The following is a 69,016-nucleotide window of genomic DNA, read 5'->3' as shown; positions in this document are numbered from 1 at the left end:
AGTCATGTCAGTCGCTCATATTCCCAACTGTATATTTACTGATTCTTGTGATGAATAGAACATTTTGAGCCCCTTTGTGCACTCGTGCAGGAGGTTGGTGTGTCAGTTTTACATGTTGTAAATCATACAAATTGGTTGTGATTTAAAAAAAAAAAAATTGTCATAAATAAAAATGTGAAAAACCATACTTTGAAGATATTTGATTTTCAGTTTTAGATGGCAATGGTTGATTTGTTTTACTAAAAAAACTAAATGCCATATAAAAATGTACAAACACATACTTTGAAGACCAAAATTAAGGTAATTAAGAAACAATAAGACGTAATATGAAAAATTGTTGTTTATTACACATCTGCAGATAGAGACAGACTGATCATTCACTGTAGCAGCTAACGTTACAGCATTTGCGGCAGATCAGAAAACGACCACAGATTAGACACAGCTTCCACCGTTGGATGAATATATCACTGTCCTTCGTGTCAAATACACATTTCGAATTAATAATTGTTCCTAGATTAACAAAACCTGCGGCGCTCGTTGACTGAAATCCTATTGTAAACATAATCCTCTTCGGCGCGTGACATACGTCACTCACGACACCCCGTTAGCGATTGGCTATGGCAGATCGTGAGTGACTTTGGGCAGATCCAATAGATTTGAACTTTAATAGTGAACCCGCCTACAAGGAAGGAAACGTTTCTTAATGGAGCGGTTCCAGACTCTATGTGGAAATGAAATGAACTAGAGTCTGGTTGAACCAGGCTAGCGTTCCTCTGGCATTCCTCCTCATCCACGTGACGTGGATGCGCAACTGTTATGAAATGAAGGTACGTAAAACTTTAAATATTGAGTGCCCCTTCCTTTTTTAGACTGCAAGTATATGTGTTCTGTTTATATTTTAGGAGAAATAGACTGGTCAGTGACACCTGCGGGGCTACGCTGTTTGACGCTGCTGCTTTATACACTCGGCTTCCTGCTATTTTGTACGTCCGGATATATATATATATATATATATATATATATATATATAGTGTATTTATTTATGAGTGTTCTGGTTTTTTGATTTAAATGTTTATTATTTTTGTGTTCCCTTTCCCTTTTAGGAGCCAACTGCCTTCGAGAGAATTAAAAACGAGCCAATGAAATTGGCATGCAAAATGTGCATTCCGCGAGCCGCCTACTATATAAAAAGCGGAAGTAAACAATGCATGGCGTTTTTTACTTTGGAGCCTCACAGAGTGTTAACTGCTGTTCTGAAGAGTGAAGAGAGCCTTCTAGGAAGAAGAAACGTCTCGTAGGGTGCTGGTGTGATGGCACTTCAAGTGATCTCGTGTCTGAGTGCAGCACGTGGGTTGCAGTTTCCGGTGGTGTCTGCTGCGGTGAACCCTTGGCGCTTCAGTACTTAAAGGAGCAGTTTCTTTTTTCTTTTTCTTTTCTTTTAACAAAAGAGCATCACGGTGTGTTCGCGTCCTTTTCAGGATGTCGTCTCAACCGTGCGTTTCTGGATGTGGTCGACTTCTCCCTCAGCATGATGGCCACAAACACTGCCTCTCGTGTCTGGGCTTAGCACACGCTGAGGCAGTGTTTGTGGATGAGTCATGTTCTCATTGCAGGAATATGACTCTGGTGAAGCTACGTTTGCGACTGAGAACCCTGAAACATGGGGAGCCCCTTCAGATAGTCCTCGATCTAGTTCGTCTGCCGGTTCAGTTCGGCAGGTGGCTACTTGGGTGATTCCTGTTGGTGAGCGGATGAGGATCACCTCTAGCAGCACGTTGCCATCGGCGCTTCCGGTGGAGCGGCCGAAGCCCCCTCGGGTGGTTCTGGTTGTCTCCTTCGGGGCGCCACCTGAGGATCAGATGTCGATCGTGGCATCCGAGGATGAAACTCCATGTCTGGTCCCTGGATGGGACGCAGAGGTTCTAAGTGATCTACCACAGGCAGTGGTAAACACCATCACTTCTGCTAGAGCCCCCTCTATGAGGTGCCTCTATGTCTTGAAGTGGAACGGCAGGAGGACCCCCGAACTTGCCTGATCAGAGTCGTGCTTTCCTTCCTACAAGATTTTCCTACGATCAGAGTCGTGCTTTCCTTCCTACAAGACTTCCTACACTTTGAGGGTGTCTCCCTCCACCCTCAAAGTTATGTTGCTGCAATAGCCGCACATCACAATGTAGTGGAAGGTAAGTCTGTAGGGAAGCACGACCTGATCATCAGATTCCTTAATGCCTTGTTCACACTGCATGATTTTAAAACGTCGGGCTGAACTGTCCGGTTCACACTACATGACTTGCTCTCAGTGAAATCTGGAGTGCTCAAGTTGTTAACTGTTCACACCACACAACACAACGTGATTGATCCACAGCAGGAGGTAACTCACTACACGAGTTGACAACGCACTGCATAGAGATACAACCACGATCGGATGATAAGAGCAAATCATTTGTGACTCAATAAGAGCTGTTTCAGTACTATGTTACGGTCTAAATCCTGAAAATAATCAAATAAATAACAAGTTGACAACAACTCTGTCACCCAACGATTCTATCTTGTCAACAAACCACGTGTTGTCACGAAAAAAACACGCAATAAATAAATATTGAGCCAATACCCAGCGAAGAAGAGAACACAACACGTGAATATGGACGTCAGACAGAAACTAGTGCTGCACACTGTTTGCTCGACGATCTGCTCTGAGGGAAAAAATGCAAAAAAAGAGAGAAAAACTAAGATTTACCTGGTGTTCTCAACCCATGCGTTGCTATGATTGGCTGTACTCATGACATCACTGAGTTTGAGTCGCGCGACTGCTCTGGATATCTAGCAGGCTAGATATTTTTTTGGGCTCGGTGACGCGTCTGCGAGGCGTCTGCGAGCGTTTTCGCTGCGTTGTTGGCTCTTTCGTACTAACAGATTGGCAAGCGTTCATCGTCCACTAATCTCCCGCGATTTGCACGCGATAACACCCTGACCTGTCGGCGACTCAGCGATTTGCAAATCGGGCATAAATCGGGCTTAAAATCATGTAGTGTGAACTTGGCTTAAGGGTGCTAGGAGGTTAAATCCACCTTGTGTTTTGCACTCTGTACCCTCCTGGGACCTAGGAGAGCTCTTTAAAGCCCTTTGAGCCTTTGCTGACAGTGGAGCTAAATATCCTGTCCATTAAGAAAGCGCTCCTGTTGGCTTTGGCCCCTTTTAAGAGGGTCGGGGATCTGCAGGCTTTTTCGGTCGATGAATCGTGCCTAGAGTTGGGGCCGGGCCTTTCTCAGGTGATGTTGAGACCCTGGCTTGGATATGTGCCCAATGTTCCTACCACTCCCTTTGTGGATCAGGTAGTGAAGCTGCAAGCGGTGCCCCTGGAGGAGGCAGACCCAGCCCTGGCTTTTTTCCCCCTCCACAGTAGAATCAATGCTATAATTCGCCTAAATAGGCAATATCAAATATGTGTATATATATATATATATATTTTAAAATATGCAACACGCACGTTTAAACAAAAATAGCCTAATAAAATCTTTTTGCTTATATTTATAAAATAAAATGACCATGCATTTCTATTTTACACTAAGGAACAAATCTATTCCAACAGATTGACTGAATTCACATCTTCAAAAGCAGTTATGTAAAAAATATAGAAAATAAAACTTAATGGGGTTCCATGTGGAATTAAAAAACATCTCCCCTCCACAGTAATCAATGCTATAAGTAAGCAATAAGGTACGAGAGGCTGTGCTGTATCGTGAATAAGTAACGGCTGAAGGGCGTTGTTACAACCCCTTCAGCCGTTACTTATTCACGATACAGCACTTGCCTCGAGTACCTTATTGCTTTTATAAAATGGTTGCCACACGATATTACAATAAAAAACAATGTATTAGTGCAACTTTCATGTAGTTTAATCAATAAAAACATTCCTTCCACTAGAAAAATATAGTCCCTGACTGTGAACAACAACATTCCAATGTGTAATATGCAGGAAAGCTCAAATAAAAACAACAAACCATTCTCAAACTTTGGCTCATTCTTTTTAGTTTCCCGTTCAGGAAACTTCGAGCTGCGTGTAATCGCAATGGGAACGCCCCTGCGTGAGTGCGTATTAAGCACGTATGAAATCAGTCCAATGGCGAGAAGGAACGTCATAGGCGGGGTGACGTATCGACCAGGAAACTATAAAGCACACCACAAACACAAGCGCGACAGCTTCTGAAGTCTTCAGCAAGCGCTCTCTGTGTGATCTCTATATCAGTCTGTCCATTTGGTGTTTTTGTCTGTCCTTAGTGATTGCTAGGCAGGAGTTTTTCACAATATATATATAAAAAAATAAAAAAAAATAAAAAGGCATATTATGGCGAGCGAGCAGCAGTTTAGGAAGTGTGTTCCTCCCTGCCCACGATACATCACGGGTGGGGATACACACGACCTGTGTGTTGCTTGTCTGGGAGTGCATCATGCCCAGTCAGCTCTCGAGGGGGCTGGCTGTGAGCATTGCGAGCGTCTGCCCATGAGGACGCTCCGCTCCCGCCGGGCTCTCTTTGAGGAGAGTGGCTCGGTTCGCGCTCCCCGCGGTTCGGGTCCCGCTGCTGCCGAGGCACAGCGAAGGCTCGCATCGTGGGGTTCGCAGATGGATCTGTCAGCGGGGATGGAGACGAGTTCCGAAGGGACTCTATCTCTGCCCTTACCTGACAGATCCGGCGCCTCGGATCGAGCGGGGGTCCGCGTTGCGGTTTCTCCCGCTCGGGACGAGGCGCCGTCGCTGCAGCTATCCAGTTCCGAGGAGCTGGATGTTGTGAGTGTGGACACTATGGAGACAGGGGACTCGCCATCCCAGTCTCCAGCAAATGAGGAGCTTATGGATGTTCCCAGCCCGCGGGTGGGGGCGTGGTCGGTCCCGGCGAGTGTTTTCCCGAGGGACGCTCGCCGACACAGAGGAGCAGTTTACAACATCCAGAGGCCAGTCTCGAGAGACTGGTACCCTTAGTAGAATTTTTGGCGGAATGGAAAAGTCTTCCAAATGTGTCTCAATGGGTCCTGCAGAATATCGAGCTAGGGTACGCGATCCAGTTCAGGTCGCGCCCGCCTCGCTTTCGGGGGGTTCTACCCACAGTGGTGGTCCCCGAGCAGGCTCTGGTTATGGAACAGGAGGTGAAAACGTTATTACTGAAGGGGGCGATAGAACGAGTTCTTCCTCCCGACAGAGAGTCAGGTTATTACAGCCGATATTTCATCGTTCCAAAGAAGGATGGGGGGTTACGTCCGATTTTAGATCTGCGCCTGTTGAATCGCTCTGTGGGGAAGCTCAAGTTCAAAATGCTTACTCTCAAACAAATCGTGTCACAAATCAGATCCGAGGACTGGTTTGTCACGATAGATCTAAAAGACGCTTACTTCCATATTTCCATCCTTCCGCAACACCGGAAGTTCCTGAGGTTCGCTTTTGGGGGCGAAGCGTACCAATATCGGGTTCTTCCGTTCGGCCTAGCTCTGTCTCCTCGAACCTTCACGAAATGCATGGACTCTGGCTCCGCTGCGGCTCCAGGGCATTCGCATTTTGAATTATATCAACGATTGGTTGATTCTAGCTCAATCGGAGCATCAGGCGATTCGGCATCGAGATGTCGTCCTCGCCCATATAAGAAGGTTGGGGTTGAGACTCAACGCCAAGAAAAGTGTGCTTTCTCCGGTTCAGAGGACCACTTTTTTGGGCGTCGTTTGGGATTCAACGACAATGCAGGCTCATCTGTCTTCTGCCCGTATAGCAGCGATTCTCGCAGCCGTCAGGCAAGCGAAGCTAGGCCAGTCACTTACGGTCAAGGATTATCAGAGAATCCTGGGTCTATTAGCGGCAGCGTCCAACGTTATTCCCCGTGGCCTGCTGCATATGAGACCGCTACAGTGGTGGCTCAGAACCAAAGGGTTTTCCCCGAGGGGAAACCCGTTTCGCACGATCAGGGTCACGAGATGTTGCCTCCGTGCCCTGGCTGTGTGGAAAGAGTCTTGGTTCCTATCCCTGGGACCGGTGCTGGGAGCTCCGTGTCGTCGTGTGACTTTAACAACGGATGCCTCCCTCACAGGCTGGGGGGCGATCATGAGTGGTCGCTCAGCCCGGGGTCTGTGGCAGGACCATCTTCGTCATCTGCACATAAATTGCTTGGAGATGTTGGCGGTGTTTCAGGCTCTGAAACACTTCCTGTCAGACCTAAGGGGCCACCATGTGCTCGTCCGGTCAGACAACACATCGGTGGTCTCTTATATAAATCATCAGGGGGGCCTGCGCTCTCGCCCTCTTACAAACTGGCTCGCCAGATCCTTTTGTGGTCCCAGGGGAAACTTCTCTCTTTAAGAGCTATGTATATTCCAGGTTATCTGAATCAGGGAGCAGACTTCCTGTCGAGGCAGGGGCCGAGGCCCGGGGAGTGGAGACTCCACCCCGAGGTGGTGGAGCTCCTTTGGAATCATTTCGGTCGTGCCGAGGTAGACCTCTTTGCTTCCAGCGAGAATTCACAGTGTCCGCTGTGGTTCGCTCTAAGTCCACCAGCCCCGTTGGGGGTGGATGCGATGGTGCAGGAGTGGCCGAGGTCACCCCTGTACGCTTTTCCCCCGATTGCTCTGCTCCCAGGAGTTCTGGAGAGGGTTCGCCGGGACAGGGTCAGTCTACTGTTAATAGCCCCGTACTGGCCGGCCCGAGTGTGGTTTTCGGACCTTGTCTCTCTCCTGGACGGGTCTCCGCTGGAGATTCCGGTCAGGGGGGACCTTCTCTCCCAGGCGTGCGGGTCGATACTGCACCCCCGCCCAGATCTCTGGAGACTATGGGCCTGGCCTCTGAGGGGGCCCAGCTCATAGGGTCAGGCCTCTCGGCTGAGGTCGTAGAGACCATTCTCCAGTCCAGAGCTCCGTCCACGAGGAAATTATATGCCTTGAGGTGGAAAATGTTCACCTCTTGGTGTAGAGAGCGCCAGTTGGATCCAGTTAACGGCCCGGTGTCGGCGGTGCTGGAATTCCTTCAGGAGCGTTTCTCCACAGGGTTATCCCACTCCACACTGAAGGTGTATGTGGCGGCGTTGTCAGCTTACCAGTTTCTCTCGGGAGACACCCACTGGTAAGCCGTTTCCTGCGTGGTATTTTGAGGCTGAGACCCCTTCACGGTTGACGTCACAGAAAAATTTGCGGTGCGCAGTGCGCATGTCGGGGTCAGAAAAGTTGATTCCATCGTGCTGTAACCAGAGAATTTCTCGTCAGCATGCCTACTTGTTGCGTTGTAGGTTGTGCAAATCGCAGTAGTTGCGGAGTCAAATTTTTCAGGATTCCTGCAGGATCTCATCCTTTTCAAAAAAATAGACGACATCTGTGGCTGCAAGCCATTAAACGGGCAGACTGGGACAATGCTATGATCAAAGAGGCTCGTGTTTGTAGCGCTCACTTCATATCAGGTAAGTTAAAATCATCCTTCATCATCCCTTTCTATTAAATTTAGATTAAACTCGAAACAAAAGACTGCATGAATTTTCTGTACCCTAGACTATAACGTTAAACATGCAGGTTAATAGTTTGTTAATGGCATGCTCCGCTAGCCAGCTGTTGGAATCGTTAATTAGCCGAAGGCTAGCGCCAACATTGTGACAACAACATTTTACTTACCACGTCTTAACTCTAGCCATGGTAAGTAAACGAATATTTTCTGTAAACTTTAGACTGGTTTAATAACTGTAGGTGAAATTTGATATCTGGCATTAATTGTGACCTGTCACAATTAACCCCTACAGACCTAGCAGACTAGCTTTATATTAGATTTAATATTTATATTACTTTCAACAGTAGATAACGCATTAATCAATGTGTGCAATTCTTTTTTTGTAGGAGAGGCTTCACTTGACTCCAGTAGTCCTGACTTTGTGCCCTCCTTGTTTGTGTACACAAAACAAAGCCAGACACCTAAGCCAAAAATGGACAGGTACGACTAAAAAAGTATCTATCTATAATATCTGATTAAAAATATTACAATTACAGCATTTTAATTCCTTTTTCATGTGAATTAATTAATTTCATGTTGATTCTTTTTTTTTTTTTTTCTTGAACATTTCAATATCACAGCAATATTGTGCAGGCCTAATTTAACTAGGTTTCACACAGCACTAATTGTTCCTTTTGTTTTCCTTTAGGTATCAAAGGAAAAGGAAGAGAGATGAACGTCTTGACATGCAACCGGCTTCTTCCATGGATGAAATGGAACAAGACTGTACCGTTGATCATTGCAGTGGTATGAAAAATCTCTTGAACGTAAAGCTTAAACTAATGCAGTCTAATACACCAGTCCTGTGGTACCACACTCTTAGAAGAAAAGGTTCTATATAGCAGCCTTTCTCAAAGTGGGTGCCGCGGCACACTGGGGTGCCCCCTAGCTGTGTCAGGGGTGCCGCCAAAAAATTACGTAGGCTAAAAAAAATGTGGGGAAAAAAAACCCCAGAAAAAAAAAACAGCTGACATTTCATATATAAATATATTTGAATTTACATTCTTCTTTTTAAACATATGAACATATTAATAAAATTGTAAATTCATTTTAGATAAACATATAAAATTAATCATAAAAAAATCCGTCTCACAAGACCGAAGCAAGACACACACAACTTGACGCAAGTGACGCAATCCATAGCAACGCGTTATAGCAACACCTCAGACTGACAGAAACGTAAAAATAAACGTAAATTTAGGCCACTTTAGTTACAGCATTATGGATCGTTTTTTGAAAAGAAAATCCCCACAAGAGCCGGGGATTTTTATTTTATCTGCATCCTGCACTTCATTTGAGTTCTCCTGGTCTGGATTTGTTATTGGGTTCTTGTATTGGGCGGTCCACCTCTTACGGTTTTATGGCATTTGTGTCTCTGATTAATTATTTTGTGAATTACTTTGCAAACCTGTGTTTTTAAAGGTGCTATAAAGTTTTTATTATTATTGTTATTTACAGTTCATATTATGCTCTGTTCATTACTGTTCTGTCTAACTAAACAAGACATTTGCATTTAAATTTGGGTTATGCAGTGTTTTTAAATTATATTTTACACTGGGGTGCCTTGAGATTTTATGCACTTTTGAAAGGTGCCCTGCCTGAAAAAAGTTTGAGAAAGGCTGCTATATAGAACCTTAAAAGGTTCTAAAGCGCTATGTATTTGGAACCCCTAAAATGCAATGCATGTGAATGATCACAAAATTCAAGATATGGTGGTTAAAATGTAGTTAATAAATATCACATGAAGAGTGCCATTTCAGTTTTTATCCTCCAAAAATCTGCATGATTAAAATGTGATATTAAGTTACTACAACGGTTTAATAAACAATAATTTAATAACAACTACAAAATGTTGCAGAATAATCTAATATATGAATGAATAATGGCCTTTAAAGAACCTTTGTGCCAAAAGTGTTCTTTCTTGTCATTATTGAACCTTTTTTTAGCATAAAATGTCCTTTGGAGTTGAGTAAAGAACCCTATGCTACATAGAACCCTTTTTTGTAAGAGTGCACAAGCTACACCCTCCAAAATGGTCAATTTTTTACTGAACTTCTGAATGTCTTTTTGTTTTCTGTTCAAGATGAGGAGGAAGCTGAAGGGGACCACCCAGTGTCGAGAAAGGAACATGATGATCTTCGCTTTAGACATCATCAACTGCAGGAAGACTACATCAACCTGCAGCAGGACTGTTTTAAATTACGCAGTGAGAATGAAGAACTAAGACATGAGTTACAGAATTCCAAATTTTCATACAGCAATGTTAAGAGTAGCATTGGGCAATTACTGTTTTTCACTGGACTGACCTCTGTAATCTTTGAATGGCTCCTTAAAAAGTTACATTGCAATATTGAGATAAGTCACCAAGCCCTTCCTCTAGAGCAGTGTTTCCCAAACTTTTTTTCTGGCGACCCACATTTTAAAGTCGATAAATCCTTCTGACCCAAAAAACATTAGGCCCATATAGTTCATATATCACGACGAGAATTTATGCATTAACAAAATATGTATGACCATTTTTTAAGGTCATTTTTTAAGCTTCCAGTTAACTATTTAAAAGAGATACAGATATTTGACAAAGCACTTTTTTTGTTTAACCTGTTGTTGACAATATGCAGAGGTGAAATGAGAAAGGAAAAGTTGACAGGGCATCTCATTGTTTTCATATTCTCATAGTTACAGTACATAATTTACTATAATAATTATTATAGGCTTAAATTAAAATATTCTGACACTGAGACTTTGTAACCATGCATGGCTCACTACCACTGCATAAAAATGCCTAAACAGGCACAAAAAAAAAAAAACTACACACACGATTAAATACATATTCCTCTACCCCCCTAATAAATCTAAGGCAATATAAATGACTATAACATAGCATTCAATATAAATATTCCACATTTATGCCCAAACCATGGTAAATTATTACATTCAGGCTATTAAATGTTTGTAAGGGGGGTGATTAGGGCATTTAGTCTTCTAACTTTATTCATGTTTCTTCTATTTTTCTCATCAGTAGTGTTGGGAATGTTAAGACTGTTTCATCCGATTTAAAACTAGTTAAAATCATTGAGTGATGTGTGGTTTGTAAGAGAGAGGAGTACGTGTCCGACGCTTCTTAAAGGATGTCGCGCAACGTTGTTTAATAATAGTGTCCGGGACCGGGAGTAAACGCAACTCCTTTAAGCTTTGCGTTCCGTTATCCACTGGGCCGTGCTGCCTAGTTCAAAGTAAACTAGTGAAACGACTGAAACCAGCGCTATTTTGTTCTCTATTTGTTGTTACTTACCGAGAAACCGCTTCAGGTGAACAAATCCGAATCGTTTCAGACCGTTATGCACGCGCGTTTGGCCAATGGCCAATTCATGGAAAGGAAATAATCAAACCAACGACTGATTATTATCGCTGGTTCAGTCGACAGAAATACGGGACACACATAAAAACTGCTGAAATATTCGGACTGTAAACTTTTCTCTCAGGTCAGTCGGAGTGCTCATGGTACACACACAGTGCGTGCGTATAGTCATCCAGCTGCACGCGCCACTGCGTCCACGCGCATATCTAACCAAATTTAGCCGCGCGGCACCACCAGAAAATAGGAGGAGAGGGAGGTTGGGGTGCCCTCGGCCGTATGGAGATGATTGGCGGGCCGCCAATTGAATAGCCCATATCTAGAGAGTAGCCTACAACACACTGAAAAATAGTGCTCGACTTGACGACCCAGACAAAATCTCCCGCGACCCACGTGTGGGTCGGGACCCCGACTTTGGGAATGACTGCTCTAGAGGACCAATTATTGATGGTTTTGATGAAATTAAGGATGGGCCTCAGTAACACTGACCTGGCATATAGATTTCATGTAACAACAAGCACTGTATCAAATATTTTTCGGAGCTGGATATCTGTTATGTCTGTGGTTCTTAAGCCGTTAATTAAATGGCCAAGTAAGGAAGCTATACTTAAAAATATGGCCAAACCGTTTAAACGACACTTTAAAAAATGCCGCTGCATAATAGATTGCACAGAAATTTTTATAGCTCGACCTAGCAATTTGACTGCGAGGGCCCAGACCTGGTCTAATTACAAACACAATAATACATTAAAATATTTGATTGCCATCACACCTGCTGGGGCAATTTCATTTTTGTCTCCAGGGTGGGGTGGGCGTGTTTCTGATAAACAGATCACCAAGGAGTCAGGTTTTCTGGAACTGTTGGAGCCTGGATGAGGTTTTAGCTGATAGAGGATTTTTAATACGGGATGAGCTTGCAGCTTGCGGTGCCACTCTTCGTATATATCCCTCATTTTACTAAAGGTAAAAAGCAACTGTCGGCACTAGAAGTAGACACATCCAGACAACTGTCTCGGGTTAGGATTCACGTTGAACGAGTCATTGGTCGGTGGAAAAACTTCAAAATTTTACAAACTGTTATCCCTGTGTCTCAGGTTGATATGCTAGATGATGTAGTGACTGTGTGCGGTGCTCTAACAAACCTCTGTAAAAGTGTAGTTCCCAAATAAGTAATTTGAAATATTTAATGATTAAAGGATAATTCCAGTATTTAGCAACAGAAATCATGCCATTTTACAAAATGCCAAATAAAATGTATTTCGCTAAGATACTTGTTTTGTAAATATGTAACATTGTTTCTGGACATGTTCCAATAAAGAAAATCATATACATATAATAATTTACTGTAACTTGTTTTATTTACGCTACTGGATAATTAAAAGGAATTGTAAATGTCTTAAATTGATGTGCATCTGCATACAAACAAACAAACAATAACAAGGGCATCTGTATACAGACAACAATATACATTCAGGAGACAACCCATCAGTAAAATTGTTGTTCACCAGTCAACACTTGGCTTCTGGGATTGACAAAGAAAACAGTCAGTTGTCTTGACATTCTTTACATAACCAAGTTGCTGACTTCCTCTTGATCTGTGCGCAGCTGTAATGGAAGTGGCAATTACATCTGGCACAGTTAATCATTTTCCCGAAATCTGGCCTTTCACAGATTTTGCAGACTGATTGTTCCAGCAAGGAAGGGTCATGTCTTCTTGTTAGGATCTCAGGCAACACAGTTGAAATGAAGGCATGTTGAGCCTTTGGCAAATTCTCCTGCAGAAACTCTGTGTTTTTGAGGATGCGTTGCACTATAACCTCGTTTCTCGTCCACACCACAAAATCACAGTAGCTTACGTCACTTACAAACATATGGAGTTGGGTTTGATAGTAGTATGGGTGTGAATTCTTCAAATTTAAAGATTCGTCCAGGCAAAACTGTCTGTCCTCTGTGCTTCCCTGAAGACCATTGCGGTATTTGTAAGGACATTTAATTTCTACCAAACCTTTGCCACAACAGGTACATCTTACCATGCCATCTGGTGATGATCCGAGGTGTGGCTCAGAAGGCCGCACCACTAAGCCACAGGAACTCACACTAAAGTCTTGATGGTTTTCGACCATAAGGGACGTGTAGGCTTGTCTTGCAGTTTCTTCCATGGACTTACCCCAGAGAACCGATGGGACATTTAGCTGTGTGTGGTTGTACTGCATTATCTCACTCAGGTAGGTGTTGGTGATATTGTCAGCTGTAGCCACACGGTAAAACCTGGTACTTGTAATTCGACCAGCCCTGTAGGTTTGCCAATCTTTTGAGGTGGACTGTTGTCTTGTGATAAATTCCAGCCTTTCACACTGATGAGGTTGTAGTTTATTCTTCAGTCTGTGAAATGTGTCCTCACATTTAACCTGCAATTCTTGTGGTGAGAGTTCCCTGAGTGTTCCATCAAATAAAGCAGTCAAGGGCTCGGGTAAGTTTGAGTGTTCCTCTGTGTCAGTATCGGATGCAGTGTCTGTATCACTATTTTCTATACTTGTCAGTACTGCAGCATCTGTCAACACTGTGGAAAGAACAACCAGACAATTATATCACTTATTACATGGCTTGGTGGGATTGTAATGTAGAATGTGGTCTGTTATTTGTTGATAACAGACCACTGCTAAGTATAACACACCGTAAAGTAAAATTTGAGTAAAATTTATTTATTTGGTAGGTAGCAATGTAATAAGCAGGATAATGTAGTGAGGCAGCTGTTAGTAAATACAAACCCTTAGGGCTGATTCAAGACCATTCTGCTTCGCGTCCGTCCTGATCAGGTTTGTATTCGCTAAAACAATCGCTCTACATTATCGCTTACATAGTCACATTTCAACAAATTTTTCTCTCCCTCAATTTGTATAATAATATATCATTTTAAATGGTTAGAGCACAATCTAGATCTACTGTAGGTATTCTTATTTCCAGAACTACCATAACACTATGCATGGCATTAATTTATCCATTACAGTGTGAAATGGCTGTCGAACAAACTTGATCCTTATGTGACATTACAATGTCAAAAAATTTGGGAGGAGTATTGAAAATAAACAAAATGATCTTTTGGCAAAAGGAATCTTATCTATGCTCTCATCTATTACATGCCTGTGGCTCTGGCTGTGGCACTAGACCTACTCCTGGCCGTTTCTGGAAGCTGCCTGTCTAGCCTTCCTGTCCTCTTTGGTTTGCAGAAGCTGATTTTCTTTAATGGGGCTGGTTCGACTTCTTTCCTGCTTAAGTCTTTCCACTTGCACTCTCCAGAAGTGACTGCTGGTTTCTCTGTCCATCCCATCCTAACACAGATTTCCATTTTGAATAAAATTGCAGCTGCATGACTGCAGCATGACCCAAGCCTGAAATTAAATAAAATTTAATTTACATGTCAAACCATTATCCTTCATGTTATGAGTGGGTCTTGAAATTAGCACTTGCTCTCAGCAAATGGGTCTGCAGGTGACATACTACTACATACTGCAGATAAGACATAGCTACAGAATAAATACTAACATGCCAACTATGATTTTTGTTTTATGTATTTTTTACATAGGCTATGTACACTGTGCATGCTTGTTCTAACCGTGTGTTGTGTCTTAATGAGGTGTTTTTATGTTTTTTTTTTTTGTTTTTTGTTTTTTACATCACGCACTGACGTGATTCTCCAGCACCTCAATGCAGAACATGAGATCCACGGGGAGGAGTCGGATCACGATCCAAGGGGTGGAGATGGGTAGGATTAGGGTTGGGTTTACGGATTAGGGGTGGGTTTAGGGATCAGGGGGCGGAGTTGGTTAGGTTTAGGTGTATGTAAGGTGGGAGAAGTTGGATCTGGATCCGACTCCTCCCCATGGATTTCATGTTCTGCAGTGAGGACCATCTCCGATTTCCACGCATCTCAGCGATAATTGGTGAAATGACAGACACACGTTTAGTTTAGCAAGAATGACACTGGAGGAAAGGTGACGGATGCTGGGTAAGTGATTAGTAGCCTAGTCGGGACAGTTTTCTAGGGAAATATAACCATCAAGTCAATCAGTCTACAGTGCATCCGTCTCCAATATGATAAATAATTAACGTTACCCTGCCTTGCAGGTGCAATTTGCAGTATGGATGTAGCCTTCCCGCTTGTTGATCACGACCCAGGCTTTGTACATAGAGGTCTTTTTCCCCTGGCGCTGGCTCGGTAAAACCTCCGCTATTAACGCACAAAAGTCATCGCTTATATCGCTATATAAAACCGTTTGAACATGCCCACAAACTACGTAATTATACGCGTCTAGCAATTTGTAGGCTTTGAGCTTTTCGCGTGTGTAAACACTCGGCTTGTCAACCAGATAGCTGTATATGGCGGGCCATTGAATATCTGGCCACTTACTGACGTTGTCTACCCATTCTGTTATGAGCTCGGGATCAGGGAGACAATCGCCATTAACTAAAACAAGTTTGTTATGGTAATGTTCCCGTTCCTGTGGTGGTAAAGACAGTGCATAACTTGACATAATATCATGCCGGTCTATTAGCCGCGCCATTTTTCTGACCCCATGCTGCGCGCGCACCCAACAGAGGATTCCAATGTGTACAAACATTGAAGGGGTCTATGGAGCGGTTCCAGACTCTATGTGGAAATGAAATGAACTAGAGTCTGGTTGAACCAGGCTACTGGACAACAGCACAGATTACAGTTTTTTGAGGTAGTTTTTTCTTGCATTAGTGAGTATTTCCATTGTATGCAACTTTACACTTTTACTACTATTATTAGTTACCAACTCCACTAGGCCTGAAATATATTTTGGACGTTTTAATCCCCTGGCCTGGATCATGCTACAAACATGATGATCATTGATGTGCTGTGTCCGTTATTCTATAACTAATTGCTACTTTTTCTGTTTTTTTTTTTTGTTTCTTTACATGGTCTTGCGTCATATAAGATAGGCTAGCACTGCAAAAAAAAAAAAAAACTGTTTACTGTAAAGCTATTCTATTGCTGTTATATATTTATTGTCAAACATTTACATTTTAGTACAACATTTATTTGCTGAATTTATTTCATTGATAACTTATTTATTTTTGTAAGTAACGTTATGTGTAGGCCTACCTCCCGGGAAACGGTCTATGTTATTATAACTTTATGAACTGATATCACTTTATTCTTACCTATCACACTTAATGTGGAGAGTAATATAATGAATTAAATCCTCAAACTTCCCTGTCTCAAGTTATGTGGGGGTATAAAAGCCCGGTTAAGTAGCAACTTCTTTTTTAACTGCTATAAAGTTAACTGTTGTGAGTTAAATAATCACCTTTTTTTTTTTTTTTTTTTTTTTTTTTTATTGCAGGTTAACAAAACAGTAACACATACCAGGTAAGATTCAGTGAGACACATCTACAATACAGAAGTAGGAAAGGGGAAACAAAAAACAAAAAACAAAAAAAAACAACAGAGAACAGAAAAACTCACAACAGCCCCACACAGTTATCGACAAAGTGGTATATGTAGGCACACGAGATCCTTACTGTGATGCAATTCGGTAGTATCTGAATAGTTGTAGAGGATATGATAGAGACTTTGACAAACACAAAGAAATATATATATATATATGTGTATCTGTATTAGTGGTGGCAGTATCAATGATAGTATTTATAATGATAATATTCATGACAATAATAGTAATATAGGCTATAGCAATCTACGACAGTAGTGACAATAGCACTATGACAATAAGAATACATTTAATTTCATTGCACATCTGCTCTAAACTCTGGGTCAGAGGGCTGACCCAGAACTGCCAGTGAGCGCAACCAACAGGCCCCCCAGACACAGATGTTTCCCCTTGATTCAATAACACGATTCCCCTCCACCACCTTCAGTGACACCCAACCCCCATCGTTATACTTCTGGGCTACATTGAGTTTTTCCACCGGGGGACCACAACAGGCACCTCCAAACCAAGCTCCCCTAGTCTGTTTGTGACCTGACACAGCCAAGTGTTATTGGTGGTTGGTCCCCCCACCCCCCCACACTTTTTTTTTTTTTTTTTTTTTTTTTGTCCCATGGTTTGGACCGAGGCGTACACTGGTTAGCTCCCTAGCCAGAGACACCACATCCAACCCTGGTATCACTTAAAAATAATTATTTTACTTGATGGGAGGGGTTTGGCTGGAGGTAGTGAAGGGGAAGGGCCATTTAGTCCAATCACTAACAGGGCGTGCTAGCCGCGCCCACCAACAGACGCCCGACCCAGTTAAAAATAAATAAATAAAATTACATAAAAATAAATAATAATAGTAAATAGAAAATAATGTTACTAATATTTATACGTAGTATTTTCTGACTGGTTACTTATAGAGAGAAAAGAAATGGGGGACTCATAATTCTATAATAATAATAATAATAATAATAATAATATATTTCATCTTCCATACTACCACCACCCTATAAAGATATATAGCAAATAGTGATAAAATGCAGATTATAAAAGTATACAGCTTATCAAATATTATACATATACACATATACAAACATTTATATACACGTACACATACATACAAATACATCCATGTATACACACACATTCATACCTATATATAAGGGGCATCTATTATAGTGCTGTACAGTAATACACAGATAATATTTTATTATTAGTTTGTAAACATGTGATTGGGGAAGTGCGTTGGTCCGGTCCCAGGCTACTGATGTATATGAAGATGAGTTAGGAATGGGTTCCAGATATCAAGAAATTTAGAAATAATGTTCTTGTTAGTATATGTTATTTTTTCAAATGTGATGTATTCTATTAGAAGGTTGGTCCAGTGATTGATGTGTATATGGTTTTTGGACTTCCAATTTTGCAAAATTACTTTCTTGGCGATAGTTAGAGAAATTAGGAGTGGGTTTTTGTAATTGATTGGGAGATTATCAACTTCAATGCAGTTGTTCAGTAAGCAGAGTGATGGAGAAAGAGGGATTTCACAACCCATGATAACGGATAGTTTTGTGGTCACTGATATCCAGAATGAGTGAACTGACTGACAGGTCCATAAGGCATGAAAATAATCATCTGTGCTCCCCAGTGTGCACTGTGAACAAACGTCTGTGTCCCTCAGGCCCATTAAAAACATCTTCTTTTCGGTGATATGAATCCTGTGAATAATCTTGAACTGTATAAGCTGGAGGTTAGCATTATTAGTCATTGAAAATGTGTTGTTACAGATTTCTTTCCAGAGGTCGGTGTTGGGGGAGAAGGTTAAATCTTTTTCCCATTTGTTTTTGGGTATTATAATTGTTGTATCATTGTTCAGTAAACATTTATGTAGTTTTGATATTAAGTCAAGTCAAGTCAAGTCACATTTATTTATATAGCGCTTTTCACAATACAGATTGTATCAAAGCAGCTTCACAGTGATAACATGTAAGTAGCACAACACAGATCAACAACATTGCTAAACACTAAATAAATAACCCCAACTGAGCAAGCTCAAAGCAAGCCAAAAGCAAGGCGACAGTGGCAAGGAACCAAACTCCATCAGATTGGATGGAGAAAAAACCTTGGGAGAACCCAGGCTCAGTCGGGGGCCAGTTCTCCTCTGGCTTACATTCATATTGTTTAAATATAAATATTAAATATAAATATTGTTTATGAATCAGACGGCGCCATAACATATCGCAGGCGTTGAGTCGTCTCATCACAGGCGTTGAGTCGTCTCATCACAGGCGTTGGGGCATCCGAAATCCCCGTGAGAGGCTGGACACAAAACTGGACCTGACGAACGCCATTTTTCTCGGGACAAGCGTCCCGAGATAACAGCAGAAAGGCAGATGGGAAATAATTAGCATAGCTGATGTTCATAATAATTTCCGTTATAACTCACAAACTCTCCGTAACCCGAACTCTCCGCAACCCAACCATACGCGCCGACCCGTTTGTCTAAGAGGCTGTCGAGCCCCACTGGTGCGTTAAGCAGTTTCAGTGGCAAACGGTTCCGTATGGCATAACAGAGGACTAGAAGGTAAGCATTATGTGAATGCTTGACTAAAGAGATGCGTCTTTAATCTAGTTTTGAACTGTGTCAGCGAGTCAGAGGCTCGGACCGTATCGGGAAGGCCATTCCAGAGTTTTGGAGCTAAATGCGAGAACGCCCTCCCTCTTTTACTGGACTTCGATATCCTAGGAATGACCAGAAGCCTTGAATTTAGTGATCTTAAGGAACGCGGTGGATTGTAGGGCGAAAGAAGGTCCGTTAAGTACATAGGTGCTAAACCATTTAGGGCTTTATAGGTCAGTAGTAGTATTTTGTAGTTGATGCGGAACTTAATAGGTAACCAGTGTAGAGATGATAAAATCAGTGTTATATGATCATATTTTCTTGACCTAGTAAGAACTCTAGCAGCTGCATTTTGTACTAACTGTAGCTTGTTTATTGAGGATGCAGGACAACCAGCTAATAAAGCATTACAGTAATCTAGTCTCGAGGTCATGAATGCGTGAACTAATTTTTCTGCATCAGAAATAGATAGCATGTTACGTAGCTTAGCAATGTTTCTAAGGTGGAAAAAGGCTGTTCTTGTAACATGAAATATGATTTTCGAACGACAAGTTGCGGTCTAGTATAACACCCAGGTCTTTTACTGTTGTGGATAAAGTAACAGGACATCCGTCTATATTAAAGTTGTATTGTGAGAGGTTTTGTGAGTAGTTTTTTGGACCAATAAGTAATACCTCCGTTTTATCTGAATTTAATAGCAGGAAATTACGCGTCATCCAGCATTTTATATCTTTGAGACACTGTCATTTTAGATGAGTTAGTGTTTTCATCTGGTCGTGATGAAATATATAATTGAGTGTCGTCAGCGTAACAGTGGAAATTAATTCCATGTTTTCTTATAATATTACCAAGTGGCAGCATATATATTGAGAATAGCAGAGGGCCTAAAACTGATCCTTGCGGTACTCCATAGTCTACTGACGTTATCTTTGATTTTTTCCCATTTAAACAGACAAAATGAGAACGGTCCGATAAGTACGATCTAAACCAGCTTAATGCCTGTCCTTGAACACCGAACACATTATTATATTAGTTTGCTGGTGTTAGTGATTTTCATTATATCTTCCATTAACTGAGGGGGATGGAGTGGGTTATTAATTATGTTAATCTTGGATTTTATTATGGATTTAATTTGTTGATATTGTAGAAACTGCTCTCCCCCAAGACCATACCTCTGGACTAATGTTTTAAACGATATGAATTGGTTGTTTTCAAATAAGTGATGGAGATGAGCGATTCCCTTTTGTCGCCAAGATGGAAAATGTATTGGTTTATTGCATAATTGAAAATCAGGGTTGAACCAGATGGGGGTGTGTCTACATGATGTTAGTGGGGATTTGTTAATTTTGTTTACTTGCCACCAGGCTGTCAGAGTTGATGCAATGGTAATGTTATTAAAATACGGCATTTTCTGAATTGATTTTGGTAGAAAGACAAGGTCTGAAATTGAGGTATCTTTACAATGGTTTTGTTCTAGTTCTATCCATGAATTATTATATTTAGTTTTATGAATCCACTTATATAGATATTGTAGCTGATTTGCTAAAAAGTAATACAGAAAATTAGGAGCTTCTAGGCCGCCTTGTGATTTTGTTTTTTGTAATTTTCCTAGTGATATTTTAGGTGTTTTATTTTTCCAGTAGAAATGAGAGGTTAGTGAATCAAGTGATTTAAACCATTTTTCGGAGGGTGTTGTTGGAAGCATTGAGAATAGATAATTGACTTGTGGTAAGATTTTCATTTTAATTGTAGCAATGCGACCGATAAGTGACAGTGGTAGGTTAGTCCAGCGTTTTAGCTCATCTCCAATTTTTTTTAAAAGTGGAATATAGTTAAGATTATTCAACTCTGACAGTCTGGAGGAAATGTTGATACCCAAGTATGTAATGTTGCCAGTGTGGAGTGGAAGAGATGAATCATGAGTTGTGGGATCCCAGGCACCCTCAGAAAGTGGTAATATTGTTGATTTATTCCAGTTTATTGTATAATCAGAAAATTTTGAGAAGGTATTAATAATTTTAAAGGTTTCTTTTAATGACTTACAAGGGTTTTGTAAACATAACAATAAATCATCTGCATAAAGACAGATCTTATGTTGAGTGTTTACGTTTTGTATTCCTTTGATATTATCATTTTGTCGTATTGCTGCTGCAAGTGGCTCTATAAATATAGCAAATAAAGAAGGAGAGAGTGGGCATCCTTGTCTGGTTCCTCTGTGAAGTGTGAAATTTTGTGATGTGATCCCATTTGTTGTTATTGTGGCTCTAGGTGAAGTATATAATATTTTAATCCAGTGGATGAATGACTCTCCGAAACCAAATCTGTGTAGAGTGTTAAAAAGAAATGTCCAGTTAACTTTGTCAAATGCTTTTTCGGCGTCAAGTGATACAATTATAGTTTTGATATGCTTTTGTTGTTGTTGGGCAAGGTTAATTAGGTTAAATAATCTGCGCATATTATCTGAAGCATTCCTGTGTTTAATAAAGCCTGTTTGGTCGTGGTGAATTAACATGGGGATAACTGTTTCTATTCTAGTAGCTAATGCTTTGGTAATGATTTTTAAATCTGTGTTTATTAATGAGAGAGGGCGGTAACTAGACGGGTGCATTGGGTCTTTGTTTAGCAATAGTGTCATAACTGCCGTATTCATGTGTGTTGGTATTGTCGAGGTAGTTTTAATCTCTTGAACAACTTTGAGGAATAAAGGAGATAGAATTGGCCAGAAGTGTCTATAGAATTCAGCAGGAAGTCCATCAGGTCCAGGTGATTTATTATTTGGCATTTGGTCTAATGCTTTATGGAGTTCAGCTTGAGTGAGAGGTGTGTCTAATGAACTTGCCTGTTCTTTTGACATTGATGGTAGCGGTAATTCTTTTAGAAATTTTTTTATTTCTGTTTCATCTGGATTGTGATTGGATGAGTATAATTTTTGGTAAAAAGTTCTGAATACATTATTAATTTCCTGTGGGTTTTGGGTTATTCTATCCGATTCATTGTATATGGATGGGATAATTGCTTTTTCTTGTTTACGCTTTAGTTGATTTGCTAGATATTTGCCCATTTTGTTACAATGTTGGTATTGTTTGTATTTGAGTTGCTGGATAATAAACTGTGTTTTTTGGTTTATGATGCTATCGAGTTCAGCTTTAAGCCGGTTTAGTTCGCATTGTATTTGTTCACTAGGGTTGGTAGAGTATGTATATGTAAGAAGTTTGATTCTCTAAAAATTACCAGCATTTCACAATAATTAACAGTATTATTTCACAGTAACTTGTTGTGATTACATTTCCCTGTAATATCCCAATGAATACCTGTAAAAACTACAATATCCTTGGATTTTACAGCATTTAACTCTTATTTTACAATAAAACATTGCAATTTAAAACCTGCTGTTATGTCACAGCAAGGTCTGTAATATCACAGCAACACAGTGAAAAAAAATAAGGATTTCACAGCATCAAACAGTATTATTACAGTGAAATACTGTAGCCTATGCCCTGGGAAGTCATGTGACATAACCGAACTGTTGCAGGCTCCGTCGTCTCCCGCCGGCCGCCGCCTCTTCTATTTCGGGCTTAACGGAGAAGGTGAGCATGCATGTTTGCAGCACTTACACCCATTTTATTTTAATATGATAATATTTACTTTCAAATAAACGTTTATCGCATGACACAGTTCACATTTTGTTAGCAGCTGCCCGGAATTGTTGAAAGTTCTCACAGCATACTAATAGTTAGTAATGACGATCGATCGAGTTTTGCTATTTTCATGTCTATCACCGTTTAGACAAATCTGGTTTTTGTAGAGTTTATAAAATCAGTGATGGGACAAACATTACTATTTATGTGTGCACATTTCTGTACTTAGTCAATGTTATCATAGATTAGCAGGGCTAACCGTTAGCTGTTTAAGTTAATACATTTCTACGTCCCAATTCACATACTAACCGTCCTAAATAGTATTCGAAAACAGAATTAGTAACTTACGTCCCAAATCGCACGTTGAAATAAGTGTTTCAAAGATTATCGGGTGGTCTAACGTTACTATTCCCGGTCAGAATCCGAAGTGTAGATCCGTGCACACCTTGTGCGTTGGACCAGGATTCGGTTAGAACAACAAACACGAGTGAAAAGTGTTAAGAACTGAAACTATCTTTGCTTATTAACAGGTGCTTCCTGGGCATCAATCCCGAAAGAGGATCGAAGACCAAGAAGAGGACCACAATGAACCCTCATATTAGCACCCTATTGAGGAAACTAATTGACTTTGAGTGGGCGTCATAGTGTTTTTTAGCAGTGGTACTTGTCAGGCTCCACAGTTAAAAGTTTGCACAATGTCTCTGCATTTTCTGCATTTTAAAATGGCTTTTATGAAAACAATCTTAAAGTTGAAATTCTAAAAAAATTTGCTGTACATTGAAACATATGTGTTAATAAATATGCCATTGGGCTAACATTGACTTAACCTCAGAGTTGTTTGTTGTTGGGGGGGGGGGGGGGGTTACATTGTGTGTGTGTGTGTTTATATGAAGAGTTCAGATGCAAAAGCCTCTAAGTGCCATTTGAAATTTTCTTCTAGAATGATGATTTTTATCAAGCTTGTATATTTAAGTTCAGTAATTTCACTTTAATGGCAATGATATTTATCTATTAATTGTTATTTAGGTGAAATTACTGAACTTAAATATAAAAGTTTGATAAAAATCATTATTAAAGAAGAAAATTTCAAATGGCATTTAGAGGCTTTTGCATCTGAACTCTTCATATATATATATATATATATTGTAATTCCCCAGTAATGTACTGTAATATCACAGATATAAAATTACAGTAAATTGCTGTGAGCATATTTCACATTATATTACTGTAATCCTTACTGTGAAAGTAATGCAAAATTTATCCAATTATTTACTGTAAATTCACAACGAAAATTTTAACAGTGCTTCTAAATTATTTTCCAGTTTTTGTTGTTGTTTTTTCCTGTAAGATGAATATGATATTATTTTCCCTGTAATTACAGCTTTGCCTGTTTCCCATAATAATGATGGTGAAATTTCAGGAGAGTCATTCGTTTCCAGGAAGAAAGCCCACTCTTTCTTAATAAAACTGTCGAAGTCGGAATCGCGAAGTAGTGAGGTATTAAAGCGCCATCTGTTGGGCCGTTTAATAGAGGACTGAATATTGAATGAGATAGAGATAGGAGCATGATCGCTGATTATGATTGGGTGAATTGAAGTTTCTATTACAAGTTGGGTTAGTGAATTACTGATGAGAGAGAAATCAATTCGGGAAAAGGACTGGTGAAAAGGAGAGAAATAGCTATATTTCCTAAGTGAAGGGTTATTCATTCTCCAACTATCGCCAAGTCCATAAGTAGTCATATATTGTTTTATTGTTTCAGTAGACTGCCAAATTCTTGTGGAATTGGATGAATGTGATCGGTCTATTTGCGGGTTTAGGACAGTGTTGAAGTCTCCAGCTAAAATGATATTATTTGTATCAGGCAATAGTGAAAAAAAATTATGAAAAAAAGATGGGTCATCATTGTTTGGTCCATAAATATTAGCTAGTGTATATGTTATATGATTAATAGATACATTGATGATGACAAATCTCCCTTCTGGGTCAATAACAGATGTGTTAAGAGTTAGTGGGATATTTTTATTAATTAATATTGAGACTCCACGTTGTTTACTATTGTATGTTGATGAGAATATGTTGTTAAATTGATTAAATGTTAGATTTTCAAGTTCTGGTTTGGATAAGTGTGTTTCCTGTATAAAAGATATATCAGCCCTTAATTTCATCAGATGACTAATTATTTTAGTCCTTTTTGCCTGGGTCCGGAAGCCACGTACATTCCACGAAACTATTTTAAGTGTTTGCATGATTGCTTATTAAATGTCTGGAGAGAGATGATGATAATGTCAAAAAAAAATAAAAAATGAGATTGTGGGCCATACATATAAACGTGTAGAGAATATAAACAAATACAGTGTGACATAGTGAGACAGAATAAACAAAAGCATAAAGATCGGTGAAATAAGATTCGTGTACGTTTAAGGAACAGAGAGAGGGTGAATCAATATATCATATAATATGACAGTCACAGTTTGTTCGATGTTAGGAATTAGTAAATTAAAATAGCCACGGAGTAATTTTGGAATCACGGTAGAGCTGTCCATCGATGTAAAGTTTGTCCACAATTATATTTGCACGTTTATTTTTTGTCTGTGTTGTTTCATGATGGGGTAGAGAATTTTGCGCCGATTGTTTATTTCGCGTGGAAATTGATCATTCAGTCCGTAGTTGGTTCCTTTCAGTTCTTTTCTTTGCCTTTGCTTTTGATGAGTTCTTTGTGTTTGTAATGTTCCAGTTTAGCGATGATCGGTCGAGGTGATTTATTTGAACGTGTTCCGAGACGGTGAACTCTGTGGAAGGTTATTTGATTTACAGTGTCCGGTTGGAGTTTGAGTTGAGTTTGCATGAAGTCTCTGATCATTGCTTCGGGATCGTCGGGAGAATTTTCAGTGATGCCAGAAAATATCAGGTTATCGCGCATGCTTCTTGTTTGAATGTCCAGGATGGTTTCTTTCATTAATTTGTTTTCTTTTATGATTGTATCCATCTGTTTGTTGAGTGATTCCACATTCATTTGGAGAGATGTATTCGACTGTTCTAGCTTCTCAATGTGTGTATATGCAAATTCCAGACTTGATCGGAGTTCTTTCATTTCGTTGTGTAATGTGACCAGTAAGTCCAGTTTGCTGTTAATGGATGCGAGTACACTGACCTCAATTTCTGTATTTTGTTGTAGATCACTGGTGTCAGTAGATGATGTCTTCTTCCGTTTGGGTGGTTTCTGAGTTTGTTGAGCTGTGGTGTCCATTTTGTAGTGGTTGTAGTAGTTATCGATGTATTTCTCTAAGTCCGTTAGTTTATCCAGTGTAGAAGTAATATGTTCCCGTGGTGACCGGTATGAGATTCAAATTATTGCAAGTAACTTAGGTTATTCGTAGTTGACAGTTCTCTCAATGAACGCGTGCCGCCATTGTGAATCTCGCCCTCTCTGCGTGAATTCTCGCGTTACTCAGCCATCTCCGCCTTACTCAGCCATCTCCGCCTTACTCAGCCATCTCCGCCTTACTCAGCCCCCCTATTAAATAATCACCTAGCCTAATTATTTCAACCTAAAAATGATCTCTGCACTGGACTAAATATATGTATATTATATGACTGCCGAGTCGCTTTCACCCCGAAATGGCGGAAGCGCAGGGTGTTGCAATGGAACGTTCTATTGGCTTTCACTTCTTGTCAATATACGTTCTTTGGTATCATCTATATCAGTCTTCTTCTCTCTATCTTTACTTCTCAGTCCACAAGTTCATATAGCGGCCCCTACAGGGAAACTACGGTACTGCATATATTTAACAATTATGTGTTAAACTCTGGGGGGTTACATCCTCCCCACCTGAACCTGCATGCGTCTCTGCATGTGGTGCACTTATGAAAGTTCAGATGTATCAGGCGCTAGTGCTCTAACTTGAGGGAAAGTATTAGCTTCAAGGGCTCGTGTGAAAGCTTGGTTCAGACCTTGAAATAGGGAATGCATAACTAAGACTAAAGGATTTCCTAATGACTTATAGGTTAGTCTATCAGGTTGTTCCCTATGTCGCGTAGAACGTCTGAGCTCTGGCATCTCTTGAACAGGTAGATCCTTGGCCAGTAAAAGCGTGTGCGAACCAGGTCTAATGTCCGTTCTCCTCCCATATGACCTACTGAGTCATGCAGGGCTTCTAATGCAATCTCTCTGAACTTCTGAGGAAGAACAAGCTGATAGGATGAATTCCCTTGGTTCATTCGTCTTCTGTATAGTACTCCAACTATGAATACGAATTGCTCCATCACCCTGAGCATCAGCTGAACTTCTCGAGATTCATGACGTCGGACACGATAAGAGAGCCGTTTACCGGTTTTCAAGAGTTGACTCACTCTACTTATTGTGGGGACCTCTGACTGTTCTGCAACCCACTCTTGCGATGACATTCTGGGGAAAGTGCTTGACCCAGGGAGTAGATCGGCCTGCAAGAACTCTGCTGGAATGGCATCAGCGTTCATGGCCAAAGATTCCAAGGCAGCAGGTAAAGAATGCTCCTCTTTTTCTGCTTCCTCCAGCTCATGCACCTGGTGCTTCTGGCATATGGCTTTCACTGCCTCGTTAGAGAATGAGGTTCCATTTCCTTCTTTCATGAACTGAGAAATGAATTTATAAATCCGGTCATCCTTAGTCTTAGAACTGAAATCCACGTCTGGTTGAGGGTGCGGTCGCCGGGACAGACCGTCGGCATCCTGATTTTTCCTACCGGCTCGGTACTGAAGACTGAAATTGAAATTTGATAAGGATGCAAGCCAATGGTGTCCAGCAGCATCAAGTTTGGCTGATGTCAATATATACATCAGCGGGTTATTGTCTGTCATGACGACGAACTCTGCTCCATATAGATAATCATAGAATTTATCTGTTATCGCCCACTTCAAGGCTAAAAAATCCAGCTTGTGTGTGGGGTAACATCTCTCTCAATTTGATAACCCTCTGCTGGCAAATGCAATTACCCTGAGATGGCCTTCTTGCTCTTGTTATAAGGCAGCACCCAGGCCATGCGTGTGAAGAATATATGACAACTTTGGGTTTGCAAACCCCAACACTGGGGCAGTGGTGAGCTTTTCAATCAATGTCTTAAAGGAAACATCACACTCAGATGTCCATCTACTGCCAAAGGGCTTCCTGAAGTCAGCATTGGAGAGAGGTTTGGACTCCTTTTTCCTCCGGGGTTGACAGTAACCAGTTGTCAGTGCATTTAAAGGCTTTGCGATCTTAGAGTAGTCCCTAACAAACCTTCGATAATATCCAGTGAACCCTAAGAAGGATTTTAGCTCACTAATATTACTGGGTTTCGGCCAGGTGGTAAGTGCTGAGATTTTATCGGGGTCAGTCTCCACACAGCTTTCGGAAACTATGTGTCCAAGGTATGTTACTGCCCACACATTTCTCCATAACACGCTGAAAGGTGCTAGGTGCATTCGTCACCCCCTGTGGCATCCTGTTGAACTCCCAGAATCCCATGGGTGTAACAAATGCTGTCTTATGTTTGTCCTCCTCTTCTACTTCAACTTGATAGTATCCTGATTTCAAGTCCATAACAGAAAACCATTTAGATCCTGTTAAGGCGGAAAATGTCTCTTCAATGTTTGGTAGTGCATAGGCGTCTTTTATTGTTTGATTGTTCAACTTTCTGTAATCTATGCAGAGCCGAATAGAACCATTTTTTTTCTTCACGACCACTATGGGAGAAGCGAATGGACTTTCGGACTCTCGGATGATATTGGCATCCTTAAGTTCCTGAAGGTGAAGTCAAACAGCCTCATAATCGGAAGGGTGGATGGGCCTTACCCTTTGTTTAAAAGGGGTTGGGTCAGAGAGGGGAATTCTGTGCTTAACTGCCATGGTATGTCCGTAGTCAAGATCATTCAAAGCAAAAACCTCAGGAATGGAATTGAGCTTTTCTGCAATTCGGTTTCTCCATTCTTCAGAGAGAGGTCTAATAAAACCGCTCATTAAGAAACCGCAATTAGATCCAAATAACTTGGCAAATTACAGACCCATTTCAAATCTTCCATTTATGTCCAAAATACTAGAAAAAGTAGTGTCCGCTCAATTGTGCTCTTTTTTGCAAGAAAATGATATCTATGAAAAATTCCAGTCAGGATTCAGGCCGCATCATAGTACGGAAACTGCGCTAGTTAAAATTACAAATGATTTACTTTTAGCTTCTGACCAAGGCTGTATCTCAATACTAGTTCTACTTGATCTTAGCGCTGCGTTCGACACTATCATAAAATAGATCTTCCATATAATAGATCATAAAATACTCTTGGATCGACTACAAAACTACACTGGTGTCCAGGGACAGGCATTAAGCTGGTTTAGATCGTACTTATCGGACCGTTATCATTTTGTCTGTTTAAATGGGAAAAAATCAAAGATAACGTCAGTAGACTATGGAGTACCGCAAGGATCGGTTTTAGGCCCTCTGCTATTCTCAATATATATGCTGCTACTTGGTAATATTATAAGAAAACATGGAATTAATTTCCACCGTTACGCTGACGACACTCAATTATATATTTCATCGCGACCACATGAAAACACTAACTCATCTAAAATGACAGAGTGTCTCAAAGATATAAAATGCTGGATGACGCGTAATTTCCTGCTATTAAATTCAGATAAAATGGAGGTATTACTTATTGGTCCAAAAAACTACTCACAAAACCTCTTACAATACAACTTTAATATAGATGGATGTCCTGTTACTTTATCCACTACAGTAAAAGACCTGGGTATTATACTAGACCGCAACTTGTCTTTCATATGTTATACGTATACGTTATACGTATACGTTATGTCATACGTATTTCATATGTTACAAGAACAGCCTTTTTCCACCTTAGAAACATTGCTAAGCTACGTAACATGCTATCTATTTCTGATGCAGAAAAATTAGTTCACGCATTCATGAGCTCGAGACTAGATTACTGTAATGCTTTATTAGCCGGTTGTCCTGCATCTTCAATAAACAAGCTACAGTTAGTACAAAATGAAGCTGCTAGAGTTCTTACTAGGTCAAGAAAATATGATCATATAACACCGATTTTATCATCTCTACACTGGTTACCTATTAAGTTCCGTATCAATTACAAAATACTGCTACTAACCTATAAAGCCCTAAATGGTTTAGCTCATATGTACTAAATGGACCTTCTCTCGCCCTACAATCCACCGCATTCCTTAAAGGTTCTCTAAGTGATGTGGGGCCAAAACATTTTTTGTCACATACATCAAACGTCTCCTCACTATCGGCTAGCTGCCTGTCCCCTAAACACACTGTAAAAAAACGCGGTCTCTGTAGACACCACAGGCTCGACAAACGGCAACAAAAACAATCATGTCTCACCCGGACCACGAAACCTAACAAACAGTGTTTCAGCCAATTACTGGCAAGAAGTATTTGAGGGTGTGTCTGGGGGGTTAGTGCGCGTGCACATGAAGGGGGTGTGTGAGGAGAGAGAAACATCAGCAGCAGAGGGAAGTTTGAAAATGGCCGACACACGACCAAAGAGACGTCGTTCGGAAGAACAAATCAAAAAGAAGAAGGAGTCGGATAAAGAACGTGCTAAGTTCAGAATTTACATCGGTAGCACAGCTTTTGAAAGATGGCGAGAACTCCGGCGGCAGAAGGGCTTCCAGTCCGACATTCAGGTTGCTCTGTTTTTGCTGGACAGGTGGGTAACATTAATTTTTTTTTCTTCTAAATTGACGCTTATGTTCGCCAAACCCACACAAGGATATAAGTAGCTAGAACTATTCAGTCAGCGTTAACTTTGGTGGATACAACATCTGTTTTTAGCAGCTTGCATTCAATCTGTATTGTAAATGATCTATAAAATTATAAGTTGAGCGACATTTTATGTAAATGATTGTTTTCATCAACTGTTTATTATGAATTATAATGTTCATTTATAGAGTATTGACAACTTTTACAAAAACTTTTTACTCCGACGCCGTTGTTTATGCTCACCGGGAAACGCGAAGCTAATGCTATCTTGCTATTATTGTGTCCTTGTATGGAATTTATAATTATAATATTCTTTCTCTTTTTCTGTATTCCGTTCTGCAATTTATAAAAGCACTTTGGTAACTTGGTAACATTACAAATTGACTGAAGTATCACTACAACTGTACTATGTTTGCAGTAACTACACTTTCTTTTATGCTCACACAAATCACTTGTTAACCCAGTGGTTCCCATATCTGTCGTATAGGCTATGTGCACAACCGTAGTTTCGAACTTCCGCTTTTGTCAGAAGTCGGCGTATCAGTTTCCGGTCAACGACTGGTCATCCGCATCCACTAATAAACAAAGAAGATGAGTGCTGCTGTTGTACGAAAAAAAAAAGAGTTCTTAAACACATCTAAGTTTCTTAGAACTGTAGTGGATTGTAGTTTCACACCCGTTTGCAGTGTGTGTTGCGGTGCAGGAGCGTGCTGTTAGTGTGTTCACATAGGCTATGATGCGTTTGCACAGTGAATAACTGATCCGCGGCTGTACAACAAACACATACTTATTATTTTTATTTAAAGTCCAGAAGTTATGCTGCAACTTATTTTTAAAAACAAAAAGTTGTCAGCATTGCGATTCTTAGTATGCACGTTTAAACACAATTTAAACAATGTAAGTTAGCCTACTCCATGCATTACAAGTTGCTCAAGCAAGTGGTCAAATATTTCCTATATTAAAATCGCAAATAATTTAAATTAAAACTTGAAATTGACAAAAGCAGCCGACTTGCCTTTTCGTTTGCATCTTAATTTCAAAACAATAGATCTTGCATGTCACAAAACTTATTTTTCCACCTCCACGATCGAGACGAGTTCATTCTGTCGCCTGGTTGAAGTAAATTGTAGTTTTCCTTGATTAAATGTGCATTTATGGTGAGATTACTACATTTTATTTAATTAAACGCATGGTGAAATTACTACATTTTCAGGTCAATCTTTATGACCACCAGCGTTTGCAGCACAGCAGAAATAGATTCGGTGTGGAAACGATCGCTGTGCTGCTGTTACATGTACCACACCAGTGAAAAGTGAAAGCCCTAACCTGTTTACATGGTGCGTAGGAGACTGCTGTGCGGCACTTGCTCTGCTTCAAGTCGCTAACAGCCATTTGAGTTTCTACTGCTTCCTGATAAACACCAACCTTCGTGCACAGTGGCTGCACAAAATAGACATTTTGATCGACGCGCAAAAAATAATAAAAATATTAAGTATGTGTTTGTTGTACAGCCGCGGATCAATTCACTGTGCAAACGCATCATAATATGTGAACGCACTAACAGCACGCTCCTGCACGCTCCTGCACCGCAACACACACAGCAAACGGGTGTGAAACGGACGTTAGATCCACTACAGTTCTAAGAAACTTAGATGTGTTTAAGAACTCTTTTTTTTCGTACAACAGCAGCACTCATCTTCTTTGTTTATTAGTGGATGCGGATGACCAGTCGTAGACCGGAAACTGATACGCCAACTTCTGACAAAAGCGGAAGTTCGAAACTACGGTTGTGCACATAGCCCATAGTAACCCCAATACTACATCGTTTCTTGCCTAATCAAACACACCTGATTCAAATGAGCTTATGAGTTGATTCAGGTGTGTCTGATTATGGAGACAAAGCAAACATGCAGTATTGGGACAGGTTTGGGAACCACTGCGCTAACAAAAAGCTGGTAGTGCTAAGGGATTTTATTTTCTAACGATCATTTCAATTTGTTGATACTGTAGCTACGATAGGGACAAATTTACCTCCACGCCATTCAGGGCTGGGACCGGGACCGGGAGACCTTCACCACCACAATTATCTACCATAAGTTCAGAATCTCTGTCTGCACGGTGAGACAATTTGCCATTGATTACAGTCCACATTTTTGGTATGCATAAGTGTAAATCTTTGTTGTTTATTTCTATTTGTGTTGGTGCTGCTGATGTACAGAGTTGATTTTGCCATGGGAGTTGAAGCTATGGATCAGAGCACTTTTTTCAGCGATCGAACAGTTGGAAGCCAGGTGTGTAAAATTAATACAGTGGAACTTTTACTCATTTATTTTTAAATCTTGATTGTGTTTGCTTTGAGTAAAGTTGATGATCACGTTTATCCTGGTGTCAGGAACAGAAATATCTACCTTCTTTCATATCGATATGTTCTTTTCTTTGTAGTGTTTTTTAATACACTGGATAGGGCTCTATGAAGAACACAACACTCTTCCAATATCTGCTGTCATAAATAGAACCTTTCTAAAACAACATTGGCCATTAATGTTGTCACACTAACATTCTCATTGGCCACTGCAGCATCACATTAATAGTTATGTTTGTTTTAGACCCATACTGTATTTAAAAATATGTGTTTGTGAGAATGTGTTCAATGACCTTAGGAATTCCATGTAAGTAATTATTTATTTATTTTTTTCAAGTTGATTTCAAATTTTGATAAACATACAAAACTAATATATATTTTTTTTTAACAATTTGTGTAGTATTGACTATGAGGATACCATAAGCTGTTCAGACTACCAAGAGGAAGCCTGGAGTTCAGATAGTGATAGTGAGTACATACCAAGAATTTGTGTCAGGTATGTGATATCCATCATTGTTGCATGAATAATTTTTTTTTGCTCTTCATTCAAACTCAGATTATAATTTTTTGGCATCTTGCTTTTCAACAGGACTGGTGGAGCCTGTTGAAAATACCATTAAACTTTGATGATCTTTGTGAAATTAATATGGAAGACACAATGTATGATTTTGCAGATATAGAGGAGGTGGAGGACGACGTTGAGAGAGACAAAGATACCAAAAGTGATACTTCACCGTCTCCTTTTGTGATGAAAGTTATATGTGAAGATGACATGGTGTGCCTGCTTCAATAGTGTACCACAGCAGCCTGAAGCAGCTTGTGAATTATTTGGACATCCCAACCAGAGCATGTACACCGATTGACCGGACCACAAAGCAACGTTGTGGTGCACCAAAACCATTTGAAGTGGTTGTCCGGGAAAGGGGCACTGCTGCAGTTGTTGAATGGGTACATTGTAATTATATTTTATATCTGCGATATGTTGTCATTTTGTGTTGAGTAATAGACTGTATTAGTATCACATTTTTGAGAATAACTATGCACATTGCTTCTGTTTAATTGTATTACAGATATTTCTACATGGTCACGTCGTGTGGAAGTGGTCTTCACAACCGATGTTTGCACAAGGAATGCATGCCGGCGACTTCCTACTTAGCATCAACATATTGCTGTCTGGCAATAATTACACCAAGATTGCATTGCTATTCAAATTCATGAATATGAGAATAGTAAACCAGACAACCTTCTTCAGGATCCAGGATCACTTCTGCATCGACCCAATAAAAGAATTTTGGGACACGAAAAGGAAAGAAATCATCAGGCAGCTTCAGGCAAAGCAAAGTATGGTGGCTCTGGGTAAGTCTCGTTTTGAACTAACTCTGGACTTGACTGGTCATTTGATATATGTCATGGGAAAATATAATCACACTTCTATGCTCACATTTGCTTCTCCAACATGAAAACAGGAGATGGCCGGATGGACAGTCCGGGTTTTTGTGCGCAATACTGTTCTTACTCGGTCATGGAAAATGACACCAAAAAAATTATTTCCATTGTCAATATTGACAAGAGGGAGACAGCAAGAAATTCAGTGGGTATGGAGAAGGAGGGGTTTCTCCGAACAGTTGATGACCTCTGTCAAGATCTCAAATTGGCAGAATTTTGCATGGATGCCAACGTACAGATTTCGGCTCTTTTCAGTAAGTATTGCTAAAGCTCCAGTGTTTCTAATTTATTATATAATTGGATTTATCTTTTGTATTGCAACACAGATACACATAGGACTCTTAAATTTAGTATGCATTTGAAACGTGTAGCTTGTTTATTTATTATTAATTACAGATCCTAAGACTGGACAGCTCAAAGATAAGGGGATTCACCATTCTCTCGATGTCTGGCATGGTTCCAAAAATCTTTCTCGAAGACTTACTACGGTACTGAGAGGATTTGTATTTTAACACATTTATTAGTATTGTTGTGATATGCAATAAATTGCTTGTTTTTTATTCTCATGCACATTATGTTGTTTTACAGTTAGGCCAACAGAAGGGGTGCTCAATTATTCTGCAATGGTGTAGTAGAGACATCTGCAACCATTTTTGGCATTGTTGCAAGACTGCAGAGAACTATGATGATTTTTTTGTATGTATTTTTTTTTAAATATCCAACATCTATACTGCATAATATTGTCTAGAAAAAATATTTAACATGTGGATATAAATTAGTTTACTTGCACAAAGGCAAACATTGAAATCAAGTCAGATCAGCTTTGATGTTGGCATGATCTCCACAGATAGCTGAGTGAAGTTCTGAATTTGTTTTGAAGTGCTGTGCAAAAGAAGCAGTCCATGACTTACCCAATGTTTGCAAAGCACTTCTAAACTATTTTCCATGTCAGCACACTCCTCCGTCCAACACTTGAGAACATTGAAATGCTTTGAAACTGATCTCTCTGACTTATTTTTTTTCTCTGTTTGCAAATTGTCCCAAAATTATTTTAATTGATCACCTGATTACTGCTCAATTAAGGTTATGAGTTGATTGATCTGTTTGTCTGTCACAAAAATTGAAATTTATCCTGTTATTTAAATTTTAGGACATGTGGGTCGGCCTACTACACCATGTAACACTGCATGAAAAGACTCAAATCCGGCAATATCCGGGCATGGTAAACTCCTGTGCAATTTGATGTTTGCTGGATGTATGTGGGAAAAAGCGGATTAGAGTAACACGGAACAGTATATTTCCAGACAAACCCGGAAACCTCACCTAAGCGGGCATATACAGGAATCCGTGAAATTTCACGGACATATACAGCTGAAACACTGCTGGGTGTGAGAGGTGTGAAGAAGACCTTTCATATGTTAATGACTGACACTAAGGGTGCTGACTGTTCTCAGAGGGAGGAGTGGCAGAGGACTTCAGGATTGAAAATTATCTCTGGTCTACAGCAAACAAGTTTTTTGTACAGAAAAATAAATACATTCTTAAGGCCCTGAAACAGAAAACCGACGTCAAAGAACTAGCAATGACTAAAGCCAACTTTAGGGTTGGCTTATGTCGCCTGTGGGGCCTTAAAACCACTGTATGAAAAAAAGTATCCTAATCAAATATTCTTTTATAAAAACAGGACAAAATAAACACCATGAATATACGTTCACAAAAACATCTGAATATTTAATGAAATAAAAAATACAGGGAAACATTTCAGAATATCTAAATTTTTATTGTGAAGTTTTACCAATTGCAGACAACAACATTTGTCGCCATTGGCTTTGCTTAGTTGGGGACATTTTTATTTAATATTCAACAATGTTATTGAACTGCCTGCATTGACACCATTATATGAGATCTGAACTGAGATGGACAATGACATCACGGTTTTGGCAGAGTTAATTCTTTGGGCATGCATGATGTGAAACGAGTGGTCGCAAAACCACCGGGCTTTCCCGTGTTATTGTCAGCAGCTGGTTATCCTTCCATGTTGAAGAGTCCAGCTGCATCATATTTATTCACAAAATTAAATAGATTCACCTGGGAGCACTCTTGGGCTCTGGGTAGTTGCCATCACGGTCCCCTTGTGGAGCCAAGGGAAAAGGATTGGATAGATCCTAACTCTGAAGCACATCAGAAACTCCGTGAACCAATTCTCGACGCACGATGGCTCAATTTCAGGTGAGTAAGACTGTTGTTGTCAACACCTTTTATGTGTGCATTGTTTTGAAATTGTTGAACTGATCATTTTTTTCCCCCTCAGATCAACCGCAGAACTTGAATCTTTCCACAATCACATCCTCATGTACGCCAGCAAACGTTTCAGCTTCACACATCCAGTGTACAGTTCACGAGTCTTTCTTGCGGCTCTTGACTACAATCACCACATCAACAGGGCACCAAGAAAAAAGAAAGATGGCACTCTTCAGTAAGATATGACAAGCTAAACTATGCATTATGTTCAGTTTGGTTACAGAGGAATTGTTATGTAAAGTATTGACTGATACAGGGCTTATTATTTAAACTACAAACCTTGGCATCAATACACAAAACTTCAGCTAGTTTTGGTGCAACGTCTATCGCCGTACACTATATTTTACCGCAAAACAAAAAATTGCTGCTTGTTGATCTTAGAAATGTCACTGGCAACATTGAAATATTAAAATGCCCTTATGCACACTTCTTATTGATTTCTAGATATGCTAAGCTTTACAGCAAACGGTCCCGGAGATGGCGCGTCTACTCCCTAAAGGTCAAGAAAGACTACAGTTACATCACAGAGTTACAAGTTGACATTGTGCGGAAGAGGTTGGCATCCGCAGGGCTTCCCGTTAAGACAACAAGACGACCTGGTGACCCAAGACGTCTTGGAACCCTTTCTGGTGTGCCAGCACCTTCAACGGAGGAGCTTCTGAGGACACAGCACACCAGGGGAAAAGGTAAGACAATGTTATCTTTGCAAAATTTACATTAATGCCCGTGGTTCTAACATTTTATTGCGGTAGAAATTGTATAAAACATCATACTTTAACATGTTAATTTTTCTTATTATAAGTAATAAGCTTTTTTGTGTGTTTCTTTGTGTACAGGGCATCCAGAGGCACCGGAATAACAGCTGATTCCAAATGTTGCAGTTAACTACGCACTTTCTCTTTTGTTCAAACAACTGCTTTCAATAAAAAAAATTTACTGAATGTGTGCCACATTCTATTTATTTAAAAAAATTACAATTATGGAATGTTACTGATACAGACATCCTACTCGTATGTCAATTTTCTTTTTTATACATTTTTTTTTTAAAGTAAATACAAAAAGTTTACAATAACAAAAACAATTACTTAAATGTAGAATACAATTTTAAAAGCATATAAATTCTAAAATGAACGGTATAATGAAAAAAAAAACAGTGAACCATACCCAAAAAATAAATATAAGAATATTACAACTATTTACAGAATTTTAAGCCTTTTTAGGGCAACAGGTGCTTTTAAACCCTACTAGGTAGAAATCCAGTATACTGGCCATGTGGATCTGGGTAGCGCTCCCTGATCCTAGACACACAGCAGCTTGGTATAACAACCCTATGTCCCGGGCCAAGGACCCCATACTGCCAAACCACATATTGACTGTAGGAAGCATGACGGAACTGTTTATTACTTTCTCCTGGGTCCGGGTCATCCTGGACAGCCCTTATGTCGTTCCAGACCCTCCGAGATAATCCAAGGACCCCTTCATCTATAATATACAAGTCAAAAGTGGGTAGGGTTACTTCCGGTAAAGCCATGAGGGTGTGAGGTCGAAGGAAAGAAGGCTCCCAACCTACATTGTCAAATTTAACTTGTTACACGGCATAAGCGTCAGTCATTGTTGATAAACGCGTTTAGAACATCGCTGGTTGAATTATGAGTAACTCTAAGCAGAAACAACAGCACACCTCAGCCCCACCGACCACGAGAGCTACTGCTAGCATTGCCGGTAAGCTGGCAGCCATTGCCGCCACCTCCAATCTCGAAAAACAGGCCATGACAGAAACGTTTGAACCTGTCTCCATGGACCAGTTGATTTCTGAGCTAACTAAACAGCGTATTAGTATCCGGGAAGACATTTCTGACCTGATTCGGGAATCTATCGGTCCTTTACAAAGCTCTGTAAATGCACTGAGAGAGACAGTGGATGACTTCCAAACCCGTTTGGCCGCGACAGAATCCCTGGTTGGGGAGAATTTTGAAAAGCTGACAGTGGCCGAAAATACAATAAAAACTTTGCAAACTCAAAACACATCTTTCCTTGACCGCATTGAAGATTTGGAGAACAGATCGCGAAGGGCTAACCTGAGGATTGTGAACGTGCCGGAAGGAAGCGAAAGCGGTCATGATCCCGTTACGTTCATCTCCGAGATGCTTCTTGAGATGACGGGCACGGAGGTCTTCGACAAGCCACCAGTACTTGAGAGAGCGCATCGAACACCCGTTCAAAAGCCAGCTGACGGCCGCAAACCACGTCCATTTGTGGTCTGCTTTCACAGGTTCCAAGAAAAGGAGCAATTACTGCGATGGGCAAGGCGACATGAGGCAAAATACAAGGGAAATACAGTCAGAATCTACCCGGATCTCAGTGCTATCCTTTCAAGGAAACGCGCGTCTTATAATGGCATCAAGCAATCACTCTACCAGAAGAACATTCGATTTCAATTGCTCTACCCGGCCCGTTTGAAAGTGACTTTTAATGAAGAAACTTTCATGTTCAACACACCGGAGGAGGCGAAACAGTTCTACGACCAACGTATCAATGTTTAGGATTTCTGGATTATTTATTTAATTTGTACGCTTAAAGACTCCCTTTTGAGTTGTTCTTTTCGAATTTATTTATTTATTATTTATTTTTTCTTGAGACGGATCATTTGAAAAAGGTATGAACACTTTCCGACCAGCTTTTTTATTTATCTGATTTCTTTATTATTACTATTATTATTATTTGTGTGGCTTCGCAAAAAGTTTATTGTTCTAAACTTAACTCAAAAAGCTGATGGTTCTGTGAAAGACTGATACTAACTCCACTGAGTTAAGACATTATTTACAAAGCGTTTTAAGGCACTGAGAATGTTTCATAAGGTTAAAGGTTGGGTAGCTTCCTAGAGGTGGGGATGGTTTTGCGTCAGTCGAGGGATTACTGGGGGTTTGATAATGGGGGCCTGCAATTTGTCTCTGTTCCTGAGACAAATATAGGAAACGTTCAGTTTGTTCAGGGTTGGGAGGATAACCGCCAAGGGTTTTTTTTTTTTTTTTTTTTTTTTTTTTGTCCATTCTCTTTCCTTGTTTGTCATGCACTGGAGACGTGGTTGTCATATTCATCACTCTTTTATAACCTAATGATTGATTAATGTGTGATTCTAATAGTACTAGAGGGTCTTCCATTCGGTTCACTAGCTAGAACGTTAAAGGTTTGAATGGGCCAAATAAAAGAGCTCGTATCTTTGCTCATCTTAAAAAAATTAATACGGAAATAGCATTTTTGCAAGAAACGCATTTAAAGATAGCAGATCATATGAGACTCAAAAAACCCTGGATTGGTCAAGTCTTTCATTCCCACTTTAATAGTAAAGCAAGAGGAGCAGCAATTCTAATTCATAAGAAAGTACAGTTTTATACTTCCAAATGTGTTTCAGACCCCCAGGGACGTTTTGTTATTGTGACAGGTCATTTGTTTCACACCCCTGTTGCTCTGGTATGCGTCTACGCCCCCAATTGGGACGATGTTAATTTCATTTATAATATTATTTCTCTTTTACCCAATTTAAACACACACCGATTAATTTTTGGTGGAGATCTGAATTGTGTTATTAACCCAATCCTAGATCGTTCAAATCCGAAAACCATGCTTCAGTCTAAAATGTCCCAAGCTCTTTCTACTTTCATGGCACAAACGGGTTGTCTGGATCCATGGAGATTTTTATTCCCACAAAACAAGGAATTCTCTTATTTTTCCCCTGTCCATTCTTCATACTCAAGAATCGATTATTTTTTTATAGATAAGACACTACTCCCCTCAGTGGAAAATATTCAATATTCACCAATTATAATATCAGATCATGCACCATTACTTCTTGATCTATGTTTTAGTCAGCATTGTACCCAGCGCCCTGCTTGGCGATTAAACTCTATCCTGTTAGCAGATAAAAATTTCCACATATCAGTGGCGATAGATAACTTTTTGCTCACAAATGCTTCAGAAATGGTATCACCACTGATTTTATGGGAGACATTAAAAGTTTTCATCAGAGGTGAAATTATATCTTATTCTGTATCCGTTAATAAAAAGAAAAATGCAAAACTACAACAATTAATTGATTCGATAGGAAAATTAGATCAACAACTCTCTCTATCCCCTTCTGAAGAACTTCTTAAAAAGAGAGTGGAAATTAAAGCACAATACGATCAGATATCAATAGAAAAAACTCAACAAAATCTGCTTTGGTCTAAAGGGAAATTTTATGAACATGGGGAAAAAGCAGGCCGTTTATTATCACATCAGATAAAGTGTCAATCAGCTTCCAGGTTAATTCCACAGATTCGCAACGCATCACAACAATTGACAGTGGATCCTAAAGAAATTAACGAAACTTTTAAGAAGTTTTATTCAAACTTATATACTTCAGAATTTTGCGGGGATAAATCAGGTATGGTAACCTTTTTGAATGACCTGAATATCCAGACAATTAATCCAGACCATAAAGAGAGAATAGAACGGCCAATTGAGTTGCAAGAGATTTTAGATTCTATTAATGCAATGCAAAATGGCAAAACCCCTGGCCCCGACGGTTACCCTGTAGAATTCTATAAAGCGTTTGCCCCCAAACTGGCCCCACTCCTCCTGAAAATGTTTGAGTATTCTTTAAACAATACAGAGCTGCCACAGTCTCTCACAGAAGCATTTCTTACACTCATTCTGAAGCCTGGAAAAGATCCACTAGAGTGCAATTCCTATAGGCCAATCTCAATGCTAAATGTTGATGTTAAAATTATTGCCAAATTGCTGGCCTCTAGAATAGATACTATTATGCCAGAAATAATATCCCCAGATCAGACAGGCTTTATTAGGGGTCGCCATTCATTTACCAACTTAAGAAGGCTTCTTGGCATTTTGTATTCTCCTGCATCCAGGGAGGCCCCAGAGGTGGTGGTATCCCTGGATGCAGAGAAGGCATTTGATAGAGTGGAGTGGAACTACCTATTTGCAGTATTGGAAAAATTTGGTTTTGGCCCAAAATTTATATCCTGGGTCCAATTGTTGTATTCTAACCCTAAAGTATCTGTTATAACAAACAAAATACGTTCACAGTTTTTTCCAATATCAAGGGGCACAAGACAGGGTTGTCCTTTAAGCCCTCTTCTTTTTGCGTTAGCGATAGAGCCACTTTCTATTATGCTTAAATCCTTGCAGTCTATACAGGGTATTGACCGAATGGGGACGGAACACAGGGTTTCTTTATATGCGGATGACCTTTTATTATACATTTCAAACCCAGTTGAAAATGTCCCAAAAATATTGCAGAAGCTATCTGTTTTTGGCAGTTTTTCAGGATACAAACTTAACCTTTCTAAAAGTGAATGCTTCCTTATTAACCCTCTTGCTTTGCAAATTAAGGCTACATCCCTCCCATTTCGCATATCTCAATCTGGTTTTAAATACTTGGGAGTTCATATTACTCGTACTTTCTCAGGTTTATATGCAAAAACTTTTTTACCACTCATAAGTAATATTAAATCTGATCTTCAGAGATGGGATGCATTACATTTGTCTCTAGCAGGCAGAGTAAATTGTATAAAAATGAACATCTTACCTAGATTCTTGTACTTATTTCGGTCACTTCCAGTTTTTCTCCCAAAAACATTTTTCCATTCAGTAAATAAACCCATATTATCATTCTTGTGGGGTGGGAAGAACCCTAGAATTCGCAAGGAGCTCCTTGAAAGGCAAAGGCCCCAGGGAGGTTTAGCTCTTCCTAATTTAATGGGCTACTATTGGGCATCAAATCTTCAAAAAATTATTTATTGGTATTCTTCCCCTGAGGTTGATTGGTGTAAGGCGGAGGCAAATACTTGTATTTCTACATCGCTTCCTGCTCTGATAACAATGAAGCTACCATTCTCTCCCTCTAAATTTTCTTCAAGCCCAGTAGTATGTTCTACGCTTAAAATATGGTCACAGTTTAGACAAAGGCATAAACTCAGAAACTCCTCTATGCTAAGCCCTCTCTGTGATAATCATTTGTTTCCAGCTGGTAAAATAGACTTCACGTATGCACAATGGCAGAGGGTAGGCTTGGCCAGGTGTAGAGATTTTTACATAAACAACACTTTTGCTAGTTTTAAGGACCTCTCAGAGAAATTCCAATTGTCACAGTCCAGCCTATTTCGTTACCTTCAAGTAAGACATTTTGTTCAATCTCAGAGCTCAACTTTTCCTTACTTGCCACCTACTTCACTATTGGATACAATTCTACTTTCTCCTACTTCTCTTAAAGGGCAAATTGCAACAATATATAACACTGTTATGTCCTCAAATGATGTTTTAATTGACAGAATAAGGGGTGAGTGGGTAAAGGACATAGGTAGTGAAATACCCGATGAAGTTTGGGACGAGGCTCTTAATAGAGTAAATGGATCGACCTCTTGTGCACGCCTCAACCTAATACAGCTTAAAGTCCTCCACCGTGCTTATTACACAAAATGTAGACTTTCCAAAATTTATCCAAATGTTGATGACTTGTGTGAAAGATGCAAAGGTGAAAAGGTGGACTTTTTTCATATGTTTTGGGCTTGTCAAAAGCTGAGTGACTATTGGACATTCATATTTAAAACATTAAACGAGGCCTTTAGCTTGGATATAAAACCTAGTGTTGAAGTTGCTATTTTTGGAGTACCAGAACATGGAGTATCATTGACAAATAAAGTAAAAAATGTTATTGCTTTTGCCACCTTATTAGCTAGAAGGAGAACATTATTGGAGTGGAAATCAACCAATCCACCTAAAGCCTCAATGTGGTTATGTGATCTAATATCATATTTAAAATTAGAGAAAATTAAATATTTAATGAAAGGATCGGTTGAAAAATTTTATCAGACTTGGCAACCCATTATTACATATTTTGAGAAGATGAGGACTCTCCCACCTATTGATCAATGTTAGATGTGATTGTCAATTTGGGTATTGTTCTGTAGTTATGTACGGACCACGAACATGTCAGAATTTCATTATTGGTTATGTATGTTTATTTATTTATTATTTATTTTATTTATTTATTTATTTATTTATTTTATTTTATTTTTTTTTTATTTTTTTTGGGGGGGGGGATATTATTATTGATATTTTTGTTTTGACTTGTATGTAATATATTGTTATTATTTTGGCGGAATGGGTTATTGTGGGGGAAAAACTTTAACTTTGATTGTATCTGCTTTATGTTAATGCTTTCTGTTAATGCTTTGAAAAAGTTGATAAATAAATATATATAAAAAAAATAAATAAAAAAAAATAAAAAAAATAAGTGGGTAGGGTTGAAATACACCTGTCGGGCCGTTGTCCACAACACTTTCTCTCTATGTCTGTTGGCATTTCTCTGCAATGCTGACATACACACCAAGTGGGTTGACCCGGGACAGGAGTGTAGTCTACTGCATGTCCCTGTGTGGCCATGATGTCAAATAGGAGACTGGGGTCCCTTGTAAGGCATCTCTGCAGGAGCTGGTGGGACTCCTCGAGACTAAGGCTCTGAATCCTCTACTGAAATGATTAAACCTAGAATATCTTAATATTTTCAAAAATCTCTTCCTAGATGTGCCACAGCAGATAAGACAGACTACATTCATACAGTAAGATTTCGTGAAACAATGGGCTTTATACCCAGCTGCACTACTTCCTGAACTTCAGCCAGCTCCTTGTTTCCTGTCTGCCATTATTGGTCAAATTAATTAATTCAGGTGTGCTTGACCTCAGTAGTCATGGCAACAATAATCAGACACACCTGAATTAATCAATTTGGCCAATAATGGCAGACAGGAAACAAGGAGCTGGCTGAAGTTCAGGAAGTAGTGCAGCTGGGCATAAAGCCAATTCAGGTAAGGCAACACTATCTATCCTACTTGCTCTGCCACGAGTCGTTCAGCCCGCAACATCTGGACTTGCTGAAGATCAATATTTTCTAAAGGGATGGCAGCACCCCGGCCTCTTCCTCTCCCTCGGCCTCTACCTCTCCCTCTTCCACGAGTAGCAGATCTATGGGTTATTAAAAAAAATATTTTTTTAAACATTACTTAAATTTCATAGCAGAAGCAAAAGTTAGTACGTTATTGCATTTAAGATAACACCACAATTTACCAATTTACACATTCAAAAACCAATTTACACAATTTAAAACTCATCAGTGTAGCTAACCCTTGTCTGTTATTGCATCAAAGGTAGCACTAAATAAATGCAATTTTACACGGTTTCTTCGACATTACTAAAGGATTCAAATAAAAAAATTCATTACTATCGACAAAATCTTGTATAATTTATGAAGACTTGAAATTTTGAAAGAAAAATACTTATTCAGTTTACTCACACAGAGCATGAAGGAGTTGGTTGATCCATCGTTACATCTGCAGCGTTAGCACGTGAGCTACTTTCCCTTTAAGAAATGCACGTTCACAATTATTTCAGGAAGCACGGAAGGGAGGGGGAGGAGATGAGATGCGGAGGAGGGAGGGTCTAGCTAGCCTCCGATTTGTTTGAAAATATTCCGAACGTCAACACCCAGGATCGCTTATAGAACCTTTAACTTTTGCCGCTGCGCTCTGTGACGATTACCAGCGCGGCCAATAGAAACGGGACATCCAAACAAACACGGAAATCAAAATGGACGAACGGCTAGTACTGTGTGTCGGAATTTCCCGACCTTTAATTATGATAGAAGTTTGAGATCATATAGGGACATCATCAGAAAAGCTGTCATGGAGACATATCTCCATTCAAGTTGGCATGTCAAGTGTTTAAAATATATTTATATATATTATTTGTTCCTTTGTGTCAGCTTTAGTGTTTGAATTAAATGTTTTATTCTAAAAAGAACTGAGCTCATGATTTGTGTGTTGATTTTGATGTTTATATATATATAATATTCATATCAAGTCAGATCAAGTCACGCGCAAATCACGTTGTATCTGAGGGCAATGCTGAACAGAGCGGCAAGCGCAGCGCATTCCGCGTCCTGTGTGAAAGGCCCTTTAGGGCGAGTAAAATTCTCTTTTACTTGTCCTTCAAAAATCCATTTGTCCAGGACAAGCGGACAAGTTAGACGGGCTCTGGAGATACGTACCGCGGCAGGTTAGAGTGTTTTGGATTGCATAAAATAATAAAAGAAACGAACAAATACATGGCGAAAGAAGATGGGATTGGGATCATGATTGGAATTTTTGGGATGATTTTTAATAAAATTAGGCAGATGGAGGTATTAGTGGTGTGTGCATGCCTATGAATGCATGTATTTGTATGTGTGCGAATATGAATGAAAGTATCCTAAATGACAGAAAAGACTTGTATAATATGTATTACCCTATAGTTCAGTTTGACGAACGATATCTGCCTCGTTTGTTAAAAGCATTGCTGGAGGACAAGATGCATCTTGCATCGCGTGCTATAAAAAGACGGTGCTGTACAAAAACGTAAATTTATAGTTCGCCTCAAAGTTTTTTATTTGTGTATTTATTTAATTTTTATTATTTCTTCCCCAAGCTCATAAAATAAATTTGGGTCGCACATAAATTGACAGGGTCGGTCGGAAACCGGAAACAAACAATTTTTTTTATGCCCTGTTAAAGGTTGTATCAGCGATGGCGGGGTAACATCACTTCTGTTGATGTTCAAACAAAACAGAGAGCTAGCTGGCTACTCCCTCCCATGCAATTGAAACTCTTCTAAACGTGCATCTATGGGCATCAGTTTGGTTTGAAATGAACAGAGGCGCATTTGGAAGTGCATTTGGGTACAATGACGCATTCATTTACTTTTCTCTTTTCATGTTTTGAAAGACGATGTCCTGTAGCTTATTAATTTAAAGAAATAAAAATGTATACAAAAATGAGATGATGTCCTGACTTGTTTTATGAAAAAAGCCTTAAAGGTGCCATATACAATAATTGAGGTAACAATATACGAAAAATGAGCTACACGCATCAAAAGAATGAGAAGAAATAAGTGCAAAGATGTCATTAAAAAACTGACAAGTTATAGTGCTGCCGAGATATTAACCTGAATTAGCATGCTAAATTACTAGCCCCGGCCCGGCAGGTATCGTAATACCACTTCCGGCCATGGGAGGCGGTATGCGGACGGGCAACGTTAGCACCAGCCAAACTGCAATACGCGAGTGAGTCGCGCTCGCGCCGGCTTTTGTGTGTGTGTATGTGTACTTGAACCTGATGTCAGTCGTGTGGAAATACAGCCCACTACTACATTTCAGTTCAGGGAAGAGTTCAAAAAATGATTGGTCGACATTATGCATGAGGAATACATTTTGGTAAGTTGTAGCATATTGTATCTTTCAACAGTGTTCGTGTTCTTTTTCCAGCTAGTAGAGACGATCGGTTCACGTGCGCTAGGGATCTGTAGTGTAACATGTACAAGCGCCAAAACGGTATTTATTCTTTGAATTGCGTAATATAATTGACAGAATCTGAGAGCTTAACTAACCTGCTTGCTAAGTGTCAATTGCGTGTGTCTCACGGTGAATTCACGGCGCTAGCTTGATCAACATCAGCGAATGCTGTCTGTCAAATTAATTCACTAACAATAAAAGTGTAATATGAACAAAACGAATACCATAAACTTCAAATAATTGCCCAAGCTTTTATTTTCCCATACCGTCGAAATGCACCAGCTTGTTTTTGAGATCTATGAGGCGGTCTTCATCATTTAGTGTTGAGATTCATAGTGTTTAGTTTAGTTCACTCTAGTGTTTAGTTCATTGAGTCTCTGATCTCTAAAAATCTCCAAATGTTCCACGTGAAACTGCGGTCTTCCAACCTTTTACTATCATGTCAAATGATTTGAATAACATGCGCGATGGTAGGAGCACAAGTTATTTTTTGGAGGTATACTGCCCCCATCTGTTATGGAATATGGAGTAGGATTTGATTTATTATGGTAGATGGCACCTTTAAGTTTTCAAAAAGCATTAGACATTACTCACTTACTCCCAGTAATTACTCCCAGTCAAGTTTGATAAAAAAATTTTTTTAGTTTATTTTTATTATTAAAATGCATTTAAGAAAATATATTAATATAAACCTGATTTATTGTTGACTGGTGTGTGTTTAAAATTTGTTTTCAGAATAAAATGGAACTGTTCAAGCAATTTGTAGAAATCCTCCCTCTGGAACGTGATAGGTTGCTACAAAGGCAAAGTGCAGTAACTACACAAACAAAGAAACAGAGAGAAAAACGTCTTTAAAGTTTTTATACCAGCCAGTAAAACATGTTATGGGTAGATTATGTGGTAATGCCTCTCCGAAATGGGACATAATTTAACCCAGATATTTTTTTCACAAGACAGAACACATGTCATAAAGTCTTTACAAGTCATTACAAGTCTTAACTCATTTTTGACCAAATGTGTAGTTACTGCGCTTTGCCTTTGTAGGGCAGTATTCAGGGCTCCAGACTGCGACCAAATGGTCGCATTTTGCGACCAAAATTTGAGAGCGTGCGACTGAATTTTACATCCAGTCGCACATGTGCGACCAGTAAATTTGCCACACGTAAACGCATGCTAAAGCGTGGAAGGGGCTCGTCAATGAATCCGTGACAAGAATAGCGCGCGTTAACGTCTGTGGGAAGGAGACGGAGACAAATATCACAACCTGATGTGCGTCTGAGCAATCAGCGATCTATCGACTCGTTAGTCGTTACCTAGCAGCGAATGCAAACAAAATGAAAGTGGAACGAAAATACGCCACTCATATATGATTAGGACCGTGAAGCAGCAGCAGCGATCCGAACCATTGACAGTAAAATAAAGCCCCGAACTTACCAGTCGCGGGCCGATCTCGCTCACGCAACACTGTTACTAGCAGATCCAGTGAAGAAATCCATTGAATTCGCCTCAGAATTAATAACATCACTTCGAGAACCAGTGAGAAATGTTCCGATTCGGCGCAGCGCAGAGTTCTCTTATAAACCATATCAGATCAAACAGCGCTGACGTGGAAACCAGGAGAAACACTTATAGAAGGCTTTCAGTCCACAAATCAGCCTAACAGAAGCATGGATTTAGGCTAATAACCATAAATATGATAATGTGTAAGAAATGGTCAAATGCTTACAAGTAGCCTACTACACATCTTTTCCCAGCACTTTAATAATATCATATATAAATGTTTTATTTTTTTGTTGTATTTTTTATGTGATTACCAACACATTTTTTGTTCATCCTTTAAAGGTCCTAAAACGAAATTTTTTTTGTTATCATCTTAATGTTGAAAAACTCTTATTTAAACACTTAATAATAAAATAACAAAATAATAATAATAGGCTATAAACAGTAGGATGTTTATTGGCTATTTTCACTCCATAATCCATATAGCCTACATATTTTCACTACTTTTATTGATTAATATTAAGCCATTATAAATGATAATAACTAAAGTTAATTTCATCTACACCCTAAATTAAGCTTAGTGATTTATTGTCAGTCCCAGTGCTACCAGAATTTTTTTTTTATTTTTTTTGTAGAACTCGCTGTGAGTTCTTATTTGAGGTGATGCTGCCCTCAACTTTGAGTCTGGAGCCCTGAGAACTTAAAATAAAACAGCATATCATAATGTTAAGTCAATTTATTATTAAATAATTTGTCAGTACAGTTATTTTGGGGGAAATTTGAATAATTGCATTGTAAGCTGATTTAAGGTGTGGCCCTAAATTTTCTGCTTGCGCTCCTAAAATTTTCAGTTAGGGGCAACAGCGCTCCTAGTCAAAAAAGTTAGTCTGGAGCCCTGGTATTGCTAGGGGTTCCTACAGGAAAACTGAACTCCCTGAGCTTTTTCCTGTTTTCGCGAAGTTGACTGTGTGTATAAAATATCTTCTTATTAAACTGTATGGACACTGACAAAGTTCTCAATGCTTCGTTTTGAATGTAGGGACCCTTATTATGTTAGTGTGGGGCTATTTTGAGCCTTGTTAGTGGTAATAACAAGCGATTTTTATTTGTCATTACTCTATGCCCTATATACTAGTGTTATAGGCTAAACTGTTTTTATAGATACAACTATTTACATTCGGCAATCATGAAAACAAATCTCAGATAACAGTTGACTAGGTAACAATGTGTAATTTTGCGCCGGAGTTCTCCTTTAACTTACATTAGCTAGCTAACTACGAACGAGCTAACCAGATCACAATAACAAATTGACAAGCACTTACTGGGCAGAATGGCTCTTCAAATGACGGACGAAATTGGAGGTTGTCGTCTGGCTGTCCGCGATCTTAATGTTGCATGTCTTGCAAAGCGCTGTTCTTTTGCCATCTTGCCTTCTTGTTGTAAGAAATTCTTGAAGCCGAAAGCAACGACCCTCGGTATCCCTCCGGCTGACATGTTGATGTGATATCTGATGTAAGTCCCAGATAGCAAGCACAGTTGGGCCGATTCCGGCTGAAATGCGTCAGTGTCGGCTCACTGTCGGCATCGGTGAACAGGTACTGGGCCAGATCCTTGCCGACTGTGCATAACACATCTGGCTGACTGACTGCGTTTTCTGTATGGGCCAGTATCGGCTGAAAGCAGTTGCACAGGTGTCAGATCCATGCTCGGTGTAGCTGTGTGTATTTACCATCGGCCCGATTTAGTTTAGTCACAAGCTGGCCACTACTAGAATTAAGGAACTCAGCCGCCTGATAAAAGGTTTTGGCGGTTAATTTAAATCCTGAGGAAGATCCTGCAGTGCAGACGCAGACCAACGTTTTAAGGAGCGAGAGGAATTCAGCTGCAAACACGAGTAAGTAATATAATTCATTTATTGTTCTAGAGTTGTTTGATGTGTAAATTGTCAATATGAAAATTGCGTTTATACATATATGTTTGCGCTGAAGTAGCTTCAGAATCCCCATTCAGTCCCTGAGGGAGTGTTGATGAGAAGGCCTAACGATCCCTTTTATAGGATGATTGTGTACTTTTTTATTAGAAAAACTGCTGTGCTGTATCCAGTGCACTGTAATGTTGGCTAATGAAATGATATCGAGTTATATTTCATTTTGTTTGCAAAAATGAATCAGTGAATTCGTCTTTTTCAACGAGTGATTAACGTTAGTTATCGAATCATAGGAGTCGGACTACGCTTTCGGCGCCATAGGTCTCTATACTAGGCGACTCTTTCTGATTTGATTCACTAACATTTCAAAAGAGTCATTTATTTGTGAATCGAATCGAACTACACTGACCGTAGTACACTCGCGGAGTGTTCAATCTGAAATTAAAAATATGATTTATTTGGTTTTAACACTCCTGTGGGGAACTCCGAAACGGAAAAGCGTTATAGATACACAAGAGAATCTGGAAAATAAGTGCAGCTTTTTAATTCATTGATTGGCACGTCTTGTGTTTTTGAATGTAACGTAATCTGCTTTTAGAGCAGCACTTAGTCTTAGGGTGAAAGAAAAATATTAATGCGTATCTCTGTATAATGTTATTAAAATGGTAGTTCTCTTAACAGTTTTACTGCAGTGGGGATGATGACGTTTCAAGCGAACATAAACTGAAGTTTCATCTGAAACTACTTGGAATCTGACACCAACACTTTTTACAGATATTTTGGTAACACAATAAGGTTTCATTCGTTAATATTAGTTAACTACATTAGTTAACATGGATTAAGAATGCACAATACTTAAGCATTTATTAATCTTCATTTTAATTTAGACGTTACTAATACATTATTAAATCAAAAGTGAGCAGTTGTATTTTTATTAACTAATGTTAACAAAGATGAATAAAGGAAGAGTTCAGATTCAAAAGCCTCAGTGCCATTTGGAATTTTCTTCTAGAATGATTCTTTTTTTTTTTGCTTGTATATTTAAGTTCAGTGATTTCACTTAAATGACAATTAAAAGGTAATCTTCATTGCCATTTAAGTGAATTTACTGAACTTAAATATACAAGCTTGATAAAAATGATCTTTCTAGAAGAAAATTTCAAATAACTTAAGGCTTTTGCATCTGAACTCTTCAAATACTGTAACAAATGTATTGGTCAATGTTAATGTTACTGTAGTTACATTAACTAGCCTAATTTTAACAAATGAGACCTTATTATAATGTGTTACCAATATTTTAAATTGCTGCGTGAACTCTGGCAACAACATTTGTCAAACATATGTGCTTAAACTAATGCTTAAGATTTAATATTGACCTCACAATATGTATTCCTTTATTTAAAAGATGCAGTTCAGAGAAACCCTCGTGGCTAATGTTGCTGAAATGGAGATTGATCCATGAACTGGCAGCAGATCGAGGGGCAGACACAAGATAAGTTTAAATCTAGATTAAAAACACAACTCTTTAACCTAGCATAAACATAACACACTCCCACATTTCTTTAATTCACATCCGTTAAAGGTAGCTTGCATCAAATGTACTTGTTACATCGAAAGAAGTATGGCATCTACATTCTTGAATGCATGTGGATGATCACAAAATTCAAGATATGGAGGTTAGAAAATGATTTTATATATATATATATATATATATATATATATATATTATGTAGTTAATCATCACACGAAGAGTCAGTGCCATTTCAGTTTTTCTCCTCCAAAAATCAGCATGATTAAAATGTGATATTAACTTACTACAACAGTTTAATGAACAATACTTTAATTACAACTACAAAATGTTGCAGAATAATGTCATATTTGAATGAATAATAGCCTATAAAGAACCTTTGTGCCAAAAGGGTTCTTTCTTGTCATTATAGAACCTTTTTTAGCATAAAAGGTTCTTTGGAGTTGAGTAAAGAACCCTATGCTTCATATATAGAACCCCAATGAACCCTTTTTCTAAGAGTGTACGTTAATGTTAGTCTCTCTGTCTCATTCTGATCCCAAGATTAGGCTACTGTAGACATCTGGATCTATTCTGCATCCAGACCAGATGGACCTGCCCCCTAAGATGACCACAGCAGCCTGAATGCCAGGCGAGGATATCAAAACTAGACAAGACCTACTAGAAACAAAAGCCTGTGAAGACCTCGTTGACACAACAGTCCTCGGCACAGTTATCGGATCAGATCCACAAGAAACAGTCCAGTCCACCACACAGACCCAGCAGCCAGCTTCAACCCCCCTCTCACCGACGCCGGCGTGATCTTATGAAGGTAAAGGAGGAGCAAAACTGGAGATCATAGATGTGAATTTAAGAAGTTGTACAACAAATATTTGTACTTGAAAACCTGTTGAATGTTGAGATTTTCACTCACCGACAATAGTCACAAACCTGTATTCTGAATTTGAAGCTGCAGTCAAGTAGTCACAAATGTGTAAAATGCCTTTCAAAGAAATACAACGACAGACACAAAGTTGTATTCGTTCATTCACATTTGCAATACGCATTTGCAACTTTTCAAATCTGCCATTGCTATTTCAAATCTTCACGCATTGACTTTGCAACTATTTTTGCAATATATTAAAGGGTTAGTTCACCCAAAAATTAAAATTCTATCAGTATTTACCAACGCATTCTCATCCTTTAACGTCATATAGAACGCTATATGCAAAAACTGCGCTATACTACGCACATGGCACCCGTTATCGTTAATATAACGCGCTGTGAGGGCTAAGTTTAGGTGTGGGGTAGGGTGTGCGTGTCATATTCACGCTAAAGGATTTATAACATCTTGGGTTCGCGTGTTATATTAACGATAAAGGGTGCCATGTGCGTAGTATAGCGCCGTTTTTGCACATAGCGTTCTATATGACGTTAAAGGATGAGAACGGGCTTTATTTACTCACCCTCATGTTGTTCCAAACCTCTATGTGTTTATTTGTTCTGCTGACACAAAGGAAGATATTTGGAAGAATGTTTTAATCAAACAGATCTTATTCCCCATTGACTACCATAGTATGTATTTTTTCCTATATGGTAGTCAATGGGGAATGAGATCTGTTTGATTAAAACATTCTTCCAAATATCTTCCTTTGTGTTCAGCAGAACAAATAAACCCATAGAGGTTTGGAACAACATGAGGGTGAGTAAATACTGACAGAATTTTCATTTTTGGGTGAACTAACCCTTTAACCAACTTGTGCATTTGCAAACAGTGGCGGTGAGAGAAAGGCAGGGCAATTAAAAAAATTGCAATGGCAGATTTGAAAAGTTGCGAATGCCTAATACAGGGTTTTCACATTGGAGGTTTTCACGTTGGAGCTGTGAGTGTAAATTTTATTGTACAAGTACAAATATTTATTGTACAAGTTCTCAAATTCACATCTACATGCTCTCGAGTTTTACTCTTTTACCTTGGTGTAATCTTTTCCAATCTTCAAACAAAAGGAGCTGAATAAAATACTCTAAATTATATCAATCCACAATCTGACTTGTGAAGCAGCCTTGAATCCTAACACACACCAGGTACGTTGTTTGACCAGAGGAGAACTGGCCCCCGACTGAGCTTGGTTTTTCTTTTTTCGTTTTGTCACTGATGGAGTTTGGGTTTTTGCCACTGTCGCCTCTGGCTTGCTTAGTCGGGGACACCAACCCTATCGGGACACTTATTCTTAATACTGATCGGCCTGCATTGACACCATTATATGAGAACTGAACTGAGCTGGGATGACATCACTGTTTTCTGCAGAGCTGCTTAATAATGAAAATGGACTCTTTTTATATTTGATATACTTTATACAGTTATTGAACAGAATTGAATCAACACAGCTAAATTCAGTTGAACAATGACACTATTTTCTTTTTGGAGCAGCTTTACAGCCAAATTTAACTCTTTTTTTGCATCATTGATCATTTTCCTGTTTAACCCTGTAAAGCTGCTTTGAAACAGTCATTACTGTATAGTGCTATACATTTAATGGTGACGTGACATTTGCAAAATGAATTTGTAAACTGTTAAAGAATAAGTTTGTTTGTGAAAGAGAAAGATGTTTTTCTTTTAAACATATATAATAAATATAATTTACTAATTATTTTGTTTAAAAATTGTGCTGTTGTTAAATGTTAATGAAGTGTATTTTGTTCATTGTTAATACATGTTTATATTAAAGTGTATTTGTTAATTTTATAATAAAAACCCTTTTTTAAATGGTTGAATTTGTGTTTCACTGTCTGCCAGTTTGTGGGCCACATCTGGGCCGGGGACCCAGCCGACTCTCAGCCAGATCCGTCTTACAGTGCCTGGGCCAGAACTGAGCCATTTAAATAAATAAGAGTCATTTTACAGTGCCTGGGCCAGACCTGGGCCATGTCAATAAATAAGAGTCATTTTACAGGGCGTGGGCCACATCTGGGCCAGAGGAAGTGGTTTGAGTCCGTTGTCAGTGTGCTGGGCCTGTTTTGGGCCGGGGACCCAGCCAGAACTGGGCCAGAATTGAAGCAAGGATGAGGCCCAGAGGTGGGCCAGACAAATTTTGCTATCTGGGGTGTAACCCTTTTCACCATAGGCTCGTGATGGAGCAAGTATGTTATACAACCACGTAAGTATTTAACCTTCTTAAACCTAAAGCTTAGTAAAATGGTGAAAGGGACATCTCATTGTAAAAAAAAACCTGTCTAGGCACAATATGATCCTCACTATTTCTCTGCTTATCAATGGGTTATCTGAACGAATGTTCTTCAGAATATTAACTCAGAAAACACTGAGCTACACAAATACAATGGCTGGTGAAGGAATAAACAACAAGAACACCATAACTCAATTTCCTCTTTTTGTATTATGGGAAACTCACTAACAGTTGAACAGCAAAGAGCATATAATAAAACACAAAGTGAAGAAGGAAAAACCCCCAAGTAATAAAGTCAATAGTCTCTGATAACCTGAGTGCACTCGTTTAGTTCTGTTCTTTTAGCAGGCCTGCATTAATCGTTGGCGCGCTTAACGTTGGAGCTCATAGAGTGGAAAAAACAACAACAACAACAACAACAATACCTCCTCGAGTAAAGTGAAAGACAGATCCCACCCAGGGCCGTATTAAGAGCTCACTGGGCCCCGGGGCTATGAGTTACTGCAGGGCCCCCCCCCCCCACCACTTTAGGTCACCAACTACATGAGCTAAATGTTATATTATTATAGCCTACGAGTCATTTTATCCATGATATACTTCACAGTTAAGTTATGTTACTTTTAACATGATTTTTTTATCATATCAAAATGTATTGACTAAAATTTCATAATTATTGTGACCAATTTCAATATCACCAAAAAATAATAGTAGCTTAAGAAAATAATCTCAAGCTTACTGATGACAAGAGTCACAAATTAAAATAGAACAAAGGCACAATAAATCGACCTATGAAAAACTTAAAGCACTGAATAATATTATATAAAGTAATCACATATACAATACATGGTTTTCACTACAAATTCAACATTCATTCTTGTTAATTTTGCAAAAGTAATTCAGTCAAATGCAGTAAATTACTTTCTTTCTGATGTTTGATTAACATTATTGACACACATGGCGACAGCAGCTTTATTAGCAGCGTCTGTCACTTTGAGACCTCAGAGTCGGATTCAAGTGCGCTGTGCAAAACCGTCTCAAGTTCACCACAGTCTATGGTTCACCTTGGTCTCAAAACCAGCATTTACAAAATAAATTCTCCCGCTGCTCACTGTGCCTGAGCAGTTTGAAATATTTTGTATCCAAACCACAACGTTTAAAAACGCGTTTAAATGATAAACTTACATCATGATGGCGCAGCAAAATTTAAATATTTCTACCGGATATATTATCGCCAGTCCTTTAGGCGAATATAGAGTTTAATTAAACACAAAAAGCAAAATTATACATCCATCAAGTTAATATTCAAACTTACCGAAAGTTTGTGGGGTCGATGATGACGCTGTGTTTTAAGAATAGACTAGAATGAAGAGAAGAGTAAAGGCGATTTATTGGTTGATATATAACCTATTCTAATAAGGCGCAGGCAGCAATCATCTATAGGCCTACGTGCAGCAGCAGGTCGGTGTTCACAAGTTAAATATAGAATAAATATATTTGTCATATCAAATTAAAACCTGACGTTTCAATTTACCATGCCCTGCTCAGAGCCGTTGGCCCTGCATGCCTAGGGGGTTTGATTGACAGGTGGCCTGGCCAATCATAACGCCGAATACGCAACTTTGTCCGACAACAAAGCTGTCAGTCGGTGGACATGAACTTGAAAACGGTAATGTTTAAATTACTTAAATGACAATATTTGAAAGTTGAGACTTTGTTTCATATCAACAGTAAGCTGCTCTGAACTCTCTCTCGTAATCACTCGGTGTAACGTTAGTCTTTGCCCCGCGAAGTATTTTTCACTGCGTGAGTGCATGAGAACATGATGTGCGTGACTCGCGAGAGCCGCCTGGCTCGTGGCCCGTCCGTCACATAGTACCTAAAAAAGGCGGGTCTTTGCGAACGTCTCTATTAATGATAATGATTCCATGATAATGCATGGAATATAAGGCAAAGTGCAACTAAATAACAGGGATAATTTGTGGGGGACGTTGCGTGGTAAGGCTTTGGTAATCAGATGGCTTGCAGTATCTGCTCCACAGCCAATCACGGGCCCCCTCCTTGCTTGGGCCCCGGGGCTTAAGCCCCGCCTAGCCCTATGGTTAATGCGGCCGTGATCCCACCGTGTCTGGAACTTTCTCTCTCCTCAAGCGACGGCGTCTGCGGTTAAAGTGCGAGGGTTAAACTTCGTCCGTCCAGCGCTCATAATCAAATCGTCTCCAGTCACTTGCATCAGCCAGCGAAATTCTTCCCGATGTAGTCTCTTCTCATTCAGCAATCGAACGATGTGGCTGCGGTCCTTTCTACGACGATGTCACAATCTTGCAAAAACCCGAGCTATAACCGGAGAGGCAAACAGTTCCAAACTAACTCGACAGTGCAAAACACACCTCTCCTGTAGTGGGTCACAGTTTTACAGGCACAAACCCCTCTCCCGAGAGCGTGATGTGCGGTAAACAAATTATAGTCCAACGTAAAGCCTTTAGTCCACTCAAAGCCTATAATGCACTAAACTCTCCGTTTAGCAGACTAGCCCTCGTGCGCCATCAGGTTTTTTTTAACTTCCCGTCTTTTTTCTCGTTCTCCTCTCTCGCGGGATTTCACATAGTTCAATAACCTTTTCAAATCACTAAATCGCTAATATTAACAGATTGATTAATGAGCTTCTCTTATGTAATGAACCATCCTTAAAACATTTTTAAAGAAAACACAACTGTTAAATTACCAGGCACATCTGAACAGCACAGGGTAATTAAATGATAAATCTTCTTGCATTAAAGGGTTAGTTCACCCAAAAATGAAAATTAAGTCATTAATTACTCACCCCCATGCTGTACCAACCCCGTAAGACCTTCGTTCGTCTTCGGAACACAAATGAAGATATTTTTGATTAAATTTGAGAGCTGTATAACTACCACATTGGCTCCTAAGGGACTGCCTCTTGACGGCCCAAAAAGTCAATGAAGAAAATGTTTAAATATCCCAAGTGACTACCGTGGCTCAACTATATGTTTATCAAGCGACGCGAATACTTTTTGTGCGAAAAAACAAACAAAAATAACGAGTTTATTCGACTATTTCTTTTCTTCCTTGTAGGCCAGAACGAGACTTCCTTATAGATTTCCACGACGCATGCGCGAGAATTGCGATCTAAGCTGGTGTAAGCAGATCGCAAATCTCGCGCATGCGTCGTGGAAATCTAAGGAATTCTCGTTCTGGCCTACAAGGAAGAAAAGAAATAGTCGAATAAACTCGTTATTTTTGTTTGTTTTTTCGCACAAAAAGTATTCACGTCGCTTGATAAACATATAGTTGAGCCACGGTAGTCACTTGGGATATTTAAACATTTTCTTCATTGACTTTCTGGGCCGTCAAGAGGCAGTCCCTTAGGAGCCAATGTGGTAGTTATACAGCTCTCAAATTTAATCAAAAATATCTTCATTTGTGTTCCGAAGACGAACGAAGGTCTTACGGGGTTGGTACAGCATGGGGGTGAGTAATTAATGACTTAATTTTCATTTTTGGGTGAACTAACCCTTTAAACACTTTATGAAACAAAATACAATAACCCACATATATTTCCGAAATAAACAAAATAACAAAAAGGACTGATAATGATCAGGTCATTACACTCTCCCCCACCAATATAAGACATGCCCTCATGACTTGGTGCTTTAACAAAGTAAACAACACAAAATACCAGTGGTTATAACCTTAAGTGACTTAAACCTAAGAGATCACTGGGCACTTATCCACTTATAAAGGCAAGAAACATATCTCGTAATAGGAGCTTTTATGACACTTGGATGTCCTAGTCTGTCATATGTTAATATGGATGGAGCTCTTCTAACTCTCGGAGTTCTGCTAGTCAGAGTTTCAGGCTTTGTACCATCTGGTAACATTTGAGTATCCTCATTAACAACTTCATTTCTTGGAGTCTTTTCTCTGATTTCACCTGTTTCATGTGTCCCTTCTCGACTTGTCCTCTCATTAGACTCTGGTTGAGACCCTTGTAAAGACACAAGGTGGGTCTGATCAGGGGGGGGAGGGGGGGGGATTTGCATATCATAATTAATAATTGATAATTAATAATTATTCATACAGATTTGGATCAGACCGGTCTTACATATTAATTTATTAATTTTACCCATATGCATACATGTGCATCCCCGCAATCAACCACAAATTAATTGTTATTGATTGCAAGGACCACGTTTTACAAGACGGGCAAAATCAATTAGCTCAATTAAGTTATATAGCTTGTGAAAACAAATTCTGTGGCCACGAGAATCTGCCTTCCCTGCTCTATAACCAAATACCCTCTTAGGTATTTATAGTTCTGTAAAGCGTGTAGCTTTAAATTGACATTTCATTGACCCGTATTATGAGCAAGACAATCAGTCAAGGTAAGCATATTTTGTATTTAATAAAGTTGCTACTTAAGCATTTACTACGTTACAAACAATGATACATGTATTTACAAACATTAAAACACAAACTAAGACGACGCAGAGCGTTTAGACAATGGATACGCGTAAGTTAAGTGAGTTGGAGAGAGAGAGAGAGAGAGAGAGTGAGATAGAGTGAGTTGTAGAGCAAGTGAGCGAGAGTGTGTTACGTTCCCCAAAACAGTCAGTTAACCTTTCTGAACACCACGAAAACACTTTCTTAATGCTTCTTAGAAGCTCTAAAAAAAGGTATACTTGCAGGGCACATTTGGTCTGTGTGAGTCGCGGGCTCGTTGCTCGGCCCGTTCGGGCCACGTGTCGGCTGGAGGTGCGCCTGTCCTGCGCGTCACGTGAAGCGCGGCCGCAGCGTGTTTGCGCGGCCCGTCCCGGCTCGTTCATGGCTGCTTTGTTCCGTGGGGAGTCACGTGGCGTTCGTCGGCATTTAGCGCGAGTGTTTGAAAGGCTGAAAGTCTTTGAGGTGACGTTACCCGAGGAAATAGTTCGGCAAAGTCCACTTCCTTTCCTGTGAGACGAACTTTGTAGTCCATTTGAAGAAAAGACGAGACTTTTAGACGAACGAAAGAAAAGATCCATGGTCGGATCAGATCTCCGTGAGGAGATCTATGAAAGCATTACATGTTTCTCTGAGGGGGGTCAGACGAAGAAGGGCTGAGGCGGAGCCTGTGCACTCCTTTTATCCCCTTGGCGGAATCCATCCCTTTCCTGTTGGCTTGAGCCAATCGGGGAGATGGTCGTAGCTCGCGGGAACTCTTGGTTTATTGTCCTTTGTTCCTCAGCGCGCGCTCCTCGTGGAAGGGGGTGTGTTCAATGAGGGTTTTAGTCAAACAATTTTGATCTTCATTGGCAGTAAAACAATCAAAAATACCCTTTACTTTACATCTCCATGCATATTCGAGCGTTTCATTCAATAAGCATTCTAGAGATATCAAGGAACATTATGTTATATCAAAGGAATATACACTTATGTTTAAAATGCATGACGAAGGTATTTTTAATTTCTATTTACGCTGTGACCAAACAAAGTTATTTCACTGTGACATGGGGAAGACACATATACATAAAAACCATTGAAAACATTTTGTTGGATGTTTTTAAACACCAAAAGTCCTTCTCTTTGTTCAAAAACATTCCACACATTCCGATGTGTGGGGGAAGGGAAAGGTTTGTGTGTGCGTGTGTGTGTTTCAGAAAACCCCTGGGGGTGGGTTTGATTCGCCTGGCCAAAATCCTTACAGTTCTCCCCCTTTTCGTTAGGTGAACTTCATCGAACGACACCATTGCAATGGACGGATGGCAGGTGAATCATGAGGGTCAGGTGGCAGGCGGCTGCTAGGCTGAGGTAGGGGCTCAGCTTGCTGAGGTTTGACGCAGTCTCCAGCGTGGTACCCTCTTCCTGGGGGTCCAGTGGTGGCTGTGGAGGTTTGCATTTCCTTGCCTCTGGTGCAGCGTGGATGTCAAGTGTCAGGGTGTGGTTGATTACCGTAGAGGTACCCAGTGCAGAATCAGCTGCAGTCCAGGATTGGACTACCGGTGAGGCAGTTGTGCAGTGCAACAGGTGTGCAGTTGAGACACAGCTGTCACTGGGAACAAGTCCAGTTTGGCTGGGCCCGTCCTTTCATCGTTCATAATTCCAGTTCTGGAATCAGGGTGAAATCGTGGGTTTCGTCCTGGCTGGGACTTGACTCAGGCTCGGTCGCAGCAGGGTAGCTCGGGTCTTGGAGCAAAGGCTGCTTGGTGAATTTTAGCAAAGTCATTCTGGCAGACAGTGAACAGTTGTCTCGCTGGAGCTCACTTGTCTGGTTCAGTAGAATGTTGTGTGCGTTGCGGATTTATCACAGTTCCTTTCAATTTCTTGATGGTCTGTGAGGAGGCACTCTGTGTTGTGAGTTACCTTTTGGCTGTGAGATTTCAGTTCGTTTTGTTGCTGGACAGGCCGGTGTTTGACTGCGTACTGACAGCAGCGGCGTGGGAGTCCATTTAGCTCTGCTTGCGTGGCAGTCGACCTGTAACGGCCTTCCCCTTTAATTTGTTTTGCTTGCCGTCACCACTAGATGGTGAAATATACATACCGGATATAATGGAAAGGAAACTGAGCTAGAGTATTTCATGTTTGTTCTCGAGCTAATAAGTAGACAAACTCGAGAAACTATTTCAAGCTTAAGTTTTAGTATCCCTTCGGCAAGCAGAGCGAGGTATGTTGAAATTGTTTTGTATGTATTTTTTGGTATGATTTGTTGATTTATTTGAACAATGTTAAACGTTTGTTGAATGTTTGTTTATGGTTTCTATTTTTTTTTTGTAGTTTTACGGTGCCATCGTGCTGTGGTGCGATTGTTATGGTGCAATGAAGTCAATGTGTAAACAGTGTTGTGATTCATGGAGAACACTTGCACCAAAGAAATGAGACAACGAATACTTCAGCAATGAAGTTTTATTATTTGCATCTTAGAATAATAAATCGAAGACACCCGTCAAAAACTGTTACATGTGTGTCCTGTGGTCCCCCATTCTTTGTGTATTTGGTTCAGTCCTGTTTCTAGTTTCCCGCTCCTCATTTGTATTCAGTCCCTTCACCTGTGTTTGGTTGATTTGCCCCAGCTGTGCCTTGTTCCCCTAGTCTGTTCTAGTGTATTTAAACCCTGTGTTCTCCTCACTCCTGGTCCGTTCTCGTTGATGTATAGTGTGGTTACTGTTTCCCTGAATTATTTGATTAAATTCCTGTTGACTGGTTCTCCTTGTCTCCTTGTGCTTCCTGGGCACCACACACCCGTAACAGAAGAACGGACCCAAAAAAGAAAGCAACAAGATGGGTATTTTCCTCACCCCTGCCAAAGTCAACAAATCGAAGCTAATCTGTTTCCAGGATGGCCGGCACATCGAGGAGTATGTTGCTGAATTCCTGGAGCTCTCCAAAGGGATAAGCTGGGCAGAAGAGGTCCAGAAGACCGTCTTTTGGTTTGGGTTAGATGATACCCTTTATCATCAAGCACCAGCAGCGGCAATTCCAGGATCATTTGCCCAGTACCTGGATCATGTGCTGTGGTTGAGTGGCTCACCCTTCACCGTAGGTGAGGTAGATGAAGTCGCCACTCAACCACTATCTCCAACCATCTCCACCGCGCCTACCATCAAACCAACTACCAGGTCAGTTTATGGCTGTCCAGGATTAATTTCCTGCATGGCTGATCCACCGCTGACATCAGCACGTGCTAGCAGGAAGGCCATAGTCCCAGAGTCTCGTCCCACCGAGACCGCCCAGGGTCCAGAGCCTCATCCTGCAGAGACCGTCCAGCCCGAGAGCGTCCAGCCTGAGCCCGTTGCCTGCCCGCCAGCGCCTGAGCCCATTGCCTGCCCGCCAGCGCCTGAGCCCGTTGCCTGCCAGCCAGCGCCTGAGCCCGTTGCCTGCCCGCCAGCGCCTCAGCCCGTTGCCTGCCCGCCAGCGCCTGAGCCCGTTGCCTGCCCGCCAGCGCCTGAGCCCGTTGCCTGCCCGCCAGCGCCTGAGCCCGTTGCCTGCCCGCCAGCGCCTGAGCCCGTTGCCTGCCCGCCAGCGCCTGAGCCCGTTGCCTGCCCGCCAGAGCCTGAGCTCCACGCCAGCCCTGCCGAGCCTGAGCTCCACGCCAGCCCTGCCGAGCCTGAGCTCCACGCCAGCGATCCCGAGCCCACTCCGCTGGTCCCGTCCAGCACCGATCCCGAGCCCACTCCGCTGGTCCCGTCCAGCACCGATCCCGAGCCTACTCCGCTGGTCCCGTCCAGCACCGGTCCCGAGCCTACTCCGCTGGTCCCGTCCAGCACCGATCCCGAGCCTACTCCGCTGGTCCCGTGCAGCACCGATCCCGAGCCTACTCCGCTGGTCCCGTCCAGCACCGATCCCGAGCCTACTCCGCTGGTCCCGTCCAGTCCCAAGCCTATCCCAGAGAATGTTCCTGAGCCTGTCACTCTCCCCAAGAAAATTTTGGGGGGGGGGATATAGAACTCCGCCATGGCCACCTGGAAAAAATAATCCACCCTGGGCCCCTGCGCTGCCTGATCCACCCTGGGCCCCTGCGCTACCAGCTCCGCCCTGGCCACGCCCTCAGCCTGCTCCGCCCTGGCCACGCCCTCAGCCTGCTCCGCCCTGGCCACGTCCACGTCCTGCTCTGCCCTGGAGGCTTCCTGCTCTGGATAGGCCTCGCCCTGGTCAGCCTCCAGGGCGCCCACCCCCCCACCCCATTGAAGTTCTACGGCGCGAGGTCGCGCCTTTTTGGGAGGGGGCGTAATGTTACATGTGTGTCCTGTGGTCCCCCATTCTTTGTGTATTTGGTTCAGTCCTGTTTCTAGTTTCCCGCTCCTCGTTTGTATTCAGTCCCTTCACCTGTGTTTGGTTGATTTGCCCCAGCTGTGCCTTGTTCCCCTAGTCTGTTCTAGTGTATTTAAACCCTGTGTTCTCCTCACTCCTGGTCCGTTCTCGTTGATGTGTGTGGTTACTGTTTCCCTGAATTATTTGATTAAATTCCTGTTGACTGGTTCTCCTTGTCTCCTTGTGCTTCCTGGGCACCACACACCCGTAACAAAAACTCTCTGCCTATTTTCTGAAAAGCTGAAGGGCCGCTACAGTAAAACTCGCTGCTACACAAGTTCGCGTGAGTGGGGCAGTTGGACTTTGCACCTGAAGCACCGATTGAATCGCGTCACGTCAGCAAGAGAAAGACACTTCATCGGGATTGTACAGTCAACCTGGAGTGCGACTCTTTCACGAAGGTTTGGATGACGATTGCATATCAGCGTTATTGTCGCAGATGGAAAGGTAAACTTTCAGTAAAGAACGTTAAATGAAACAAGGCTTCCTGGACGGCGTGAGTTGAAACTTTTACAATTAAAGACACTTTGGATGGATGTAACTTATAAATATTTGAATTTTTACAAAGGACTGAAGTTTCAATCTTGATTGATGTTATTGATGTGAGCATTCATTTATAAGGTAGCGACTGCCATAGGATATTGCTGGGGTTTATATTTATGGTATATGTTAAAACCAGGATTGATTAAAAAAAAATGGTTTGCATATACAAGTTGACATTATCATTGCTGATTATTTTGGTGTCTAAATTATAGACGTTTGACATGAGCAAATTACATTGCTGTTTAAGTTTGTAGACAGAATGGAAGACACAGTTGAGCAAATGGCATCTCAAGCAAGTCAAATGTTAGTTTCTGATAAGGAGTTAAATACTGCTACAGAAATGCAACAGGTTAGATCCAGATCAAGTTCTCGGAAAAGAAATCGGACAGAAAAGGGCTTAGAGATGCATAAACAGGAGGCAAAGAAACAAGAGAAAGCTTTTAACAAAGCGTATGACTCCTGGAAGCAAACAGCAAAGGAAACTAGGTCTGCATTGAAAGCTGTATGCTCGTACGAAGAGCTTGAACAAATTTTAAGGGACATTCAAACTAGACATGATGTTGTCACCCAGCATTACGCTCCTTTATTGCGCAATCAAACTACAACTAAAGAGATTGTTAAAAGAATGGATGTTTGTGCCACACTGACTGCAGAAATTTCTGATTTGGTGAGCAAACGAATAGAAACTGTGGAGCAGACCCATAAAAAGGAAGTCGTGAAAGAGAGGGTAAGGCAAATATTAAATAAAGATGAGTATGCATCTGTCTTTGGTTGCACCAATACTGATACCATTCTCTCAGAGCCATCACAAACTTTAGAAAGCCTAATAACATCAAAGATCTCTTCTAAAGCCTCCAGTAAACGAGCCGACGCAGAAGCGGAACTCGCAGCTAAAGTAGAGCAAGCCAAATCTATGCAAGAAATTCACAATCAGCAGTCCAAATTACTTGAGATGGAGAGCGAATGGAAGCTGCACGAAGCAAGAATGTTAGCAGAGATGAAACAGAAAGAATCAGAGATGCGTCGAAGATTAGAAGAAGAAAGGACAAGGCTGTAGATGCTACAAGCAGAAAAAGAAGTCAAGGTAGCCGCAGCTCGAGTAAAGGCCTACAACAATTGTGAGAGTAATTTTGAAGAGGAGGATGGGAGAGGTAATGCAATGCAGTCTGTATGGAGAGAGGCTGAACAACCTCAGCTGAACCCTCAGGTAAAGTCATACCATCCTCAACAAGTATTTCAAGAGGTAAAGACAACTCAAGAGACTGAGAACCTTGCTCAAGTGTTGGCAAATTCTCTAAGCATAAGTCGTTTACCTGTTACAGAGCCAACGACTTTCACTGGTGATCCTCTGAAGTTCATTGATTGGAAGATGTCCTTTACAGCACTTGTTGATCGTAAACTAATTCCTGCAAGCGAGAAGATGTTCTACTTAAAAAACTATCTTGCTGGAGAAGCTCGGAAAGCTGTGGAAGGTTTCTTTTATAGAAATTCGGACGATGCATATCAGGGCGCTTGGAAAGTCCTCGAGGAGAGGTATGGAAACCCTTTCATTGTTCAGAGAGCCTTTCGAGAAAAACTCATGAGATGGCCTAAGGTGGGAGTAAACGACTCCCTTTCTTTACGAGAATTCACTGATTTCCTACAAGGCTGTGTTGAAGCTATTCCACATGTAAAAGGTTTGGCTATTTTGAACGACTGTGAGGAAAACTATAAACTACTCAAGAAATTACCTGAGTGGATCGTACGTAAATGGAGTAAATTAGTGGTTGAAGAATTAGACATGACTGGTGATTATCCAAACTTAAAACGATTTGCAGAGTTCTTGCAGAAGGAGTCTAAAATAGCTTGTAATCCGTTCACTTCTCCACTTCTAATGAGTTCCAAGGTTTCAGATGAGAGTTTTCCCAAAAGAGCCAAAGCTTTTAACACAAATGCTCAAGTTAAAGATCCAATAAGGATGGGATTTGAGATAACATCACCATGTTCTTTCTGTGAGAGTAAAACGCATAGTATCGCTAAATGTCCTATTTTTGCAGAGAAGCCCATGGATGACAAAAGGTCTTTTATTTGTGAGAATCACCTCTGTTTTGGATGTCTGAGAAGGGGACATATTTCCAGAGACTGCAAAAGACGGCATATTTGTGGCACATGTAGCTTTCGGCATCCCACTTGCCTGCACGAAGATAGAGTTAAAGAGCTTGTGAAGGTATCAAGAACAGGGTTTACTCCCACAGAAGTGCACACAAGTCAAGAAGTTCAAAATGTAATGTCGCATACAGTGACACAACGTGCTTCTGCTACATCTAGTATTGTTCCTGTTTTTATTTCAACAGTGGAGAAGCCACAAAAGAAGATCCTTACTTACGCTTTACTTGACACGCAGAGTGACTCGACATTTATCTTGAACGATTTCCTTGATGAGCTCCAAGTAAGCAGTCAATCAGTGAAGCTGAGACTTAGTACTATGACGACCACAGATACAGTCACTACAAGTAATAAGGTTAGTGGCCTGAGAGTTCGAGGACTGCAAGGTGGGAAATGTATTAAAATACAGCAAGCCTATTCTTGTGACTTTATTCCCGTGGACAAAGCTTACATTCCAACTAGAGAGACCGCATTGCAATGGCCTCATCTTAAGCACATTGCCAATGAGTTGCCACCCCTTCAGAGCTGTGAGATAGGATTATTGATCGGGTATGATTGTCCTTTAGCATTGGCTCCTTTGGAGGCTATCGTTGGCACTGAAAATGAGCCTTTTGCCCAGAAAACAGAGCTGGGTTGGAGTATCATTGGCCTTTGTAATCCTTTTCTGGACCGGCAAGGAAGTCAAAGTTTCATTCATCGAGTCTCAGTGAAAGAATTGTTAGTTCCCTCAGCTAATGATGTCCTAAAGGTGTTGGAATTAGACTTCAATGAGAAGGGTTATAAGGATAAATATGTGTCCCAGGAAGACGTCCGGTTTATACGTCACCTTAGTGATACTATCAAACACAAAGAAGATGGACATTTTCAACTGCCCCTTCCTTTCAAGAGCATCATCCCTCCTTCACTACCAAATAATAAGAAGCTTGCTATGGTACGTTTGCAGCACTTAAAGAAGAAGCTGAAGTCAAACCAACAGTATTGTGACAATTACAAGGCTTTTCATGGAAGAAATGTTCAGTAAAGGAAACGCAGAGATCGCTCCTGTTGCATCTAATGGAGAAACAGTGTGGTTCATACCCCATCATGGCGTTTACCACCCTCATAAGCCAGATAAGTTGAGGGTGGTTTTTGATTGCTCTGCAAAATTTTGTGGCATTTCTCTCAACGATACTCTTCTCACTGGTCCAGACTTGATCAATTCTTTGGTGGGAGTACTTTGTCGGTTCAGGAAGGAAGTTGTCGCTGTGACATGTGATATCGAAAAGATGTTCCATCAATTTCATGTTCCTCCTGATAACAGAAACTACTTGAGATTTCTCTGGTGGGAAAATGGAGATTTGGAGAGAGAACCCCAAGAATACAGAATGACTGTACACCTTTTTGGTGCTGCTTCATCTCCCGGGTGTGCTAATTTTGGCCTTAAATACCTTGCAGAGCAGTACAAGTCTGAGTATCCTACAGCTTCATCATTTGTGAAGAACAATTTTTATGTTGATGACGGCTTGATTTCTGTTCCATTGATCCAGGAAGCGAAGGAGTTGATTGTCCAAGCTCAAACCCTGTGCAAACATGGAGGGTTACGCCTTCACAAGTTTAATTCAAATGAGAATGAAGTCCTTCATTGTGTGAATTCTTCAGAGTTGGCAGCAACTGCTAAACCTCTCAATTTAACTCCCGAAATAACAGGAAGCGTTCTTGGCATTCAGTGGTCTACAAAAGATGATACATTCAGGTTTGACATCAAACTGAAAGACCAGCCTGTAACACGTCGGGGTATTTTGTCAACTGTCGCTTCCTTGTTCGACCCTATTGGGTTTGTTGCTCCTTTCCTGTTAAAGGGAAAGTGCATTTTACAGGAGTTATGCCGTAGGAATATTGGATGGGACGATTGTCTTCCTGATGACTTATTCCTACGGTGGGAGGAGTGGAAAAGTAGTTTTCAGGACCTAAAAGATTTTAGCTTTCAAAGATGCTATCATCCAACATCTTTTGGTAACATTGTCTGGACAGAACTGCATTTCTCTGATGCAAGCAACCTGGGGTACGGCGCATGTTCATATCTTAGGTTCAAGAATGACAAAGATGAAGTACACTGCAGTTTTGTAATGGCTAAAGCTCGAGTTGCACCCACCAAGATTAAAGGCATTCCGAGACTGGAATTGTCTGCTGCTGTAGTTTCAGCCAGAATGAGTGTCATGCTAAAGGCTGAACTGGAATTGAAGATTGATCAAGAGTTCTTTTGGACTGACTCGCAGGTCGTATTAGCATGTCAACAACGAAGCCAGAAGGTTTCATGTGTTTGTTGCAAATCGCGTGCAGCTAATCAGGGAAATCACAAATACAACTCAGTGGTGTTATGTCAACTCATCTGAAAATCCCGCTGATCACGTTTCTAGAGGTCTTTTTGCTTCAGACATACCTTCAACAAACTGGATGTCAGCACCCAAATTTTTATGGGAACGAGAAGTGTGTCCTCTACCCAACTCCTCAAATAACTTACTCGTGGGAGATCCTGAAGTCAGATTAGTTCAAGCACTTGTGACTAAGGGTGGTGTTAGTTCTGACTTTTCTGAACGATTTAGTC

The 69,016-nt window shown here is 40.4% G+C and overlaps 3 protein-coding genes and 1 pseudogene across 3 annotated transcripts; 2 read left to right on the top strand and 2 right to left on the bottom strand.

Annotated features, from left to right (window-relative positions):
* The first annotated feature begins 9,956 nt into the window (after positions 1–9,956).
* LOC120463220 (uncharacterized) lies at positions 9,957–12,182 on the top strand (annotated as a pseudogene).
* Positions 12,183–12,406: 224 nt separating this feature from the next.
* Positions 12,407–14,211, bottom strand: LOC148970923 (uncharacterized). Its single transcript, XM_089123054.1, has 2 exons — positions 14,034–14,211; positions 12,407–13,422 (listed from the first exon to the last, which is right to left on the bottom strand). The coding sequence occupies exons 1-2, from the start codon at positions 14,206–14,208 to the stop codon at positions 12,407–12,409; spliced, it is 1,191 nt and encodes a 396-aa protein (XP_088979180.1). The 5' UTR covers positions 14,209–14,211.
* A 19,142-nt stretch (positions 14,212–33,353) lies between these two features.
* Positions 33,354–37,375, top strand: LOC120475213 (uncharacterized). The gene is made up of 11 exons (XM_039665920.2): positions 33,354–33,417; positions 33,489–33,643; positions 33,766–34,051; positions 34,162–34,395; positions 34,538–34,629; positions 34,730–34,837; positions 35,292–35,326; positions 36,224–36,370; positions 36,453–36,617; positions 36,887–37,128; positions 37,279–37,375. The coding sequence occupies exons 1-11, from the start codon at positions 33,354–33,356 to the stop codon at positions 37,299–37,301; spliced, it is 1,551 nt and encodes a 516-aa protein (XP_039521854.2). The 3' UTR covers positions 37,302–37,375.
* Positions 37,376–37,676: 301 nt separating this feature from the next.
* On the bottom strand, positions 37,677–50,055 carry LOC148970922 (P2X purinoceptor 7-like). The gene is made up of 3 exons (XM_089123053.1): positions 49,900–50,055; positions 43,749–43,969; positions 37,677–37,956 (listed from the first exon to the last, which is right to left on the bottom strand). The coding sequence occupies exons 1-3, from the start codon at positions 50,053–50,055 to the stop codon at positions 37,677–37,679; spliced, it is 657 nt and encodes a 218-aa protein (XP_088979179.1).
* Between the last annotated feature and the right edge of the window lie 18,961 nt (positions 50,056–69,016).

The sequence above is a fragment of the Pimephales promelas genome, chromosome 18 (genome assembly GCF_988280905.1).
Source record: "Pimephales promelas chromosome 18, fPimPro1.hap1.1, whole genome shotgun sequence".
In the NCBI taxonomy this organism is placed as follows: domain Eukaryota; kingdom Metazoa; phylum Chordata; class Actinopteri; order Cypriniformes; family Leuciscidae; genus Pimephales; species Pimephales promelas.
This window is presented reverse-complemented; position numbering and strand designations above follow the sequence as displayed.

Bases quoted from the DNA above. Each gene is read 5' to 3' on its own strand.
- LOC120475213 (XM_039665920.2), top strand. From the start codon at position 33,354: ATGTATGATTTTGCAGATATAGAGGAGGTGGAGGACGACGTTGAGAGA. The intron at 34,630-34,729 runs GTACTGAGAGGA...GTTGTTTTACAG, and splicing joins TTTCTCGAAGACTTACTACG to TTAGGCCAACAGAAGGGGTG. The intron at 37,129-37,278 runs GTAAGACAATGT...CTTTGTGTACAG, and splicing joins ACAGCACACCAGGGGAAAAG to GGCATCCAGAGGCACCGGAA.
- LOC148970922 (XM_089123053.1), bottom strand. From the start codon at position 50,055: ATGGTAAATACACACAGCTACACCGAGCATGGATCTGACACCTGTGCA. The intron at 43,970-49,899 runs GTGAGCCGACAC...TCATTTCAGTAG, and splicing joins CCTGTTCACCGATGCCGACA to AGGATTCAGAGCCTTAGTCT. The intron at 37,957-43,748 runs AACCCTACCCAC...TTTACCGGAAGT, and splicing joins CGGCCCGACAGGTGTATTTC to AACCCTACCCACTTTTGACT.
- LOC148970923 (XM_089123054.1), bottom strand. From the start codon at position 14,208: ATGGAAATCTGTGTTAGGATGGGATGGACAGAGAAACCAGCAGTCACT. The intron at 13,423-14,033 runs GTAGGTCTAGTG...TTCTTTCCACAG, and splicing joins GCTTCCAGAAACGGCCAGGA to TGTTGACAGATGCTGCAGTA.